Below are 72089 nucleotides of genomic sequence, written 5' to 3'. Positions count from 1 at the left end.
ATGGTGAAAACTCAGCAGGGCTGGGAGCTGGGATCTGGTGTGGGTGTGGAGCTGAGAGTGGGGGCGGAGCCTGTAACTGGAGTGGGGGGAATGGGGGCACCAGAAATATGGGCACCAGACCTGAACACAATATTCCATGTGTGGCTGCACCAGTGTTTTGTATAGTTGCAGTATGGTATTTCAACTTCGGAACTCAATCCCTCCACGAATGAAACCTAATGCACCGTTTGCCTTCTTAACAGCACTATCATCCTGGGTGGCAACTTTCAGGGATCTATGTACATGGACTCAAAGATCCCTCTGCACACCAACACTACCAAGAATCTTTCCATTGACCCAGTCTTCAGCCTTCCTGTTATTCTTCTCAAAGTGCATCACCTCACTTTTAGTTGCATTGAACTCTATTTGCCACCTCTCAGCCCAATTCTGCAGTTTATCCAAGCCCCATTGCAACCTGTAACATTCTTCCACACTGTCCACTACTACACTGACTTTAGTGTCGTCTGCAAATTTCCTAATCCATTCACCTATACCTGCAGTGGTCCCAAAACAGATCCTGGTGGCACATGACTAGTACTGGACTCCAGGCTGAATATTTTCCCGCAACCACCACTCGCTGCCTTCTTTCAGAAAGCACGTTTCTCATCCAAACTGCTAAATTACCCTCAATTCTATGCCTCTGCATTTTCTCCAACAGTCTACCATGTGGAACCTTGTCAAAGGCTTTACTTTTGTCCATGTATACCACGTCAAATGCCCTACCCTCATCTACAAGCTTGGTGACCTTCTCAAAAATCTCAATGAGGTTTGTGAGACATGACCTGCCCTTGACAAAACCAAGTTGACTATCTGAAATCAAATTGATGTTTGCCAGATGATTATAAATCTTATCTCACATAATCCTTTCCTAAACCTTTCCTACAACAGAAGTAAGGCTCACTGGTCAATAATTACCTGGGTCATCTCTACTGCCCTTCTTGAACAAGGGCACAACATTTGCAATCTTCCAGTACTCTGGTACCAAATCTGCAGACAATGACAACTCAAATATCCAAGCCAAAGGCTATGCTACCTTCTCCTTAGCATCCCAGAGAATCCTCGGATAAATCCCATCCAGCCCAGGGGACTTGTCTATTTTCACGCCTTCCAGCATTGATAATACCTGTTCATAACTAACCTTGATAATTTCTAGTCTAATATCTCACACCTCATTCTCCTCCTCCAGAATATTCTCCTTTTCCTGAGTGAAAACCAATGAGAAATGTTCATTTAGCATCTCTCCGATCTCCACAGGGTCAACATTCATCTTCCCATTCTGTCTGTGATTGGCCCTAATCCTACCCTAATCATCTTTTTATTCCTCACATACCTATAGAAAGCTTTAAGGTTCTCCTTTATTCTATTTATTAAATACCGCTTGTGTCGTCTCTTTGCTCTTCTTAACTCTCTCTTTAAATCCTTCTTAGCTGATCTGTAATTCTCCATCGCCTCATCTGAACCATCTTGCCTCATCAACACCTAAGCCTCCTTCTTCTTCGTAACAAGAGATGCAGTTTCCGCAGTAAACCACGGTTCCCTTACCTTATCACTTCCTCCTGCCTGACAGGGACATACCCATCAAGGACACGCAATATCTGTTCCCTAAACCAGCTCCACATTTCCATTGTCTGAATCCCCTGCATTTTGCTTCCCCATTCTGTGTATCTCATTCTTGCCTAATAGCATTATAATTGCCCTTGACCTGTGGCATGTACTAATTCCTTTCCATCACTTAACTAAACTTAACTGAATTATGGTCACTCTCTCCAAAGTACTCACCGACTACTAAATCAAACACCTAGTCTGGTTCGTTACCAAGGACCAGATCCAATGTGGCCTCCCCTCTTGTCGGCCCTTCGACAAACTGTATCAGGAAGCCCTCCTGTACACATTGGATAAAACTGATCCATCCGACGTATTAGAGTTATAGCATTTCCAGTCAATTTTGGGGACGTTAAAGTCCCCCATAATGACCACCCTGTTACTTTCACTCCTATCCAGAATAATTTTGCTAATCCTCTCTCCCACCTCCCTGGAATTCTGCGGAGGCCTATAAAAAAACTCCAAGCAGTGTGACCTCTCCTCTTCTGTTTCTAACCTCAGCCCACACTACCTCAGGAGACTAGTCCTCTCCAAAAGTTCTCTCAGCCACCGTTATACTCTCCTTGACTAACATGATATGCATGGACCCATTGCAGTGCTTCAAACTCCATGAGGCAGCCATACTCTCTGACAGACAGACTCAGTCTGGAACCACCTCTGTCCTTAAGACCTTATGCACTGCCTGTGCTCCTCCATTTCCACTTTACACGTTCCCTTTCCAACCCACCCCACCTGCATCACTCCATGAGTGGTACCCTCCCTAACCTTCTCTATCCTCCTTTAAGATATATTTTAAAATCATTCTCTTTAATCAACATTTTGATCATCCATGAAGCACCTTAGGAGATTTGCCATTGTAAAAGATTCCATACAATGCAAGTAGTTGTTGTTATTGCTGTACATTTGGAGAAACAGGAATGATGCATTCAAAATTCTAACAAGAAAGTCACTGATAGGTGTAGTGTGCAGGCCAAATAATAACATCACATTGGGATGGGCAATAAACAAAGAAATAACTATTGCCCGTAAAAATGGTATGGCTATTATCCTGGGTGATTTTAATCTACATGTAGATTGATCGAACCAGCTCAGTCAGAGAAGCCTTGAGTTTATTAAGTGTATCCATGATAGTTTTCTTGAACAGTATGAAATGGAACTGACAAGGGAGCAATCTATCCAGCATCTGGCCCTGTGCAATGGGACAGGAATAATTAATGACCTGAGAGTTAGGGATCCTCTTGAAAGAAGTGATCACTGTATGGTTGAACTTAGAATACATATGGAGAGTGTGAAGATAAAATCTAATACCTGGGTCCTGTGCTTCAACACAGGAAACTATAATAGAATGAGGGAGAACCTGGATAAAGTAGACTGGAAACAAAGATTTTATGGTGGGACAGTTGATGAGCAGTGGAATATTTTCAAAGGCACTTTACAAAGTGCTCAACAATGGCATATTCCAGTGAAAAGGAAGGACTTTAAGAAAAGGCATACACTGCGATGGGTATCTAAGGAAAACGATCAAATTGAAAGAGAAGGCATGCAAAGTGGCCAAAAACAGCCTGAAACTAGAACTGGGAAAACTTTAAAGGTCAACAGAAAGCAAGAGAGGAGCTATAAAGAAAAGTAAGATAGAACATGAGAAAAATAAACTAGCACAGACCATAAAGACAGACAGCAAAATTTTATATTAAATGAGAAAAGAGTGACTTAAGTCAATGTTGGTCCTTTGGAAAATGAGAAGGAACATTTAATTATGGGATATCACAGTGGAGGACACTAATATCTTGCCAATAATTAGCAAAGAGACAAAGATAGGTGAGGATTTGGAAATGATCATTATTACGGAACAGCTAGTGTTGGACTGTTGGAGGTAATTGAGCTAATGACAGAAAAGTCTTCAGACCCTGATGGAATGCATCCCAGGGTACTAAAGGAGATGCCAGGAGAAATAGCAAATGCACTGGCAGTAATTTTCTAGAATTCACTGGACTCTGGCAGTCCCAGCAGATTGGAAAGCAGCAAAAGTGACGCCACTTTTTTAAAAAGGAGGTGGACAAAAGGTGGGGAATTATATACAAGTTAGCTTATTCTCTGTAGTGGGAAACTTCCTTAGGCCTATTATCAAGGAAGAAATAGCAGGGAATCTTGATAGAAATTGTCCCATGGACTGACAGAGCATGGGTTCATGCAGGGCAGGTCATGCTTCACACATCTTTTGGAATTCTATGAAGACATTTCGAGCAAGGTAGACAACAGAGACCCAGTGGATGCAGTGTACCTGGATTTCCAAAAGGCCTTCAACAAGGTGCTGTGCAAGAGGGTGTTGCATAATATAAAGGTGCATGGCCTGAGGAGTAGAGTATTAGCATGGATAGAAGATTGGTTGACTAACAGGAAGCAAAGTGTGGGGATAAATCAGTACTATTCTCGCTGGCAATCAGTGACTCATAGTGTGCCTCAGGGATCAGTGTTGGGACTGTGATTATTTAGAATTGATACAGATGATTTGGAGTTGGCGACCACATGTAGGGTGTCAAAGTTTGCATATGACACTAAGATGAGTAGCAGAACAAAGTGTGCAGAGGACTGTGAAACTTTGCAGAGGAACATAGATACATTGAGTGAGTGGGCAATGGTCTGGCATTTGGAATAGAATGTTCATAAATGTAAAGTCCTACTGTTTGGTTGGAGTAACATTAAAAAAGAGATTATTACTTGAGTTTTAAAAGGTTGCATCATTTGCTATGTAGGGGCACCTGAGTATCCTTCTGCATGATGGTTGGTCACCAGGTACAACAATCAATTCAGAAAGCAAATGGAATTTTGGCCTTCATTGCTGAAGGGATTGTGTTTAAAAGCAGAGGTTATGTCCCAGCTGTATTGGGTGCTGGTGAGGCCACACCTGGAGTACTGCATGCAGTTTTTGTCTCCTTACTTTCTCAAGGATGTACCGGCACTAGACGGGGTGCAGAGGAGGTTAACTAGGTTGATTCCAGAGTTGAGGGGGTTGGCTTAACAGAGACTGAGTAGATGGGGATTATATTGATTGGAATTCAGAAGAATGGGAAACATATAAAATAATGAATGGAGTGGATAAAGTAGAAGTAGAGAGAGTGTTTCCACTGGCAAATGAAGCCACGACAAGAGGGCATCACCTCAAGATTAGAGGCAGCAAATTTAGGACTGAATTGGGAAGGAACTTCTTGACCTCGATGGAATTCACTGCCCAGGGAAGTAGTTGATGCTAGTTCAGTCAACGTTTTTAAAGCTAAGATAACTTTTTTAAAAAAGAAATAATTAATTAATTCAGAGATATGGTGAGAACATTGGTAAATGGTTCTGCGTCCATGAAATGATCAGCCATGATCTTAATGAATGGCAGAACAAGCTCATAGGCAGGATGGCCTTCTCCTGTTCCTAGTTCTTTTGTTGTTATATATTGAATTCCTCCCGCACTCTTGACTTTCAGGTGCTGGTGTTGGATTAGGATGGACAAAATTAAAATTCACAGAACACTAGGTTATAGTCCATCAGGTTTATTTGGAAGCACTCGCTTTGCAGCTTCTTCATCAGGTGGTTGTATGATTTTTAACTTTGTGTCTCACTCTTGTAACTGATAAACAGCAACAAAAGCCACGAAGCAGTGCGCATGCTCCAGGCAACAATGGGGCTCCTGGTGGTTGATGTCAGCGGAATACCAATGGAAAGACAGTGGTAGGGGCACAACTGGAGGACCTGGCGGGGCATTTGGTCCTCCGACCAATCAGAGTAAATGAGGGACGGGACTAGAATATACCACGTGACCATCCTCACGGTGGGCGCGGATGTGCGAGACGTGTGGATGGAGAGCTGTTGGTAAGGAAAAATAAACAGCAGGAAGTGGGAGGGAAATGGTGTTGGTATGGGCTGAGAGGTTTTACAAACATTTGGTGCACATCGAAAAATTCAAAAGGAGCCGAAAGGGCAACCAAAATTGAAACATTTGAAAGGCATTTGAATAGGAAGGGTTCAGAGGGATGTCGGTCAAGTGCTGGCGAATGGGAATAGTTTAGAATATCTGGTTTGCATAGATAGGTTGGACTGAAGAGACTGTTTTTGTGCAAGACATCTCTGACTGTGGGATCATAAAAGTAAACACTGCTCTGATTCACCTCTGGGCTCCTTGATGTCCACTTGTTCGTTATCTAGCTTCCTCAGTCTCACATGAGTGTATTTTTGCATTTTTAGTATTTTACTACTACGTTCACAGACCTTTTTGTAAATGGATTGTCCACTGCTGCCCGACTCCTGACCGTATGCTGCTCCATTATCAGGTTATTTTTTCCACAATATCTTTGACAGTCAAGAATTCTTTTTTCCAATATTGAGTGGATTTTTCTTCAATTTCTGACAGTCAAATTCTGCACCATTTTCATTCCCTATAATTCATATTGCACTCCCTGAAACATCAACTGTGTTTCTCCTTCCACAGATACCAGTGATCATTGCCAAAGCCCTGTTGCCTGTGGAGAGGGTGATGTTTGACTTCCTTGTACAGCTGCAGTTTGAATGGTGAAGGCACTCCCACAACATGGTTGGGTAAGAGACATTACAGACTAATCACTCAGCGATAGTGAAAAGTAGAATATACCTGTACAAATCAACATGTTTTTAATTTCACAAAAATATTGAGAACTTTTGACATAAGGCCACAGCTGGAGAATATTATGTCCAGTGACCAAAACCATTGCCAAATAAGCAATTTTTCAGGAATGCCTTAAAGGAAGAAAGCAGATCTTAGAGGGTGGGAATTCCAGACCGTGTTGCCTTGGAATCAAGAGAAACAGTCACACAGCTGAACTCAAAAATAAACACATCATTGGGAGTCTAAACTAAAATGAGTTATTGAAATATGAAAGGGTGTGTGGTGCAGGAAGATAGGAATGATTACAGCCAGGAATTAAATCAAGTGTGTGAAAGTAAATTGTTGTTGCTTATAATTGGGAGCCTTTTGAGGGATCAGCAAGTTCTGGTACAAGTGAGCACTTGGGCGGTTGAGTTTTCAATATTCTGGATATTATAGAGAGGGTGATTGTGGGATGCTGGCTAGGAGTGGGTTTAGATAATGAAATCTAGAGTCAACAAAATGAATGAATGAGTGTTTCAAAAAATGAGCTGAGACTGTGGTGAGGTCCAGTGCTATCACTGAAGTCGAAATAGTGGTCTTGGAGTGGGACTGGGCTATCACCCTCACCTCACCTCTGGAATTCAGCTGTTTGTCAGTTTGTGAATCAAGTCTGTAACAAGATCAGGAACAGAGTGGCCCTGGCAGAACCCAAACTGAGTGTCACAGAAGGTTATTGCTGAGCAGCTGCGTGACAGCACTGTTGATGAGACCTTCCATCACTTCACTGCTGAGCGAGTGTGAAATGATGGAGGGAAATTGGCTGGGCTGGCTCTGTCCTGCGTTTTTGTGTTTAACATCCCTGGGAAATGTTCCACAATGTCAGTAGGTGCCAGTGCTGGACTTGTCTTGGTGGGCAGCAATTTCTGGAGCACAGCCATCAGTATTATTGCCACAATGTTGGTAGGGCCGACAGCCTTTACACTACTTCTCCATTTCTTGATCTGATTTGAAATAATTTTTCAACCAAGTTGATTCACGTTTGTGATGTCAGGGATCAATGTAGAAGGCTCATCCACTTGGCACTGCTGACTGAAGATTGCTGCAAATGCTGTTGTCTGTTGCATGGATGTGTGAGATCCCTCCAACAGTAAGGATGGGGATATCTGTGATGCTTCCTGCAGTGAGTTGTATAATTGTCCATCACCGTTCACAACTGGGTGTGGCAGAACTGCAGAGCTCAGATCTGATCCATTGGTTGTTGGATCACAAAGTTCTATTTGGTGTTGCTTGTGCTGTTTGGCATGCAGGTTGGGTAGCTTCACGGTTGGCACCACATTTTTAGGTATGCCTGGTATGCTCCTGGCATGCCCTGCGGAACTCTCTACTGAACTAGGGTTGATTCCCCTGGCTTAATGTTAATGGTTGAGTGGGGAATATACCAGGCCATGAGATTTCAGATTGGGCTGGAGTACAGTTCTGCTGCTGTTTTGGCCCACAGTGAGACAGAAGTTGCAGTGTCAAGAGGGCAGATTGTGTTGTTGTATTTTCTAGTGCATTGGTAGATGTAATGTGGTCCATCCAGTTTTATTCCTCTGTTGAGACTGTGCAGTGATTAATACAATGAGTGATTTGGTGGGCCACTGTCAGGAATGCAGCTTTTAAAAAAAAGGTTTTGTGATTTACACATGAAAGAAGTCAAACTATCATGGTATTCGAACAGATGAAAGACTCAACAGACAATCAAGGTATTTTTCAATGAATAATTTCAGTTAAATCAAACTAAATTTTTGCTATAAATTCTATGCCTTAGAATTGTGCCCTCCACAATCACCTGATGAAGTAGCAGTGCTCCGAAAGCTAGTGTGCTTCCAATTAAACCTGTTGGACTATAACTTGGTGTTGTGTGATTATTAACTGAGAATATTACAGCACTACTAACAGGGCTGCATGTAAACAGGCTCAGTCCAGTTAATCAATACATTCGGAAGGATTTCCTCCAAGTTTGATGATGCAATATTCGTCATAACCGTCAACTTCAACCTGCAATGTTGTTATTAACAAAAACTTCAGGCTGACACAAAGCTGCCCACCCCACTGCAATGTGGTAACCGGGCCCGGCCCAGGAATTGGAACTGGGACATTTGTGGACTGTGATCTCAAAGGAAGCAAGCAAACACAATTCTGACAGATTAGTTCTCAAGGATGAATAGCAAGTTTGAGACAAGGCCAGTGGTATGCCGCCTTGCACTTAGCTTAATTGCATTTCTTATTTACAGTCATGTTTTGCAAAGTATAAAGAACTATGTGTTTGCTTTCCATGGTTGGAGAGTTTTATCCTAGTTGATCACAGTTGCTGCCTCTCGCTCCCCAAGTCAAATCATAGGATCGATAACAAAACAATAAACTGCAGATGCTGGAGATCTGAACCTCGGAAACAAAGTGTTGGAGAAACTCAGCAGTTCTGAGGGCATCGGTGAAGAGAAACACAATGTTACATTTCAATTTCAGTGACTCTTCGTCTGAACGGACAAATGGTCATGAGACTTGGAGCTTCCAATGTTTTATTCCCCTCAGAGATGCTGCTGGACCTGCCGTTCTCCAGAACTGTGCTTTCTATAGTGAACTTTAGTATTTTTCCGATCTGTTTTGTAAATAAGTGAAAGGTTAATTGTAAATATGAGCGTGGTGTCCACACTTGAGTTACACAAGCACGTCTCAGTTTAAAAACAAGATTTAACTCACAATAATATTCCATCTCAAAATTAGCCAAGTTACACCAGTAATAAAGCTCATCCACCCAATGAGGCACTTCAGTACAATATCCTGCAGTGTTACACACAGCCACCTTTACCAGAGAATAAAATCTCTGTCACAAAATTGAAGGCCAAGAGCATGTCTCTTTCAAGGAGCTGAAGTCAAACTCAATTTTTGGACTGATTTTTATTACACCTGATTGAACATTTAAATCTCAGAGCATAATCTTTGTTTTTTAAACAAAGTGTGTGGGAAACATCCCACATCTTACTAAAAGTTCAGTTCAGTCTGATACATAGAGCCAAAGGTCAAGCAAACATCACACTTTCCATTCACTTCTACAAAGGGCTGACATCACATTTCTTCAGGATTTAAACTATTTTATAAATTGTTTGTAAACTCATTTGTCACGTTAAAGAACTGGACAATAAATGACATTGCATACAATAAGAGTGAAGCCTGTGAGAGCAGATTTAGCTTTGGGGGGCAGTGTATGCACTTTCTAAATTCTGGGAGCACTTTGGAAGACTGCTCCCAGATGGTGATAGTGAACATATCTGGAATGCACTGTTTAGATTTGGGAATCCACAGGAGACAACTGTGGTTTCACTAATACTTGGCTTGCGTTGTTGGTGTACAGTAAGCAATTCATAAAGTTACTTATGTATTGTTGTTGACTACCTGAATGGTATTCAAATCTGTCAGGTTGCCTTCAATAGTGTCAATGCATCTATTGTAAATGTTTTACAATATTCCAGAACTGCCCAGTGCTTGGAAAATTCAGGGGGGACAAAAAAAATCACATTGAGTAATTTGAAATTAAGAATCCAAGAGGACGTAACCACTGAAGTATTCGATTCAAATAGTTAAATGGAGTGCTCACATTTAAAAATATTCTTATCCATAGGAATGGATGGACTGACAGAATTGGGATCAAGTTCCTCGCTGGGGAGTGTGAAATGTGCTTTGATAAAGTCACCTGCATTTACTGACAATACTTTGGCAAGCTCGGAAATTTAAGAAACAATACAAGCTTCATTGCTGCTCCAGTTGGGTCCCAAGCTCTGTGAAAAAAAAACAATGTTCAGGTTTATTGCATACACTCTGAAACACGTGTTTCTTCTACAGATCCTGCAAGTTTCCCCAATGAGCATAGTCCATCCAAATGATGTTCCTAACTTTGGCCAACTCATTTCTTTCTGAGCCTCTATAACCTGAAGAATGACCAGAAGCAATTACTCCACATATGTGGGAACATTACAAACGAGGATTTTTTTCCTTCAGAATTGACTTCCATATATTCAGTGCCCAGAACAGATAAAAAGCTTGTTACCTTTTATAGAGCAATGATTCAGTGGGAGTAAAACGCCAACCTTTTCTTGCTGAACAATCACGCTGCCTAAATTTTAAACATGAACACTTCTTAATAGTTCACCAGATCCTAACGAAATATTTTGTGCAAAACAAATCAGATGATACATAGTTATTCAGATAATAAAACAAGTTTGTTCATTGAAGAACCCAGAGGAAAAGGTCATGCAACAATGTGAGTTTGATATACCTCAATCATCATTTCAGGTGCATTCTCTGCATAAATTCTCCTTTTCCTCCTCGAAGTATTTAACTTCTTGAATAACTGAGAGCATGAAATCATAGTTATACAACACAAAATCAGACCCTTCAGTCCAACTTGGCCATGCTGACCAGATATCCAAAATTAATCTAGTCCCATTTGCGAGCATTTGTTCCATATCCATCTTAAACCCTTTCTACTGATTATCAGTTTATTTTACTTTATCAGCACATGAAATACTGACATTTTATTCTCCTAACATTGGTTCAAGAAATCATAAGTTCATTCATCCAAGTTAATTTTGTAATCTTTCACAAAGAAACAAGTGAGAACAACATATAGCTGAGTGCAAAACAAAATTCTACAGCTGCCCGATATCTGGGAACACTCTACAACTGAGGCACTGATACTGCACAAGTTTGTCAGCACAGTTTCAATTACTGACAATAATTTAGACTTCACACAGTTAAGGTAAATGTGAGATATCTGAATTTCATGAATTGGTTCCTATGGTCATCACTTTCTCCTTTGATCAACAAAAAATATTCTTGGTTTAATCTTCTCCAAGTGCAATAGGAACCAATTCAGAGTCGAAAAGTGTCATGCTGGAAAAGCACAGCAAGTCAGGCAGCATCCGAGAAGCAGGAGAGTTGATGATTCGGGCATAAGCCCTTCATCAGGAATCACAGGCTTCAGAAAAATAACTGGCATAGACTTATGCCAATACATATGTAGAAGGGTCAGAGCATGTTACTATCAGATTAGAGACTAATTTCAGATTTGGTACCATTCAGTGCAACATTTCAGTATGATACTTACATATGTTCCTAAAAGAGAAGTTGTCTAAAACTACAAGCTCTAGATGATTATACGATTAAACCTGGAAATAAAGCTGGTGAACAAGAATGGCAAAGTGAAGTCCCATCAGTATCGCCTCGGGCAGTGTCAAGTACGAATTTGACAACACAGTTGCCACTTTGGTGTAACCTGCAGTCTGGCCAAATTGCAGCAAAAATCTGTTCAATTTTATCTGCAAACTATTGAATGCAAAATCCTCCTTGCACACTAATGAGGCAGCATTTAGGGATGTCATTTTTAAAATATATTATTTTCAAAGTTCCTCACAATTAAGAGTGATCACTTGGTGCTGTCTGCATAACACAGTACGAAAAGGAACTCACAAAAAAAAATTATAACCCCAATTCAGAGTCATTAATTCATTGATATTGCATGGGTCCAGCATTTATAAGTAATCAGTTGTTTAAAATAAATACAGATACATTTACTAACTATATTGGAGTACAGTCAAATTTCTTACTGAACAGTGACAGGATTGGACAGAGTCTGCATGGATTTAAGAGAGGGGAATCATACTTAGCAAATTTACTGAAATAATCTACAGAGTCAAATATTAAAGAAAGAATTTGCAGGATATTTAGAAAAGCTTATCATTAAACATGGTAGACTGGGTTTTGTGAAAGAGAAACTATATTTGACAAATTTATGACAGTTCATTGAGGAGATAACAAGCAGGGCTGATAAAGGGCAATCCAATGATGTTCTGTATTTGGATTTTAAAAATGTAAATGATAAGGTGCTACATAAAAGTTAATTGCACAATTTAGGAGCTCATGGTATCAGCGTAATGTATTCGTATGGACTGAGGATTGGTTAACAACACTGGCTGTTGCTGAGTCCTCACTTGGAGTACTGTATACAATGTTAGCTCCCATATTTAATAAAGAATAAACTAACATCGGAGACCATTCAAGAAAGATTCACTTAGCTGCTTTGAGGACGAAAGGGTTGACCTATCAAGAATAGATAAGCAGGAGTGATCTTATGGAAACAAGATTCTGAGGAGCTTGACATGGTAGATGTTGACTAGATATTTTAGCACCAGTGAAGTCTCAAACCAGGGAACATTACATAAGGGAACATTCATTTTCGGAAAAGTAAAGAATTTTTTTTTCTCAGTGAATGGCTAGAATTTTCTCGCCCAAAAAATTGTGAAAGTTAAATGTGGGAGGGGAATGGTTGGGTTATTCTTCGGAGGGTTGTTCTGGCTTGTTAGGCTGAAGGGCCTGTTTCCACAATGTAGGGAATCTGTGATTCTATCTCAAATTATTTTAAAAGAGGGCAGATATACTTTTGAAATATTGAGCAGTTGAGGGCTATGCGGATCAAGCATAAAAGAGGTGTTGAGGTCTGGGTTGGCCAAGCCATGATCTGATCGAATGGGGGAACAAGCTGAAGGGAATGAGTGCCCTACTCCTGTTCCGATTCCTTGAACCTCCGTTTTATGTTTTTTTGTTTGCAAAGAAGAGTGTGATACAATGTTCTAAAGATTTCAGATGTTGTGAAAAGCAGTGAAAATGGGATGTTTATGTACTGATTCAGATGGTATTGATTCATCAATCACAGCTATACAGTCACGAGTAGGAAGGCAATTCCCTCCATGAATAAAGGAAATCTACTGCAGAGCTCACACAAAGGGAATTCTTACCCTCAGTAAACTCTCCCATCACATTACCCAACATATCAGCAAAGGCAGGATGCACTGCGCATTCTCTAGCCAACAAAGTGACCCGCGGGTGATTGATGTCAGCTCTGGACCAATGAAAGCTCGGTGGGCGGATCTGGAGGACCTCGCGTGATGTTGGTCCTCCAACCAATCAAAGTGAATAAAGGGCGGAGCTAAACTAAACCATGTGATCAACCTCACGCGCAGTGCAGAGTCGCTGTAATGAATGTTCGGGAAGTTATGGAGAGAAAGGATACGGTAAGGAAAGAAATAAACAGGGCAACGGGAGAAAAACTGTGTTGCTATGAGCGGAGAAGTTTTACAAACAAATTGTGTTCGTCGTAAAACACATTTGAACGTCCCAGTCCCGTTTTTGCAGTAAATGGGGAATGGCCTCAGCGCGACTGCAGACCTGAGTGAGCGCCGCCATCTTTATTCGGGACAACGATTCACTGGACACGTGAGGAGCCGCCATCTTTCTAGGGGGCAAGATGCAGCCAGGCGCATGTGCAGCCTTTCTCTAGTTCAGACTCGTTGGGATCATAGCAGCCAATCCTGCTCTGATTCAGCTCTGGGCGCCCTCATAACCACTTTGTCAATATCGAGTCTCGAACCATGGGTGTATTTTTGGTCTGTTTACTACTGTATTATTACTTTTATAGACCCTTTGTAAATGAGTTTTTCACTGCTGCCCAGCCCCTGACCATGTACTGCTCTATTATCAAATTACTTTTTTCTTGAATATTTTTGACAGTCAAGAATTCTTTTTTTCCAACAAGCAAGTGTATTTTCCTTCCATTTCTGATTATCAAATTCTGCACCATTTTCATTCCATTTAATCCATTTTGCACTCCCTGAAACATCAACTGTGTTTCTCCTTCCACAGATACCAGTGATTAATGCCAAAGCCCTGTTGCTTGTGGAGAGGGTGATGTTTGACTTTCTTGTACAGCTGCAGTTTGTGTGGTGAAGGTGTTCCCACAATGTGGTTGGGTAAGTGGTATTATAGATTGTTCATTCAGCAACAGTGATGATTTGAAAATAATGTCCAAATCAACAACAATTTGTATTTTTATTATGATGCTTATAATTTCACAAAAATGCTCGAGAACTTTAGACATAAGGCCAGAGATGGAGATATTAGGTCAGGTGACCAAACGCATTGCCAAAAAGCAGGTTTTGAGGGATGTCTTAAAGGTGGAAAGCAGACCTGAGAGGTTTTGGTTGTGAATTTCAGACCATGCTGCTTCAGCAACTGTAGAAACAGCTACACAGGTGAAGTAATGAATTAACAAATGGTTGGGAGTCTCAAAGAAAATAGGTTGTCGAGGTCTCAAAGTGTGTGTGGTGCAGGGATTATTATAGTCAGGAATTAAATCACGTGTGAGAATTTTAAATTGAGGGATATTGGCCAGGTTAGACTAGATTGGGTTGGGGTATCTGGTCAGCATGAATGGGTTGGACCGAAGGGTCTGTTTCCTTGCAGTACCTCTCTATGGCTGTATGCTGTTGATTATAATTAGGAGGGTTTTGATGAATCAACAACCAGAGATTTAGACTTTCTTGATATTCCAGGGAGGTTGAATGTGGGAAGCTGGCCCTGAGTGTGTTTGGATAATGAAGTCTGGAGATAACACACGATGGATGAGAGATTTCGTAAATGAGCTGAGATGATGGTGGAATCAGCTAGAATTAGTGATCTTGGAGTGGGACTGGGCTGTCACCCTCACCTCGCCTCTGGGATTCAGTTAGTTGTCAGGTTGTGAATTAGGGCGGTAACACAATCGGGAGCTGAGTGGCCCTGGTGGAGCCTAAAATGAGTGTCACTCAGCTGACTGTTGCTGAGCAGTTGCTGCTTGGTAGCCCTGTTGATGACATCTTCCATCACTTTACTGCTGATCGAGTGTGGACTGATAGATGGAAATTGGCTGGGTTGGATTGCCCTCTGTTTTTGCGTTGAACATCCCTGGGCAATGTTCCACATTGTCGATAGGTGCCAGTGCTGGAGTGGTACTTGGCTTGGTGGGTGTCCGGTTCTGGAGCACAAGCCATCAGTATTATTGCCAGAATATCTGCAGGGCCTGTAGCCTTTGCACTACTGAACCATTTCTTGACGTTATTCAAACTGAATCAAACTGGCTTAAAACTCACATCTGTGATGTTATAAACCACTGGAGAAGGCTAAGATGGACCATCCCACTTTGCACTTCTGGCTGAAGATTGCAGCAAATGCTGTCACCTTATCTGGTGCATGGATGAGTGAGGCCCCTCCATCAGTAAGGGTGGGGATATCTGTGATGCTTCCTCCAGTGAGTTGTTTAATTATCCATCACCGTTCACAACTGGGTGTGGCAGAACTGCAGAGCTCCGATCTGTTCCATTGGATGTAAGATCACTTAGTTCTATCATTTGCTGCTGATGCTGTTTGAGCTGCAAATAGTCCTGTTTGATAGCTTCAACAGGTTGGCACTTCATTTTTAGGTCTGCCTGGTGCTGCTCATGGCATGCCCTCCTTTCCTGTCCATTGTGATGGGAAGTGCAGGATTTACAAACCCATGAGATTACAGATTGTGCTGGAGAACAGTTATGCTGCTGTTGATGTCCCACAGTGCCTCAGAGATACCCAGTTTGAGATCCTACATCTCTTCAAAGTCTGTCCCATTTAGAACGGTGATAGTGCCACTCAACGCAATGGAGGTTTTTCTCAACTTTAAGGCAAGACTTTGTCTCCAAAAGGAATGTGTGATGGTCACTCTCACTGATACTGTCATGGCCAGATGCATCTGCCGCTGGTCAATTTATAACAATGAGATCAAGTATGTTTTACACTCTTGTTGGTTCCCTCACCACCCGCTGTAGACTCAGTTGAGCAGCTATATCCGTTCGGACCTGGCCAGCTCAGTCCGTAATTCTGTTGCAGAGCTAGTCTCGATTGTGGACATTGAAATCCTGTACCCAGAGTAAGTTTGACTCCATTTTATTGCCTCAGTGCTTCCTCCAAGTGTTGTTCAACATGAAGCAGAAGTGATTCATCAGCCAAGGGAGGACGGGACGTGGTAATCAACAGAAGCCATGAGACTTCCTGGTCTCCGGAGCCAATGCTGTGTACTCCCAGGACAAATCCTCCCTGTGTGTACACCACTGTGCCACCACCTCTGCCTGGTCTGTCCTGCCGGTGGGACGGGACATATCCAGAGATTTCAGGAGAAAGTGAAGACTGCAGATGCTGGAGATCAGAGTCAAGAGTCTGGTGCTGGAAAAGCACAACGGGTCAGGCTGATGAAGGGCTTAGACTCGAAACGTCGATTCTCCTTCTCCTCGGAATGCGCCTGACCTGTTGTGCTTTTCCAGCACCACACTCCCGGTATCTAGGGATGGTGATGGTGGTGTCTGGTCATTGTCTGTATGGGATGATTCCGTGAGTATGACTATGTCAGGCTGTTCCTTGACTAGTCTGTGAGACAGCTCTCCACATTTTGGCACCAAAAACCATATCTTAGTGAGGAGAACGTTGCACCTTCGAGAGGGCTGATTCTGTGGTTGTAATTTCTGGTGCCTTGTTAGTTGCCAACTGGTCCATCCAGTTTCATTCCTGTATTGAGACTTGGCAGTGATTAATACAGTGAGTAGCTGGCTGGGCCGCTCTCAGGTTGGCAGGATTTGTTTCGCCATTGACAATGGTTTCATGGAGATCAGGAGATTCCTAATACGTTGTTTTTTCTTGAATTCAGATTCCACCATCTGCCAAGATGGGATTCGAACCAGGACTTCAGTCGTTTGTTTAAATATTCTGGATAAAACCTAAATACATCAGGTTTGTTCACTCATTTTAAATATCACTAACCCTGGTTTTGTTTCTTTGTAAAACACTGCCCATCATCCTGTCTTCTCCATTCTCCCCTCCAACAACGAGTGAGGATCACATGGAGTTTCTCTGTCACTAAGACTGTGATAATCCGATCTGCTGTTTCTCTCCCTCCCACTAGCCCACTGAGCCCAACTGCCTCACGTGGTGTTCCTGGTTTTTGTCCTAAACCTCCATCTTTCTCCAGTGTCTTGTCAAGCCTTATCAGAGCTCACCTTGACCCTTTACCCTAATCTCGTTAAACTCACTTTCCAACTCTCTTTCCTTCACTGCCGCCTCATCACTCCACTTCGCCAATTCATCGATATTGTTCCTTGTTCTGTCTGTTGGTCTTTTCTGGTTGTGTCCTTCTCTCCCATTCTGTGAAAAACTAATATTTGACCTCACCGCTGTTGGAAAATCCTGCTCCGTCTCCACTCTCCCTTTCCTTTCTGAATTCCTTGCATTTGGTGTCCCTCAACGATCTATCCTTGGTCTCTCCTGTATCTCACGTACATAGTGCCAGGAGGTGATATCATCCAAAAACACTGTGTTCGGTTTGACATGTACACTGACGATGCCCAGCTCTCCCTCCCCATCATCCCTCTCCATTACTCCACTGTTACTCAGTTATCAAACTGCTTACCACGCTCCCACTACTCGATTAGCTGCTGTTTCCTCCAATGAAACATTGTCACGGTTAAACTTATTGCCTTACCTTTACCTTTCTGCTGAGCCCCTCCCTCCCACTGGGAACTCTCTGAGGGAGAATGACACTCTTCACAATATTGCTGTTATATCTGACCTCAAAATGACCTTTTGATCAGACATCCACACAATCACAACATCAGGAATTCCAATCTCTTAAACGTTGCTTTTCTCCACCTCGCCCCAGCTCCATTGCTACTAAAACCCCGTACCCGCGTCTGTGTCGCCTTAAACTTGAATCCAAAACAGAACCCTTGATTCCGTGACTAAAAATCTGGTTTCAGACTCCCCTCTCAGTATTTACCTTCAGACACATCCCCTCTGTACTTATCCTGCCAAACCCCTTAAGAATCCCATCTGTCTCAATGAGATCACCTCTCTTTCTCCAAAATCCAGTGAGTAGAGTCCCAACCTTTTCAGCCTTTATTTAAAAGATAATCCCTCCAAACCAGGGATCATCTCATTGAATCTTCCCTGAAATGCCCCCAATAAAGTGACACATTTCCTTATCTAAAGGGACCAAAACTGCTCTCATTCCTGCAGATATGGTGGTCTCACCAGCACTCCTACACGTTACTCTCAGGTATATACTCCAAACTCTAATACTGAAAACTTTTGAAACAAAACATTCGATTCCCGTTCCTGATTCCCTGTTGTAACTGTGTGGTAGCTTTCTGTGTTTCCTGAACAATTACCCCGGTCCCTTTGTGGTGCAGCTTTCTACAGTTTCCACCATTTAAATAGTACTTTGTTCTTTATTATCTCCTCCAAAATGAGCAACTTCCCATTTTTCCCAAGTTACTCCCCATCTGGCAACTTGTTGCCCCCTTCTCCTGTGCATCTCTCTCTTTTCATAATCCTCTTAGATCTTTCCGGTTATGCCTTTTCTAGGAGATATCCCCCCTTCCCATTCTTCCGAACATTTACTGGGAGCACTGGGCAATGGGAAGCAGGCAGAGTTGCCATCTTTTTAGCGATATGCTTTGGAGTGATTGGGAGGATCTTCCTACCCATTGGTCAGGATGGAGACAAGTTGCCCATCGTTAGGCATTAGCGTTTCACACCCATGTCTTATTGATGAGGCAGAGCGGCAGCACGGAATGAAAGAAAAGAAAGTCATTCTTGTTCCCCATATCTCACTGACGCTTGGATCATTTTCTCCAATGTGTCAAAGAACAGCTGTGTTCAGTCACATGAGATCTCAAGTTGGAATCTCCTAGAAACACACAGATTTCCCTCTGAGTTAACTGCTGATGTCCTCAAGGGTAATATGTACAGTAATCCTGGGCCACGAGGAGGGGATGGTGTGGGTTTCTAACTTGAACTGATAGTGACAGATTTTATAAACTTGTATTACAGGATATTACAGGTGGACATTCAGATGGTAATCTCAGTTAATGTTTTGCCAAACTCTGATTGAATTACTCAGTATATCAGGATCTGGATATTCGCATTGTGTGTGTGAGTATTGTGTTCCAGATCAATCCCATTTGCTGCATAAAAATTCTCCTTGGAATCATCGCATTCTCTCAAAAGGTCTCCCCAAACCTTCAATGTGTCATGTAATCCTTTTATGATGACCTGATGAGTGTAAGGTTTATTACTCGAATGTGTAATTTTTGTATAAGGATGTCTCAGAGAGGGAGCAGAATATTCTTAAAGGGGAGAATAACCATTTTGAAGGGAGGCTGTTGTTTATTGGTATCAATGACATAGGAATAGAAGAGTTCACATTGTTGGATCATTGGAATCTCTTGTGGGGTAGAATTGACCTCCATCAGAAGGATGGATTGTACTGGCACTGGAAGGGAACAGTTGCTAGTGCTATTCAGGAGGCATTAAACCAGTGAAGGAATGTGGGTAAACCCAGAGAGAGAGTGAGGGAAGAGCTCAGTCTGAGGCTGGTACAGTTCAGATGTCAAACAGTCAAGGCAGGCAAAGGCATGGCAGAGAACGAGGTAGGACTGAGCAGTTACCCTGCATTTATTTCAATGCAGGAGGCCCGATAGGTCAGGCAGATGAGCTCAAGGCATAGTTTTGAACATGGCACTGGGATATTATCGCAATTACAGAGGCATGACTCAGGGATAGATAGGGCTAGCACCTTAATGTTCCAGTGTATGGATGCTATAGCAAAGATAGAAAGGGGGCAACAGAGCAGGGGAAGTGGTATTTTTCATTAGGTATAACATTACAGCTGGGTTTCAAGAGGGTATTCCTGGGAGTATATCGAGGCAAGTTATACAGGTGGAACTGAGAAATAAGAAAGGGATGATCTCCTTACTGGGATTGTATTATTGATCTCTCCTCACCCCTTCCCCAATAGTCAGCAGGGAATTGAGAAGCAAATTTACGAAGACATCACTTATCTGTAAGAATAGTATGGTTGTATACAAGACTTGAACTTTTTTATTCATTCACAGATTGAGGGTGTCACTGGCTGGGCCCAAAGGGCAGTCACATTGTTGTGGGTCTGGAGTCACATGTAGGCCCGACCTGTTTAGAATGGCAGATTCATTCCCTGAAGGATATTAGTGAATCTGATGGGTTTTTTTTTCGCAACAATCGACAATGGATTCATGGTCTTTCATAGATTCCTAATTCCAAATTTGTATTGAATTCACATTCCACCATCTGCCGTGGCAGGATTCCCACCCAGGACTCCAGAACGTTATCTGGGTATCTGGATTATCCATCGAGTGATAATCTCACTAGGCCATTTGGCAGGGTGAGTGACTGAGGTATCCGTAGGACAGCACATCAGCACCAAAGATCCCATGGTCTCTGCAGAACTTAGAAAGGGCTGGGAGGGAAATATATTCCTGGAGGTGGGGTCTGACTGTAGGTAGCAGAAATGGCAGAGGTTAATGCGCTGTATCTGGTGATAAGTGAGGTGGCAAGTGAGGACCGGTGGATTATATTCTTCTTGTGGTTGAAGGGGTGGTGTAAAGGCGAAGGTGCAGGAAGTGGAGGATATGCATTGAAGGGCATTGTTGATCACGTGGAAGGGAGATGTGGTCCTTGAAATAGGAAACCTTTCTGGGATGTCCTGGAGTGGAATTGCTTCTCCTGGGAGCAGATATGCCAGAAGCAGAGGAATTGAGATTACAGGATCACGTTTTTACAGGAATATACTCGAGGGTAATCAGGAGAGTAAAAAGGGGACATGACATATCTCTAGGAAATGGTTTAAGGAGAATCGAAAGAGATTCTTTTATCCTTGATGTATTTGTAGAATAACCAGGCAGAGAATAGGGCACCTTAAAGATCAAGAAGGCCATCTATGTAACAACAGGAAGTGGGAGAGATACTAGGCTATTCTGTTCTAGAGAGTTTGGAGAAATAATAGTGATAATTAGAAAAGTGTCCATATTACAGAGGAGGATGTACTGGATCGTTGCAAGATGTATCCCAGAAATTTGTGGAAAGCTAGGAAAGTGATAGCAGTGCCCCTCCCTGAGATATTTATATCATCGTTTGTGACAGATGAGGTGCTGGAAGATGTGTGCCATTATTTTAAAAAGTGGTAAGGAAAGGCCAGGGAGCAAGAGGACAGTCACCCTGACATCAGTGGCAGGCAAGTTGTTGGAAGGGATTCTGAGGGATAGGATTTACATGTATTTGCAAAGACGAGGAATGATTAGTGATAGTCAACGTGGCTTTGTGTGTGGGAAAGTCTCTTTCTCTAACTTGATTGAGTTTTTTTGAAGGCAGACTGTGGACGTTGTCTATATGGACACTGAACAATGTTACACAAAGCAGACTGGTTAGCAAGGTTAGATAACATTGAATGTTGGGAGAACCAGACATTTGGATACAAAACTGGCTTGAAGGTAGGCGGCAGAGGGTGGTGATGTAGGGTTGCTTTATGGGCTGGAGGCCTGTGAGCAGCAGTGTGCTGCAGGAATGGATATAGGGTCCTGAAAGAAATGACTTGGATGTGAATATGAAGTATGGTCGGTAGGTTTACAGAAGACACCAAAATTGGAGGTGTAGTGGACAACGAAGTAGGTTAGTTCAGAATACAACAGGATGTTGATCAGATGAGCCATTGGAGCAAGGAATGGCAGATGGAGTTCAACTTGGATAAATGTGAGCTGTTGTATTTTGGAAAGGCAAATCAGGACAGGACGTATGCACTTAATGGTAAAGTCCTTGGGAGTGTTGTTGACCAAAGAAACCATGGTGTGCAGTTTCATTGTTCCTTGAAAGTGGTGTTGCAGGTAGGAATGCGAGTGAAGGTGGCGTTTGGTACACTTATATTTATTGGTCAATGCATTGAATACAGAAGCTGGGACGTCATATTGTGGCTGGACAGGACATTGATTAAGCCATTCAGGAATTTTGTTTTAAGTTCAAAATTCCCTGTTGTGGGAAGGGGGTTGTGAATCTTGAAAGAGTTCAGACAAGATTTACAATGATTTTGCCAGGTTGGAGGATTTGAGTTAAAGGGAGAGGCTGAATAGGCTGGGGTTAATTTCCCTGGAGAGTCAAAGACTGAGAGGTGATCTTACGGAGATTTATAAAATCACGAGGGGCGTGGATATGGTGAACAGCCAGAGTCTTTTGCCCCCAGGTTAGATGGGTCCAAAACAAGAGCACATGGGCTTAAGTTGAGAGGGCAAAAATTTAAAAGGGATCTAAGGGGCCACGTGTTCAAGCTGAGCTGTGTAGAATGAGCTGCCAGATGAAGTAGTGGAGGCTGACAGAATTACAACATTTAAAAGGCATCCGATTGGGTATATGAATAGGAAGGGCTTCGAATGATACGGACCAATAGCTGACAAACCGGACCCCATTAGTTTAGGATTCCTAGTTGGCATGGACCAGTTGGACCAAAGGTCTGTTTCTGTGCTGTACATCTCTGACACTAATAAATGAAAATAAGAAGTGTTCCTCTTTTGTGGAGAGCTAGCAGAAGCACAGATAATTATCCTTGGAGCTGAGAAGGTTAAGCAATGATTTCAACCAGGTGCAGATTTGTTTCCAAGGTATTTAATTTACAGAAAGAGAGAAGAATTGTTAACAACGTCACAATTTTAATAACTATTTTCAAGTAATTGGCAACTAATGCAGGATGAATATGTGAATATTATTTTATTCAGTAAATTCTGAGCATCTGGAACAGTCTGAATGGCAGCTGGACACAGATTCAGCAGTTATTCATAAACTGAGTTGGAATTTTACTTTTTAAGGAAAGATTTGGGGGGCTATGGGCAAATGGGAGGGGAGTTGGGACAGATTTGCAGCATCTCCAGAGGGAGGGAGTATAGCCCCAATGGGCTGAATAGCCCCCAGCCCCTGTGCTCTGTGATACTGCCCCATTCACTGTGAATGATGAAGCTCATCCCAGGGCAGAGAGGGAGGATACCACCACTCACCTCACAATGGGCCTCAGATGATTGATGTCAGCGCAGGCCAATAGGAGGCAGAGGGTGGGACTGGAGGACCAGGCAGGACCAGTTTGTCTTCCAACCAATCTGAGTGAATGAGGGTATCCTTAAGGCTGGAATTAAAGAAAGGCACATGTAGCAGAGATTTGAGAAACTGGAGAAGATTAGAGATAGGGAGCGTTCTGTGGCTGGAGAGGCATCATATCAATAAGGAAGAGTTGTGAGGCTGGATGAGGTGACAGTGATCGGGAGAGTTGTGAGGATGGAGGAATTTGGAGGTAGTGAGAATTAGAGTCCTAATGTTATACAGCAAGGAAACAGGCCCTGTGGTCCAACCAGTCCATGCCGAACATAATTCCAAACTGAACTAATTGTACCTGCCTCCGCTTGGTCCACATCCATCCAAATATTTCCTATTTATGTACTTATCTGAATGTATTTTAAATATTGTAATTGTATTCACAACTACCACTTCCTCTAGAAGTTCATTCCACACGTGTAATTTTTTTTTAAAACACCCTAATGTCTTTTCTCAAATCTTTCTCATCTCTTCTCAAAATGAATGCCCTCTCTCCCGGCCATTCACCTTTATCTACACTCTTCACGATTTCATAAACCTTTTAATAAGGTCACCCCTCAACCTCCTACACTCCAGTGAAAAAAGTCCCAGCCTCTCCTGATAACACAATCCCTCCATTCCCATTAACATTCCAGTAAATCTCTTCTGAACCTGCTCCGATTTAATGATATCCTTCCTATAACAGCATGACGAGAGCTGGGTTTAGAATTCCAGAAGAGGCCTCCCCAACATCCTGTACAACCTCAATATAACGTCCTAATTCCTATACTCAAAGGTCTGAACAATGAAGGTAAGTGTGCTTGAACACCTTCTTAACCACCCAGTCTACATGTAACACAAACTTCAAAGACGTGAAGCCCTCGGTCTCTTTGTTGCATATCACTACTCAACGCCTTACGTTTAATGAGTGTACGTCCCGCCTTCGTTTGTTTTATCAAGATGAAATATTTTGCATTTATTCCAATCTAAAAATCCTTTGAGTATAAAGGCAGTAGGAGTATAATTAAGAGGGAAATCGGGAGGCAAAAAGGAGACATGAGATAGCTTTGGAAAATAGGGTTAAGGATAATCCAAAGGGCTTTTATAAATACATGAGGAACAAAAGGATAACTAGGGAGAAAATAGAGACCCTCAAAGATCAGCAAGGCAGCCATTGTGTGGAGCTGCAGGTGATGGGCAAGATGGGAAACAAGTATTTTGCATCAGTGTTTACTGTGAAGAAGTACATGGGAGATATAGAATGTGGGGAAATAAATGGTGACATCTTGAAAAAAAGTCCATATTACAGAGGAGGTGGAGGTGCTCAATGAGTGGCTAAGGAGCTGGTGCAGGGGAAAAGGATTCACATTTTTGGATCATTGTGATCAACTCTGGAGTAGAATTGATGGATTGTACCTGATTTGGAAGGTGTCTAATATCGAGGCAGGGAGACTTGTTAATGCTACTCGGGAGGCAGTAAACCAGCGAGGAGTGGGTGTGATCGCAAATAGATAGTGAGAAAAGAGGTATCTCTGAGGGGTACAGTTCAGAAGGTAAATAGTCATTGCAGGCAAGGGCAAGGCACAGAACAAGGTGGGATTTAGCAGTTACACTGCATTTATTTCAATGCAAGAGGCCTGACAGGGAAGGCAAATGAGCTCAGGGTATGGTTTTGAATATGGCTATGGGATATCATGGGTATTATGGAAACGTGGCTCAGGGATGGGAAGGACTGGCAGCTTAATGTTTCCGGGTATAGATGCTATAGGAAGGATAGAAAGGAGGACAAGAGGAGGGGGAGTGGCATTTTTGATTAGGGACAGCATTATGGTTGTGCTTAAGGAGGACATTCCTGGGAGTACGTACAGTGAAGTTATTTGGGTGGAACAGGGAAATAAGGAAGGGATGATCTCCTTATTGGGGTTGTTGCGTGGGTTTCATCTGGGTGCTCTGGTTTCCTCCCACAGTGCAAAGATATGCTGGGGAGGTTTGATTATCCTGGTTGAATTGCCCACAGTGTTCAGGGATATGCAGGTTGGGTGGATTATCCAGGCTGAATTTCCACAGTGTTCAGGGATGTGTCGGTTGGGTGGATTATCCAGGCTGAATTTCCACAGTGTTCAGGGATGTGTCGGTTGGGTGGATTATCCAGGCTGAATTGCCCACAGTGTTGAGGGATGTGGAGGTTGGGTGGATTATCCAGGCTGAATTGCCCACAGTGTTGAGGGATGTGTCAGTTGGGTGGATTATCCAGGCTGAATTGCCCACAGTGTTGAGGGATGTGGAGGTTGGGTGGATTATCCAGGCTGAATTGCCCACAGTGTTGAGGGATGTGCAGGTTGGGTGGATTATCCAGGCTGAATTGCCCACAGTGTTCAGGGATGTGTTGGTTGGGTGGCCCTGGGAAATGGAACGTTACAGGGGGAGGTGAGGAGGCTCTGAGGGTCAGTGTCGATGTGATGGGCTGAATTGTCTCATTCCCCACTGTCGGGATTCTCTGATAATTCTACTAGTTTTAAAAAAGTTACAGAAAATAATAGACCATATCTATAAGTTAGGTTTCTAAATTAGACAAAGGCCAATTTTGACAGCACAAGGGAAGCACTTTCAAAATTTGTTTGCGGGAGGTTATTCCCAGGGAAAGGGATGGCTGGAAAGTGGGAACATAAGAACATAAGGAATAAGAGCAGGAGTTAGCCAACTGGCCCCTCAAGCCTGCTCTGCCATCCACAAGGTCAGGGCTGATCTTTTCATGGCCTCAGCTCCACATTCCTGCTCTCTCACCATAACCCTTAATTCTTTTCCTGTTCACAAATTTACATTTTGCCTCAAAGGCATTCAAGTTGATAACATCAAATGCTGCACTCGGCAGGGAATTCCACAGATTCACAACCCTTTAGCTGAAGAAGCTCCGCCTGAACTCAGTCCAAATCTGCTCCCCCTTATTTTGAGGTTATGCTCTCGTTTCAACCGTCCCCAGTGGAAATAACATTCCAGCTTCCATCTTTCTTACCCCCTTCATAATTTTATTTTTTTGTCTCCAACCTCCCATTCTTCTAAATTACAATGACTATAGAACCAATTTTCTCAATCTCTCCACATACGCAAACCCTCTCAACTTCCAACTCAAACTAGTGAACCTCCTCTGTTCTCCCTCCAGTGCCAGTACACACTTGCTAATGTAAGGACATCAATCCTGTACACAGTACTCCAGGTGTGGCCTCCCCAGCACTCTGTACAGCTGCAGCATAACCATCCCTCTAGCAATGAAGGACAATATTCCCTTCACTGCCTTAATTACCTGCTGCACCTGCAAACCAACTTCCTGTGATTCATGCACAAGGACACCCAGCTCCCTCTGTACAGCAGCCACTGCATGTTTTCACCATTTCATCATCCAGTTTGCTGTTCATCCAACCAAAATGGATGACCTCACATATCACAACTTTGAACTCCATCTGCCAGACCCTTACCCACTCACATAACCTATCTGTATCCCTGTGCAGACTGACAATGCCCTCTGCAGACATTGCTCTACCTCACCTTCGTATCAAATGTGAACTCTGTCGCCATACACTTGGTCCTCAACTCCAAAACATTTGTGTAAATTGCAAACAGTTGTAGTGCCAACACTAATCCAAACACCCGTTTATCCCCATTCTTTATTTTTTGTTGGTTAACCGATCCTGTATCAATGATAATACATTACCCATAATGCTGTGCATCTTTACCTTATACAGCAGCCTTTTGTGTGGCAACTTGTCGAATACCTTCTTGAAATCCAGGTACACCACATCCACCGAGTCCACCTTGTCCAACGCGCTCGTCCTATCCTCAAATAATTCCAGTAAATCCTTAAACATGACCTATCTTTCCTGAATCCATGCTGTATCTGCTAAATGAGACAATTTCTACCCAGATATCTCACCACTAATTCCTTGAGAGATTCAAGCATTTTCTCCACTACAGAAGTTAAGCTAACGGGTCCTTTTTGAAAAACAGTGGCACTGCATTTGCAGCTTCCAGTCTGTCAAAACCATCCCAGAATCCAACAAATTTTAGTGAATTATCACGAGTCTATTTGTTATTGACCCCCCCTCCCCCCTCCCCCCTCCCCCCTCCCCCCTCCCCCCTCCCCCCTCCCCCCTCCATCTCCTTTAGTCCTTGGGATGCAATCCATCAGGGCCAGGAGACCCATCTACCTTTAGGCTGTTATCTTTCCCAACATTACCTCATTACTGGGAATGATTGCCTCTCTGTCCTCCCCTGCCATTGCCTCCATAGGCCTGCAACAACAAGAGTACACAGACAGTATATTCCTGTTAAGGCCAAGGATGGTAGGTGTAGAGAATGCTGTCTGTCGAAAGAAATTGAGGGCCTGGTCAAGAAAATGAAGGAGGCATATGGCATGTACAGAGAGCTGTGTTTGTGTGAATCCCTAGAGGAGTATAGGGGCAATAGGCGTATACTCGAGGTAAACCAGGTGGGCTAAAAGGGGACATGAGATAGCTTTAGGAATTAGGTTTAAGGAGAATCGAAGATGATTGTACAAATACGATAAGGACAAACAAGTAACCAGGCAGAGAATAGGTACCCGCAAAAATCAAGTCTGTCTGGGACCGCAGGAGGTGAGAGAGATTCTGTATGAGTGGAGAGGTTTTACGAACAAAATATGCACATCGGAAAACACAAATTTGAACGTCCCAGTCTCGTGTTTTCAGTAAACAAGGAATTGCCTCAGTGTGGCTGCAGGCATGAGTGCGCGCCGCCATCTTTATTTGGGGCAAAAATTCACTGGACACGTGTGGAGCCACCAGCTTTGTAGGGGGCAAGGTGCAGCCAGGTGCATGTGCAGCCTTTCTCTGGGACAGAGTCATTGGGCAGGATTTACACAGAGCACATTCAAACTCAGAAATGGATGTTTATTTCTGGATTTGTTTTGTCATTCATTTAAATGATTTGGTATCGTAAATGAGTTTGCAGGTCATTCAAAATTGGAGGTATTGTGGATAATGAAGAAGGTTACCTCAGATTACAATGAGATATTGATCATATGGGTTTAATTTAGATAAATGTGAGGTGCTGCATTTTGGAAAAGCAAATCAGGTCAGGACTTATACACTGAATGGCAAGGCCCTGGAGACGGTTTGTGGAACAAAGAGACCTTGGACTGCAGGTTTATAGTCCTTGCAAGTCATGTTGCAGGCAGATAGGATGGTTAAGAAGGTGTTCAGTGTATTTTCCTTTATTGGTTCGAGCATTGAGTATAGGATGTGGGAGGTCATGTTGCTGTACAGGACATTCATTAGGCCACTTTTGGAATATTGTGTGCAGTTCTGGCCTGCCTCCTATCAGAAGGGTGCTGTGAAACTTGAAAGGTTTCAAAAAAGACTTACAAGGATGTTGTTAGGGTTGGAGGATTTGAGCTGTCGGGTGAGGCGTAAAAGGCTGGGGCTGTTTTCCCTGGAGTGCTATAGGCTGAGTGGTGATGTTATGGAGGTTTATACAATCATGAGGGGCATGAATAGAGTAAATGAACAAGGTGTTTTCCCTGGAGTGGTGGTGTCCAGAAGTAGAGGGCATTGCTTTAGGGTGAATGGATAAAATTTCAAAGGGGCCTAAAGGACAACTCTTTCATGCAGTGGGTGGAATGAGCTGCCAGAGGAAGTGGTGGGAGGCTAGTACAATTAAAATATGTTAAAGGCATCTAAATAGACAGATAATATGATTAGGAAGCATTTACAGGGATATGGGCCAAGTGCTGGCAAATGGGAATAGATTAGGTTTGGATCCCTGGTTGGCAAGGATGAGTTAGACCGAAGGGTCTATGTCGGTGCTCTACATCTCTATGACTGTGGGATCATAGCAGCTTGCACTGTTGTGCTTCATCTCTGGGCTCCCTCATGACCACTTTGTCAATATCTAGCTTGCTCAGTCTTGAACAATGGGTGTATTTTTGGTCTGTTTAGTATTTTACCATTACTTTTACAGACATTTTTGTAAGTTAATTTTTCACTGCCACCCAGCCCCTGACCATGTGCTGCTTATTAATTTTTTTCTGGAAAATCTTTGACAGTCAAGAATTCTTTTTTCCAATAAGCAAGTGCATTTTCCTTCTATTTCGAACTATCAAATTCGGCACCATTTTCATTCCCTGTAATCCATTTTGCACTCCCTGAAACATCAACTGTGTTTCTCCTTCCACAGATACCAGTGATTAATGCCAAAGCCCTGCTGCCTGTGGAGAGGGTGATGTTTGACTTTCTTGTACAGCTGCAGTTTGTGTGGTGAAGGTGCTCCCACAATGTGGTTGGGTAAGAGACATTACAGAGTATTCATTACAGCAACAGACATTTGAAGATAATGTTCAAATCAAGAACAGTTTGTAGTTTTATTATCCTGCTTATAATTTCATAAAAATATTATTGGGAACTTTAGACATAAGGCCAGAGAAGGATGATATTAGGTCAGGTGACCAAAAGCATTGCCAAATAAGCAGGTTTTGAGGAATGTCTTAAAGGGGGAAAGCAGACCTGTGAGGTTTTAGCTGCGAATTTCAGACCTTGTTGCTTTGGCAACTGTAAAAGCAGCCACGCAGGTGAAGTAATGAATTAACAGGTAATTGAGCGTCTCGAACAGAATGGGTTGTCGAGGTCTCCAAGGGTGTGAGATGCAGCGAGCTAGGGATAATCACAACCAGGAATTAAATCAAGAGTGAGAATTTTAAATTGAGGGATGTGGGCCGGATGCTGGCAGGTGAGACTAGATTGGGTTGGGATATCTGGTCAGCATGGATGGGTTGGATTGAAGGGTCTGTTTCCATGCTGTACGTCTCTGTGGCTCTATGTTGTTGATTATGAATAGGAGCCTTTTGATGGATCAACAAGTTTTGGTACGAGGGATTACTTGGGCAGCAGAGATTTAGTTTTTCTTGAGATTACAGGGAGGTTGAATGTGGGAAGCTGGCCAGGAGTATGTTTGGATAATGAAGTCTGGAGATAACACAAGGTGGATGAGAGTATATGAGCTGAGACAAGGGTGGAATCAGCTAGAAATAGTGATCTTGGAGTGGGACTGGGCTGTCAACCTCACCTCACCTCTGGGATTCAGCTGGTTGTCAGGTTGTGAATCAGGGCGGTAACACAATCGGGAGCTGAGTGGCCCTGGTGGAGCCTAAAATGAGTGTCACTCAGCTGGCTGTTCCTGAGCAGCTGCTGCTTGGTAGCCCTGTTGATGACATCTTCCATCACTTTACTGCTGATCGAGTGTGGACTGATAGAGGGAAATTGGCTGGGTTGGATTGCCCTGTGTTTTTGTGTTGAACATCCCTGGGCAATGTTCCACATTGTAGATAGATGCCAGTGCTGGAGCGGTACGTGGCTTGGTGGGTGGCAAGTTCTGGAACAAAATCTATCAGTGTTATTGCCAGAATGTTAGCAGGACCCATAGCCTTTGCACTACTGAACCGTTTCCTGATGTTATTCAAACTCAACCGAACTGGTATAAAACTCACATCTGTGATGTTAGAAACCACTGGAGAAGGCTAAGATGGATCATCCCACTTTGCACTTCTGGCTGAAGATTGCAGCAAATGCTGTCATCTTATCTGGTGCGTGGATGTATGAGGCCCCTCCATCAGTAAGGGTGGGGATATCTGTGATGCTTCCTTCAGTGATTTGTTTAATTGTCCATCACCGTTCACAACTGGGTGTGGCAGAACTGCAGAGCTCAGACCTGTTCCATTGGATGTAGGATCACTTAGCTCTGTTGCTTGCTGCTGATGCTGTTTGATATGCAGGTAGTTCTGTTTGGTAGCTTCACCAGGTTGGCACTTCATTTTTAGGTCTGCCTGGTGCTGCTCATGGCATGCCCTCCTTTCCTGTCCATTGTGATGGGTGAGAGCAGGATTTACAAACCCATGAGATTACAGATTGTGCTGGAGTACAGTTCTGCTGCTGTTGATGTCCCACAGTGCCTCAGAGAGATCCAGTTTGAGATCTTACACCTCTTCGAAGTCTGTCCCAATTAGAACGATTATAGTGTCACTCAACACAATGGAGGTTTTTCTCAACTTTAAGGCAAGACTTTGTCTCCAAAAGGAATGTGTGATGTTCGCTCGTACTGATACTGTCATGGCCAGATGGATCTGCCGCTGGTCAATTCATAACAATGAGATCAAGTATGTTTTTCCCTCTTGTTGGTTCCCTCACCACCCGCTGTAGACTCAGTTGAGCAGCTATATCCTTTCGGACCTGGCCAGCTCAGTCAGTAATTCTGTTGCAGAGCTCGTCTCAATTGTGAACATTGAAATCCTGTACCCAGAGTGCATTTGACACCATTTTATTGCCTCAGTGCTTCCTCCAAATGTTGTTCAACATGAAGGAGAAGTGATTCATCAGCCAAGAGAGGACGGGACGTGGTAATCAGCAGGAGCCATGAGACTTCCTGGTCTCCGGAGTCAATGCTGAGTACTCCCAGGGCAAATCCTCCCTCTCTGTACACCACCTCTGACTGATCTGTCCTGCTGGTGGGACCCGGACATATCCAGAGATTTCAGGACAAAGTGAAGACTGCAGATGCTGGAGATCAGAGTCAAGAGTCTGGTGCTGGAAAAGCTCAGCAGGTCAGGCTGATGAAGGGCTTAGGCTCGAAACGTCGATTCTCCTTCTCCTCGGATGCTGCCTGACCTGTTGCGCTTTTCCAGCACCACAATCTCAATATCTTGGGATGGTGATGGTGGTGTCTGGTCATTGTCTGTAGGGGTTGATTTCATGAGTATGACTATGTCAGGCTGTTCCTTGATTGGTCTGTGAGACAGCTCTGCACATTTTGGCCCCAAAATCCAGATATTAGTCTGGAGGACGTTGCACCATTGAGAGGGCTGATTCTGTGGTTGTATTAAATGGTGTCTTGTTAGATGCCGAGTGGTCCATCCAGTTTCATTCCTTTGTTGAGACTTTGCAGTGATTAATACAGTGAGTCGCTGGCTGGGCCACTGTCAGATTGGCAGGATGTTTTTCGCCATTGACAATGGTTCTATGGAGATCAGGAGATTCCTAATTCCAGTTATTTTTTTCTTGAATTCAGATTCCACCACCTGCCAATATGGGATTCGAACCAGGACTTCAGTCGTTTGTTTTAATATTTTGGATAAAGGTTAAATACATTAGGTTTGTTCACTCACTTTAAATATCACTAACCCTGGTTTTGTTTCTTTGTGAAACACTGTCCATCATCCTGTCTCCTCCATCCTTCTCTTCAACAATGAGTGAGGAGCACATGGAGTTTCTCTGTCACTAAGACTGAGATAATCCGATCTGCTGCTTCCCTCCCTCCCACTAGCCCGCCAAGCCAAGCTGCGTCACGTCGTGTTCCTGGTTTTTGTCCTAAACTTACATCTTCCTCCAGTCTCTTGTCAAGCCTTATCAGAGCTCACCTTGACCCTTTACCCTAATCTCACTAAACTACAGACTTTCCAACTCTCTTTCCTCCTCCTCCCCATCAGTCCCCTCACCGATTCACAGACATTGTTCCTTGTTCTGTCTTTTCTGGTTCCGTCCTTCTCTCCCTAAATCCTGCTACATCTCCACTCTCCCTTTCCTTTCTGAATTCCTTGCATTTGGTGTCCTTGGTCCCTTCTGTATCTCATGTACATACTGCCAGGAGGTGACCTTGTGCAAAAGTGCCATGTTGGGTTTCACATGTACACTGACGATGCCCAGCTCTCCCTCCCCATCATCCCTCCCAACTACTCCACTGTTATTCAGTTATCAAACTGCTTACCACATTCCCACTACTCGATTAGGTGCAGTTTCCTCCAATAAAACATTGTAATGGTTAAACCCGTTGCCGGACAAATTCCTTCCCCTTAATGCTGAGCCTCTCCCTCTCACTGGGAACTATGCAGCAGAACTACACTCTTCACAGTATTGCAGTTATATCTGACCCCAAGCTGACCTTCTGATTAGACATCCACACAATCCCAAACACCAGGAATTCCAAACCGTTGCTTGTCTCCTCTTCACCCCAGCTCCATTGCTACTGAAACCCCTTACCGTGTCTGTGTTGCCTTAAACGTGACGAATCCGAAACAGATCCCTTGATTCTGTGACTGACTCAGAATCTGGTTTCAGACTCCCCTCTGTGTTTGCCCTCAGACACATTATTATTTATTCTGTCAAACCCCTTAAGAATCTGGTGGTGGGTCTGATTGTAGGTGGTGGAATGATGGCAGAGGATGATGTGTTGTATCTGGGTGGAAAGTCAGGACTGGGGGTGGGGGCGGGGGGTGTTCTATCCTTGTTGCAGTTGGAGGTGTGGGTTTCAAAGGCAGAGGTGCGGGAAGTGGAGGAGATAGAGTGGATGGTATTGACCATATGGGAGGGGAAATTGCAGTCCTTGAAATACGGGGCCATTTGGTCTGTTCTGGCCTCACTGGAACACTGCAGTAAGCATAAGACAGAGATGTTGGCCTGGGAACAGACTCATATGTTAAAGTGTTAGGCAGCTGGAAGCTCGGGATCTGTTTTTGCAGCAGAACGTGGATCATCAGTCGCCATTTCCGCCACCTCCACTGAGATGCTGCCAGACACAGGTTCCTGTCCCCTCCATTAACAGCTATGCACCCTCCCAGCCAGATCGTAATCCACTCCTTTGTCTTTCCAAATGTTCTGGTCTCTCTTTTGGTTCTGTCCCTGCCTATTATTTACTCTTTAACCCCTATCTCCTGCAGTACAAAGATGTGCAGGTTGGTTGAATTGGCCAAGCTAAACTTCCCATAATGCTCAGGAATGTGTAGGTTAGGTTCATTAGTCAGGAGAACTATACAGTAATATGTCAGGGGAATTGGTCTGGATGGGATACCCTTCGGAGAGACGCTGTGGAGCCTTTGGGCCGAATGGTCTGTTTCCACACTGTCAGAATTCTAATTTTCCCAGCTCCCATCGGATCTGAGGAAGGGCCACTGGACAGATTTCTGTTCCCACATGCTGCCAGACCTGCTGAGCTTTTCCAGCACCTTCTGCTTGTTGTTCCTGATTCACACCATCCATACACAGTCCAGGTTTGATTCAGACAGGGGGAGGATCCCACCACTGACCTCACAATGGGGTCCAGCTGATTGGTGGAAGCTTCGGACCAATAGGAAAAAATGGTGGGACTGGTGGACCAAGTGGAACCAGCTGGTCATCCAAACAATGGGAGTGAATGAGGGGCGTGGCTAGTGGGATGACACGTCACCAGTAACTCTGCCTGTGCAGTGCCACGTGACTCGGCCGTCGGTGAATGTGGGAGACGCAAACAGGGAAGGGAAGATTGGCCTCAGAGACAGGGAGATAATTAGTTACTTTAGACTGGGAAGTTTTAATTACACACTGCGTGGTTCGTAAATCTGAATTAGCAACTCTTAATCCAGCGTTTGCAGCAGATGGGAAAATGGCTGCGGCCCTCAGGCGGTGAAAGGTCCTGGGATATGGCCGCCATTTTTATTGGGGGTAAGGTACAGTGAGGCGTATGTGCATGTCCCCTTCCTACGATTTGGAGGGGGGGCATGCAACTTGAAGAGAGGCATTTACACATCAAGCACATACCAAGAAAAAAGTATGTCTTTATATTCTTCCTGCACTGACTGAGAGTTTTGTTTTGTGAATTCATTTCATAGGATATTAAATCAGAATAATTGAGCCTGGGATCTCAAAATCAAGTTTTTACAGTCAATGGAGTCATCAGGATCTGAATATCATTGGTATTTAACTGTGGAAGGAGAAAGGTTTGTCTGTTCTGTTTGTGAAAAAATATCTCCAATATTTTTGTTAAGCAGAAAGATGTACAAATTCATGGTTGGATCATCCTTTGGGTGTGTGCTCTGTTCTGGGCCCTGCAGCTGAGGAAGGAGGTATTAGCCTGAGAGGGAGCACAGATTTATCCAAATTCTCTTTGTAAGAACTCTCAAATTTAGACCCAATCACCCACTTCATGATGTTAACCTGTAAACTTCATATTTCCAATTACCTGCCAACTTCCCATTAAAAGTCCTTTTGGACTCAAATTCCAGTACCTTTTCAGGTGGAATGTTCCAGCTTCTGACAACTGTCTGTTCATTCAGAAACTGCTGAGGTCCATGTTGACTCTGGGGTTACAAAGGGCTGAATTGAAAGATGAGGTGCTGTCCCTGAGCTCCCATTGAGATGCATTAGAACAGTCCAGGAGGCTGAGGACAGTGTAGGTGTGAGCAGACAATGAAAATGACAGGGCTGCACTGTGAGGGCTGCTTGGCTCAATGAGAGTGTTCTGGAGTTGGGTGTAAACAGACTGATGTGAGATAGGGAGAAGGTGAAGCTGAAACTCAGTTTTAGTTCAGGCCGTTCAGAAATTCACATGGTCCCAATGTGAAAAGCCAGTTTTTAAGTGTTACCTGCGGAGTTCTTGTTAACAGTTTTTAAAGTACTTTTCCTGAGGGCAGTTGAGAGTTAACCACATTGCTGTGGGTCTGGAGTCACATGTAGGCCAGACCAGGTGAGGATGACCGTTTCCTTCCCTACAGGACATTAGTGAACCAGATGGGTTTTCTTACAATCAACAATAGTTTCATGGTCATCATTCTCCTTTCCATTCTAGATTGTATTGAATTCCGATGCTGCCATCAGCCATGTTGGGATTCTGTCCGTAATCCTCGGAACATTGCACATGTCACTTATCTGGCAGGAATACCATTAAGCCATTGCCTCCCTTTTTAGCAATGTTTAAAAGAAAGTTCCATCATTCTACGTGTACAATGTGAGATAAAATATTGCAATGTCCATGTGTCAGCCTCTCCAAAAGGTCAATCAACAGAAATTTGTTTGGGAGTGAAATATTTCACTTTTGGGGGGGGGGGGTGTTTATGAAACAAAAATGAATCCAAATAAAAATCTTATGCCACGGACATGTAATTTCTGAAGCCGAAGGGCGATTACAGAGACAGGGAGGGTTGTGGGGCCAGAGGGGGACTGTTGTCCAAACTTCACTGTGGTGTACATGGACTGCAGCATTTCAGGGAGGCGGTTAACCACCACTTTCTCCAAGACAAGTAAAGGTGGCCAATGAATACTGGTCTGGGCATCAAAGGCAACCCCCAGGGAATAAAACCAAGCAGTGACCTCTCTGAGCTGACTTGCTGTGAAGTTAAAAACCACTCTGGAAATGGAGTGGGCAGAGAAGAAAAACAGAGACATTTCACAGCTGTCCTCAGAGAGACCTCACTCTTGGAAGTACTCAGAGCCGGGGATCAGCTCAGTGAGTTTCAGTCTCTTCAAATATCAATCTTAGTCGGTTTTATTTTATTAAATCTACAATAGTGAGTCAGGTGAGGATTTCTTTTTAATGTCTTATGGTCTCTTGATTAAATGTTTAAGATATAAAACGTAAGCATTAAGTTATTCTCGGGCAGTATTTTTCGAGCAGTAAGACTGTACCTTTGTCTTGGTCTGTAGATTGTTAAGGTGGAGAGATGGCCTGTTGTAGAGTGGCGTGCTGTTCCTGTCGGATGTGGGAGATTAGGGAGAGTTTCGATGACCCTGATGAGTATGCCTGCAGGAAGTGTGATTGCAAATCCTATTGGATCGCATGGATTGGTGGATGAGTGATTAAAGGCAGTGAGGAATTGACAGGAGCTGAGGGGTGTGATAGGTGGCAGTCTCAGGAATGCAGGATACTGCAGATACTGTCAGGTAGATGGGTTACCTCCAGGAAAGCTAGGAGGGGTAGGTCGGTACTGCAGGAGTCTCCTGTGGCTATCCCCATCTCAGACAAGGATACTGTTTTGGAAAATGAAGGTGGTAATAGACTTTCACGGGAAAGTCGCACTGACAGTCAAGTTACAGGTACTGAGACTGGCTTCTAACACAATGTGAGGTATATCCAGTTCTACACGATCGATGGTGATAGTCAGGGACACAGTCTACCGTTTCTGCTGACAGTGAGACATCAGAATGGGGTGGTGCTGCCCTGGTGCCAGTGTCAAGGATGTCTCACAGAGGGAGCAGAATATTCTCAAAAGGGAAAATACCCATTGGGAGGACATTGTATATTGGTACCAATGGCATAGGAAGGGGAAAGCATGGGGTCCTGACGAGCAGGGAGATTTGCTAGTGCCACTCAGCAGGCATTAAACCTGTGAGGGAGTCGGGGTAATCCTAAAGAGATGGTGAGAAAAGAGGCGAGTCTGAGGCTGGTACTGTTCACCAGTCAGACTGTCAAGGCAGGCAAGAGCAAGTCACAGAATGAGGTGCGACGGACCAGTTGCACTGCATTTATTTCAGTGCAAGAAACCTGACAGGTCAGGCAGGTGGGCTCAGGGTATGGTTTTGAACATGGCACTGGGATATTACCACAATTACAAAAGCATCACTCAGAGATGGACAGGACTAACTGCTTAATGTTCCAGGGTATAGATGCTATAGCGAGGATAGAAAGGGGCCTACAGAGCAGGGAGAGAGGTGTTTTTGATTAGGGATAACATTATGGCTGGGCTTCGGGAGGATATTCCTGGGAGTACCTCCAGGCATGTTATTTGGTTGGTACTGAGAAATAAGAAAGGGATGACCATCTTACTGGGATTGTATTGTAGACTCTCTCCCAATAGTCAGCGGGGAATTGAGACACAATTTTACCGAGAGATCTCAGTTATCTGTAAGAATAATATGGATACAATGATAAGTGGTTTTAACTTTACCAACATGGCCTCGGAGTGCTGTAGTGTTAAGGGCTTGGATGGAAAGGTATTTGTTCAGCGTGTACGAGAACATTTCAGATTCAGTTTGTAGGATGTACCTACTAGAGAAGGAACAAAACCTGACCTGTTTTCTTTATTCATTCACAGGATGAGGCAGTCACTGGCTCGGCCAGCATTTATTGCTGCGTTTACCCAGAGGGCGGATAAGAGTCAACCCCGTTGCTATAGGTCTGGAGTTCCATGCAGACCAGACCAGGTAAGGATGGCATTTTTCCTTCCCTAAAGGTCGTGAGTGAACCACATTGGTTTTTCCAACAATTGACAATGGATTCCTTGTCGTCACTAGGTTTTTTTTTCCCAGATATTTATTGAATTCACGTTCCAAAATCTGCCGTGATGGGATTCAAACCCGGGTCCCCAGAACGTTATCTGGGTCTCTGGATTAAGTGTCTAGCGATAATTTCACTCCGTCATCAGGACATGAGGCAGGGTGAGTGACTGAGGTATCAGTGGGGCAGCACATCAGCACCAAAGATCGCACAGTATTGTGGCTCAGTGGTTAGCGCTGCTTCCTCAGCACCAGGGACCTGGGTTTGATTCCAGCCTCGGGCGACTGTCTGTGTTGGAGTTGGCACATTCTCCCCAGTATCTGTAAGGGTTTCCTTCGGGTGTTCCAGTTTGCTCCCACAGTCTAAAGATGTGTAGTTTAGTTGGATGAACCATGTTAAATTTCCCATAGTGTCTCGATGCAGTATATGAGGTTTTGGGATGTGCAGGCATATCTCTGCTTGATGTGAAAAGATCCTTTTGGGGTTTTGGATAGATGTCAGAGGGAGGTATGGCCGCATGTTTTACATTACCCATGGCGGTAAGGGAGGGTCAAGGGTGTGGAGCGTGGGTTGGTGGGAGGGTGTGGACCGAACAAGGAAGGCGCAGCAGGAATGGTCTCTGCGGAACACAGATAGAGGTGGGGAGGGAAATCTGCCTCTAGTGGTGTGGTCTGACTTTAGGTAGCAGAAATAACAGAGGTGAATGCGCTGTTTCTGGAGATTAGTGGGGTAGAAGGTGAAGACCGCAGGGTTATATTCTTTCTTGTGGCTGGAGGGGTGGGGTAAAGGCGGAGGTGCAGGAAGTGGAGGGTATGTGTTGGAGGGCATTGTTGATCAAGTCAGAGGAAAATTATGGTCCTTGAAGTAGGCCTTTCTGGGATGTCCTGGAATAGGATCCAAAGAGATTAAACAAATATATCACAGACAAAAGATTAACTGGACCAGAGAATAGGACTCCTTAAAGGTCAACAAGGCTGTCTATGGAACCACAGGGGGTGCGAAAGATATGCAAATATTTCACGTCATTTTTACTGGTGAAGTATAAGGAAGCTCGAGAATTTGGAGAAATAAACAGTGATAACTTGGAAAGTGTCCATGTTACAGAGGAGGTGGTACTGGATGTCTTAAATCGCATCAAGGTGGATAAAACCCTGGAACCTGATCAGGTGTATCCTGGAACTTTCTGGAAATCTAGGGAACTGATTGTTGGGCCTCTCCTGAGGTATTTGTATCATTGATAGTGACAGGTGAGGTGCCATTATTTTTAAAAGGTGGTAAGGAGAGGCTATGGAACAAGAGAACAGTGAGCCTGAAGTCAGTGGCAGGCAAGTTGTTGGAAGGGATTCTGAGGGACAGGATATCCATCTATTTGGAAAGGTAAGGAATGATCAGGGAGAGTCAGTGTGACTTTGTACATGCACAATTGGGTCTCACTAACTTGAGTGAGTGTTTTGAAGTGACAAAGAAAATTGATTAAGCCAGGCGTTGAATGTTGTTTATATGGACATTCAACAAGGTTCCACAAAGCAGCCTGGTTCGCAGGGATTGATAACATGGAATGAAGGGAGAACAAGCCATTACAAAACTGCCTTGAAGGTAGGAGACAGAGGATGATGATGGAGAGTTGCTAAGTGGACTGGAGGCCTGTGAGCAGCAATGTGCTGCAAGGATGGATATTGGGCCCTTAAATAAATGACTTGGATGTGAATATATGAGGTTTACAGAAGACACCAAAATTGGAGGTGTAGTGTACAATGAAGAAAGTTAGTTCAGAATACAACAGGATCTTGATCAGATGAGCCATTGGAGCAAGGAATGGCAGACGGAGTTCAATTTAGATAAATGTGAGCTGTTGTATTTTGGAAAGGCAAATCAGGGCAGGACTTATACACTTAATGGTAAAGTCCTGGGGAACATTGCTGAACAAAGAGACCTTGGAGTGCAGGTTCCTAGTTCCTTGAAAGTAGAGTCACAGGGAGGCGGGGTACTGAATGCAGCATTTGGTACCCTCCCCGTTATTGGTCAATGCATTGAACGCAGCTGTTGTGATGTCATATTGTGGCTGGACAGGTCACTGATTACAGCTCTTCTGGAATTCTGTTTTCAGTTCAAATCTCCTTGTTCTTGGAATAAAGTTGAGAAAGTTGAAAGGGTTCAGAAAACATTTGCAAGGATTTTGCCAGGGTTGGACGGTTTGAGCTTATTGGGCAAGGCTGAATAGGTTGGGACTATTTTCCCTGGAGAGTTGGAGGCTGAGAAGTGATCTTATAAAATCATGAAGGGCATGGATAAGGTGAGCAGTCAGGGACTTTTTCCCAAGTTCGGTGGGTCCAGAACTAGGGGGTACAGGCTTAAGGTGAGAGGGAAAAGGTTTAAAAGGGATCTAAGGGGCATCTTATTCATGTTGAGGGCATTGCAAGTATGGAATGAACTGCCAGAGGAAGGGGTGGAGGCTAGTATAATTGCAGCATTTAAAAGGCATCTGATTGGGTACATGAAGAGGAAGGATTTAGAGGGATAAGGGTGAACCGCTGGCAAATGGGACTCCATTAATGCTCTCCGTTATTGGTCAATGCATTGAATACAGAAGCTGGGATGCCATATTGTGGCTGGACAGGACATTGATTAAGCCACTTCTGGAATTCTGTTTTCAGTTTGAATTACTCTGTTCTGGGAAGGATGTTATGAAACTTGAAAAGGTTTGGACAAGATTTACAATAACGTTGCCAGGATTGGAGGATTTGGGCTACAGGGAGAGGCTGAATAGGCTGGGGCTATTTTCTCTGGACAGTCAAAGGCGGAGAGGTGACTTCATGGAGATTTATAAAATCACGAGGGGTGTGAATAAGGTGAGCAGCCGGGGTCCTATTTCCTCAGGTTAGGTGGGTCCAAAACTAGAGCACCTGGGTTTAAGTTGAGAGGGAAAACAATTTAAAAGGGATCTAAATGGCAACGTTTTTAAGCTGAGTGTGGTGTGTGTATGGGAGGGGCTACCAGATGAAGTAGTGGAGGCTGATAAAATCACAACATCTAAAAGGCTTCCAATTGGGTACATGAATAGGAAGGGTTTTGATGGATACAGGCCAATAGCTGGTAAATGGGAATCCATTAGTTTAGGATTCCTTGTTGGCACGGACGAATTGGACTGAAGGTCTGTTTCTTTGATCTTAATAAATTAAGATTCATTCCTCTCTTTTGCAGAGAGCTAGCTGAAGCACAGATAATTATCCTTGGAGCTGAGAAGGTGAAGCAGTGATTTCGATCTGGTGCAGATTTGGTTCCAAGGTCTTGAATTTGCAGAGAGAGAAATTGTTCACACTGTCACAATTTTTAGTAACTACTTTCAAGTACTTGGCAAATAATACAAGGTGAAAATGTGAACACTATTTTATTCAGTAAGTTCTGAGCATCTGGAACAGTCTGAACGACACAGATTCAGCAGGTATTCTGAAGCAGACTTAGAATTTTACTTTTTAAGGAAAGATTTGGGGGGCTATGGGCACATGGGAGGGGACTTGGGACAGATTTGCAGCATCTCCAGAGGGAGAGAGTAGAGCCCCAATGGGCTAAATAGCCCCCAGGCCCTGTGCTCTGTGATACTGTCCCATTCACTGTGAATGATGAAGCTCATCCCAGGGCAGAGAGAGGGATGAGCCCTCCACTCTCATCACAATGGGGCCCGGCTGATTGACGGCAGCTCCAGACCAATGGGAGGAGAATCTGTGTGGTCCTGCAGCCAATGGGATTGAATGAGGGGTGTGGCCAGCAAGACAACACATGTCCATGAGCTGTGCAGGTGCAGTGTCACTGTTTGGGGTTGGGAGAGACAGCAGAGACTGGGACAGAGGCTGTTGGACCTGAATTACAAACTCCCGGGAAATTAAAACCAAAAGAACTGCAGAAGATGTAAATCAGAAACAACAACCAGGAGGTTCTGGAAAAGCTCGGCAGGTCTGGCAGTATCTGTGAAGAGAAATCAGAGTTAAAGTTTCAGACTCAGTGTCCCTTCCACAGAACAGATATTACTGAGAAAAAAAGGTCAGTTTATGTGCAGAAGTTACTGTGGGGGGAGGATAAAAGGAGTAAAGGATAGGTGGGGATAGAGTAAGAAGAGTGGTTGGATAAAGGAGTGGATAACGATCTGGCTGGGGGAGGGTCATTAGCTGTTAATGGAGACTGTTAATGGCTAACCATAGGTCGTGTGTAATGGCAGGCTGTGAGAACGAGGCCTGGTGTGTGGGGTAGGGGGCTATGACATGAGGTTGTTAATTTATGGTTAGCCACTAACTCTCCATTGTAAGCTGTTGCCCACCTATATCACTCCACGATTGGAGCTGCCGAGGACACAAACTTTGGAATATCTTCCCTAAACCCCTCTGTCCGCCTTAAATATGTATCTAAAAATCGTTCTCTTTAATCAACGTTCCCATCATTCATGAAGCATTTTAGGAGATTTGCCAATGTGAAAGGCTCCATACAATGCAGGTAGTTGTTGTTATTGTCTGACATCAGGCGAAACAGGGATGAGCCTCTCTCTCTCTCTCTCTCTCTCTCTCTCTCTGAGACCTGATGAACAACAAAAGCAGGAAGCACTGAGCATGCTCCAGCCCACAATGGGCCTCGGATTATTGATGTCAGCGCAGGACCAATAAGAGTTGGGGAACGGGGCTAGAGGTGCTAGTTGGTCCTTCAACCAATCGGAGTAAATGAGGGGCGGGGCAATACTCAACCATGTCATAAACTTCACTGGCAGCACAGTTTTGTTGTGACCAAGGCATTGGAAATGTGTGAAGGGGAAGGGGAAAGGAAAGACATATTGACCAGGAAGAGAAGGAAATTTTCATAGTATGTGATGAGAGGTTTTACAGAACTTAGTGCACATTGTAAAACACAAATTTGAAAATCCCAAATTCTGCACCATTTTCCCTCCCTCTAATGCATTTTGCACTCCCTGAAATATCAACTGTGTGTTTCTCCCTCCACAGATACCAGTGATCAATGCCAAAGCCCCATTGCCTGTGGAGAAGGTGATGTTTGACTTCCTTGTACAGCTGCAGTTCGTGTGGTGAAGGTGTTCCCACAATGTGTTTGGGTAAGAGCTGTGAGAGATTATTCACTCAGCGACAGTGAAGAGTTGACTGTGTGTGTGCAAATCATCAACAGTTTGTTTTTTTTAATCATATTTATAATTCCACGGAAATACTATTGAGAACTTCTGACATAAGGCAAAAGGTGGGGATATTAGGTCAGGTGATCAAAAGAATTGCCAAATAAGCAGGTTTTCAGGAATACCTTTGAAGGAGGGAAGCAGGTCTGAGGCTGTTAGGGTGGGAATTCCAGACCGTGTTGCCTTGGCAACAGTAGAAACAGCCAGAGCAGTGAAGCAATGAATAAACACATCGTTGGGAGTCTGAAAGAAAATGAGTTGTCGGGGTTTCACAGGTTGTGTGGTGCAGGGAGACAGGGATGTTCACAGCCAGGAATTACATCAAGGGTGAGAATTTTAAATTGTTGCTTGTTAATAGGAGCCTTTTGATAGATCAACAAGTTTTGGTACAAGTGAGCACTTCGGCAGTAGGGTTTTAGATAACTCTCGAGATTACATGGAAGTTGAATGTGGGAGGCTGGCCAGGAGTGTGTTTGGATAATGAAGTCTGGAGATAACACAGGGATGGACGAGTGTTTCAGTAAATGAGCTGAGACTAGGGTGGAGTTGGGTGATGTCACTGATGTAGGAATAGTGCTTTTGGAGTTGGGCTGCTCCTCCTCCTCATCACTCCCCCTCACCAATTCACAGATATTGTTCCTTGTTCTACCTGTCTGTCTTTTCTGGTTATGTCCTTCTCTCCCATTCTGCTACAAACTAATATTTGAACCCACCATTGTTTGAAAAACCTGCTCCATCCTGACTCTCCCTTTCCTTTCTGAATTCCTTGTATTTGGTGTCCCTTAAGGATCTCTCCTTGGTCCCTCCTGTTTCTCACCTACGTACTGCCAGGAGGTGACATTGTCCAAAAGCACCGTGTTAGGTTTCACATGTACACTGTCAATGCCCAGCTCTCCCTCCCCATCATCCCTCTCCATTACTCAGTTACCAAACTGCTCATCGCACTCCCACTACGTGATTGGCTGCAATTTCCTGCAACGGAACGTTGCAATGGTTAAACCCATTGCCTTCAGTTGCTATTACAAATTACTTTCCCTGACTGCTGAGCCCCTCCCTCTCCCTGGGAACTGTCTGAGACAGAACCACACTCTTGACAATATTGCTCTCATATCTGACCCCAAGGTGACCTTCTGATCAGACATCTACACAATCACAAACACCAGGAATTACAATCTCTTAAAACGTTGCTTGTCTCCACCTCACCCCAGCTCCATTGCTACTGAAACCCCTGACCCGTGTCGGTGTTGCCTTAAACTTGTCGAATCCAAAACTGAACCCATGATTCCGTGACTGACCCAGAATCTAGTTCCAGACTCCCTCATGTTGGGAAACATCCTCCCATTGTTTACCCTGTCAAGCTCCTTAAGAATCCTACATGTTACTATGAGACCACCTCTCATTCTTCCCAAATCCAGTGAGAAGAGTCCCAACCTCTTCAGCCTTTTCTTAAAAGATAATCCCTGCAAACCAGGGTTCATCCCAGTCAATCTTCTGTGAAATGCCTCTGATGGAATGATGTATTTCCTTAAATAAAGGGACCAAAACTTCTGTCATTACTCCAGATGTGGTCTGACTCGCACTTTATAAAGTTCCTCTCAGGTATATACTCCAAACAATCCCTTTAAACTTGCACAGATGTTGTTGGAAATGCTCAGCAGGTCATGCAGCATCTGTGAAGAAAGTTCAGTTCACGTTTCGGGTCTGGTCACCCTTCCTCAGATACGTTAACTCTAATTTCTTTTCACAGATGCTGCTAGACCTGCTGAGCTTTTCCAGAAACTTCTGTTTCTCTTCCTGGTTTACAGCATCTTCAGTTGGTTCGGTTTTCATATCCTTTAAACTTCCCATCTCTCTTCTAGAATTTGTCATTTCCAACTTGGAAAAAAGATTCACATTTGTTTGGACTCCTCTACCCTGAGGAAAAAAGAAACCATGACTAGTAACCCTATCATTGCTCCTCATAATTTTATAAAGTTTGATTAAAGCCACGTAAAGTGTCCAGTGCTGCAGGGAAATAGCCTCAGCCTATTCAGCCGCTCCCTATGGTTCAAATGTTCCAATACTGGCAACACCCTAGTAAAACTTTTCTGAACTCTTGCAAGTTTCCCAACAACTTTCCTGTAACAGGGATTCTGGAATTGAAAGCAGTCTGGGGATTCCAAAAGTGGCCGAGCCAATAAACTGTACAACCGAAACATGATCTCCCAACTCCTATCCTCAATGCACTGCCCAATAACAGCTAGCATACCGCACACCACCTTCACTGACCTGTCTACCTTCAACCACACTTTCAAGGAACTATCAACCCACACTGCACGGTCTGTTTGTCTGTCAACACTTCCCAGGAACTTGTCATTAAGAGGTTGAGTCCTATTCTGGTAACATCTTTCTGAAATCAGGGAGACCACAATTGAATACAATATTCTAAAACTGACCTCCCCAATGCCCTACTCAGCCACAACGTGCCCTCCTAATCCCTATACTCAGTGACAGAATCCCTACAGTGTGGAAGCAGGCCTTTCGGCCCATGAGACCATAGCAACCATCGGAACAGCATTCCACCCTAACTCTGTAACCTACCATTACCCAAAGCTCATCCAGCTAATCTGCATATCTTTGGATTTCTGGGAGGAAATTAAGAGCACCCAGAGAAAGCCCACGCAGACACACAGGGAGAATGTGCAAGCACCACACAGACAGTGGAATCGAACCAGAGTACATTTATTGATCAGCACATTCCATTCAATGTTCGTGTCCCAAAATGCCACGTTAAGCACCTGATCTCCCTGAAATTCTACTTTCCAAGAACGATACAGTTGTTCTGAGCCCTTCAGAAAGAATTAAGGTGAGGAGGAGAAAACAGGAACAGGGTTGAGTTTTAGCTCTATAAAATAGCTCTTTATCTTCCCCCCGTCTCCCCCCACTCTGTCCATCCCCCCCCGTCGGCCTGTCCCTACCCCCTACCCTGTCGACCTGTTCCCCCTGCCACCGGCCCGTTCCCCCTGCCTGTTCCCCTCCTCTCATCCCACTTTTTGTCCCCACCCCTCTCTGTCCCCCCTCTCTTTCCCCACCCACTTCAGTCTCACCCCTCTCGATCCACCCACCCCCTGTCTGCCTACCCTCCCTCCCAGTCCCCTGTTTCTGTACTCCCCCACTGCCGGGCAAATATCTTGTCTATTTACCCTATCCATGCCCACCCTGATTTTAAAAATCTCTTTCAGGTCACCATTCAGCCTCTGACGCTCCAGGGAAAACAGCCTATCCAACCCTGGCAACATGCTATAATTCTTTTCTGATCTCTTTAAAGTTTAAGAACATCCATCTGATCGGAAGGAGAACAGAATTATATGGAATATTGATTCAGCAACTTTTGCAATGTCCTGTACAGCCGCAATATGACCTCCCAACCCCTATACTCAATGCTCCGACCAGTAAAGACAAGCAGACCACTGTGGCCTTCACTATCCTATCTACTTGCTACTCTACTGTCAAGGAACTATGAACCTACAGTCCAAGGACTCTTTGTTTAGCAGCACTCCCCAGGAACTTACTATTAACTGTATAAGTCCTGCTAAAGTTTGCTTTTCCAAAATGCAGCAGCTCGCATTTTTCTAAACTGAACTCCTCAGCCCATTCACCCATCTGATCCAGATCCTCTTGTACTCTGAGGTAATCTTTTTCACTGTCTACTACCCCTCCCATTTTGGTGTCATCTGCAAACTCACTTACAATACCTCTTATGTTCACATCTAAATCATGGATATAAATGGCGAAAAGTAGTGGATCCAGCACCGATCCTTGTGACACTCCACTGGTCACAGGCCTCCAGCCTGAAAAGCACCCTCTGCCCTTCTACCTTCGAGCCAGTTCTGTACTCCATGCGATCTAACCTTGCTGACCAGTCTTCCATGAGGAACCTTGTCAAACACGTTACTGAAATCCATGTAGATCATGTCCATGCTCTGACCTCAGCAATCCTCTTTGTTACTACTTCAAAAAAACTGAGTCAAATTTATGAGATATGATTTCCCATGCAAAAGGCTGTTATTAGTATCCAGGATTTAACTCTGTACATTGGGGTCTGCGTTGCCCAGTTATCGATGTTAACATTCTGGATGAAGTTCAAGTATGCCAGCATCTTGTCAGTGACTCTGTATTGAGTCTTGTTAATGTCACCAACACAGGTGAGTTCCTTTTGAAAGGCAGTCCCTGTATCCCTTGCCCACCAGGAAATAGCGTAAGTGTCCTTACCTCTGGACTAGGAGGATCAGGTTCAGAGTTGAGTAACAGCATCTTTGAAGAGGCTGATTAGTAAACCTGCCCAAGCCACCAGGCCATACAGTCTCCCAGCTGTCCCTGCCTGAGCCTCCAAACAGAACCTTCCTGTAGTTTCTCTCCTGTCAGACTCTCCCATTGCTCGGTTTGTCCAGGATCCCCTCCTGCTGCTGCACTGATCCTGTCCCTCACTGACCTGTCCATCCCCCAGTGTCTTCCACATTCATTCACTGTTCACAATCCCATTGTCCCTGTCCTCCAGCCCCGCCCCCTCCCATCGATAGAGATTGCTCAGTGGTTAGCACTGCTGCCTCACAGCACCAGGTACCCGGGTTCGATTCCGGCCACGGGCAACTGTCTGTGTGGAATTTGCGCATTCTCCCTGTGTCTGAGCAGGTTTCCTCCCACAATCCAAAGATGTGCAGGGCAGGTGAGTTGACCATTCTAAATTGCCCAGCGTTTTATTTACATTAGTTAGGGGGCATGGGTCTGTGTAAGTTACTGTTTGGCGGGTCAGTATGGACTTGTTTGGCCGAAGGGCCTGTTTCCATACTGTAGGGATTCTGATATATTGGGCAGCAGCTGCTGTCCATCACCCGGACTCCTGTATGATCGGGAGCACGTGCTGTAGGAGGGGAGACCAGTGCACGGGCGCAGTGCTGACCAATTGTGGGACTATGTGCAGCATAGGTCAGTGCCTGGGAAGGAGGCTGTGGGTGTGAGGGATTAATCTATCATTAGCAGCTTCATCCCTCTGGGAGCAGGACCCAGGGGAACGGCCCTTCTCTTGCTACCCTGACATGTGATCAGACTATCAGTGGTGCAGCGTTTTGCAGAAAGTTATCAGAACTCTTTTGTGAAGATTCAGGGTTGTTATGGAAAGGGACAAGGATGGGCCTGCAATTAGAATTCTAATTTGGCTCATTTTAGTCAGATGGGTCTTGGCCAGAGTGTGCAGGAAACTGTGTATGCAGGATGGTTCTCATCAGGAGCTAGGAAACTAAATTCGAAGAGAGAGTGTGTGAGAACTGGGTGTGGAGGAAAGGAGTGGGGGGATTGGTTTGGATTTCAGTTCACAGAAGAGAGAAATTGTGAGACTGAGGTTTAAAACTTTGGCGGAACAAGGAAACTACAGTTTAATACTACAATTGTCTTTTGAATTTCCATCCTGTATTAACAGTGGTAACTTGTGTGCTCTGTTTTATGGTACTGAAAGGGTGGATTTGCGGATGAGAAATTCAAATTGAACTTCATGTTCAGATCTGATAGTTACTTGATCCGTGCCGATCTGAATATCATTGGCCTTTTCATCTGGAAGGAAAGGTGTGCATTCTGTCCGTGGGCGAATATTTCAAATCTCAGTGTGACTGGAAAAGTACTGCGACACAGCCAAGTCCATGTCAGCATGGTGGGTGTGGAGAGAGAGTTCATTTGTTTTTGAAAGTCTGGACAATCCTGGCACATTTCCCAGGAACAATTAAGCCACAACTTTGCTTTGTAGAAGGACAAGTCTTTAATTAACTATACAACCAGAAAGACACAAGGATACCTGCACCATGGGAAACACTATGAAAACGGGATTGTTGTAAAGGAGTTCATTCTCGATCATGGATTGTAATCCATTGGCATTGTCCCGTCGGTTCCAGCACCGTGGGGAAACACTGGAAATATGATGAATGTAATGTAGGTTTCAGTTATTAAACTGTAAAAAGTGCAGAACAATTTACAAGGGTGTTGCCAGGGCTCAGGGGTCTGAGTTATAGGGAGAGGTTGGACAAATGAGGATTTTGTTTCGAGCAGAGGAAACAGAGGGGGTTCTTTGCGAGAAGTGTATAAGACCATGAGAGGCATGGATAAGGAGAATGCAATCAGGCTTTTTCCCAGGAACTCGAGGATTGAACAGCTTGATTGGATCAGTTTAAGGTTAGAGGAGAAAGAATAAAAGGGAGGCTGAGTGGCAACTGTTTTACACAGAGGGTGGTATGTATATGGAAGGAGCTGCCAGTGGAAGTGGTTGAGGCAGGAACACTCAACAGGTAAAAGGCATTTGGACAAATACATGGATAAGAAAGGGTCAGAAGCAAATGGGCCAAGTGCAGGGAAATGGGGTTAGCGTGGATGGACATTCTGGTCGGCATGGGCCAGGTTGGGCCAAAGGACCTGTCTGTGCTGTCAGATTCTATGACTCTAAGTGCGTTTGCTATTTCTCCCCCTAACTCTGTTGGTATCCTGGGATGTATTCCATCAGGGCAATGAGACTTGTCTACCTTTTAGCTCCATTAACTTGCCCAGCTCTAACTCTTTCACGATAATAGTTATTATCTAGGTCCTCACCTTCCTCAGTCTCCTTATCAATTACTGCCATGCTCTTTGTGTCCTCCACTGTGAAGACTGACTGCTGTGTACTCATATTCGTGAACCCTGCAGGATAGGAATAACTAGGTCCAGAACTCTGAGAGGTCTTTTTTGAGTCTTTATTGATGAGACATTGCAGTTACATGGATAGCATACATACAAAACGCCTTCAGGCAGCATCAGGTAACTCCCCGCCTGTCCAATGTGCCGCTCCCATTCTTATACCTTTATGGTTTGGGACTTTGAATAGAGACTGTCTCTCAGTATTATCTCCATGGCAACGCAAGTTAGAAAGTCTAATTCAGTTCAGCACTTTGTGGTTAAACCACACACCCCTCTCCCACGCCCCCGTGGCTCCCTCAAGTATGTGACAGGCACTTCAGTTTCAGTGGGGCTGTCTGTCAGGTTTCTGATGTGGAGGAGCCAGGGTTGGGATGGACAAAGTTAAAAACCACACATCACTAGGTTATAGTCCAACAGGATTATTTGGAAGTACAAGTTTTTGGAGTGTGATGTGATTTTTAACTTGATCAGGATTATCTCTATGGTAACAGTTAAGTGCTTCAACAATTAGAGGCAATATGTTCCCCAAACAATATGTTCCCCTCTAGCAGTGTAAACTGTTATTCCAGCCCTGGGGATAGCAACTCGTCACTTTTCTCCCCCAATCCCATCTCGCTTTCTGTTGATCTGTAAAGTTTTTCTAATCTCCTTGGTCTTTGCCAATTTGTATGCATTCTATTTCAGTTTCATAGACTCCCTTATTTCCTGAGCCACCCATGGCAGATTATTCCTTTTCCTACAGTCCTTCCTTTTCCCTGATATATACTTTTGCTGAGCACTTCAAAAAAGTTCTTTGATATTCCCGCACTGTCCGTCAACTTTCCCACCAAAAAGTCTTTGTTTCCAGTCTACATTAGCCAACTCCTGCCTCATCCTATTGTCGTCTCCTTTTGTTTAGGCACTGGATCTTGGGATTGGATTTAATCTTCCAACTTTCCATCTTTGTTCTAAGGTCAACCAGACTTATCAGAATTCTTTTATCAGATTACGAGGTGAGGCGATGTTTCCTGGGTGTTTTGGTTTTCATTGTCAGTGACCTTGGCTTTGTAATAAAGTACAGGATAGATATTCACAACAGCGTACTCTGGACACTGCGAATGTACGACGTAATCTGAAACCATAAATCACTGTCTCCCCTCAGTTTAAAATTGCAAAATCATTATCTCCTACACGCTTCCTCCCTACCTAAGATTGGAATGCTAATTTTCCTGACTATCTGTCATTTTCCGAAAATCTCCTTTGGTGAAGGTGGTGATTCTTGGATTCAGCTTTCCAGTTATTACCGCCTCTCCAAGGACACCCTGCTTTATCCTCAATCATAGAATAGAATCCCAACAGTGTGGCAGGAGAGCATTGGCCCATCAAACCCCACCAACCATCCAAAGAACATCCCACCTGGAGCACCCCATCCTTGTAACACTGCATTTCCCATAGCTGATCCACTGAGTCTGCACAATCATGGAGACTGTGGACAAGTCCACACCGACCCGCCGAAGCGCAACCCACCCATACCCCTACATTTACCCCTTACCTAACACTATGGGCACACACAGAAACACAAAAGGCAGCATGTGTACCTGAGTTGAATGAACCTGGACTTAGGAAAATGTGACAACAATCACAACTAGTTAGAATTACAGAATCCCTTAGGCGCACAAAGAGACTATTTGGTCCATTGAGTCTGCAATGACCTGCTGTCCCACGCTACTTCCATAACCCCACATTTAGCATGGCTAACCCAACCCACCTAAACTACACACTACAGGCCATGTTCGCACGGCCAATCCATCAAACTGGCACATCTGTGGGAGGGTCCCATATTATGTCTAAGTGCTCAGGATTGTGGATGAAGGCTCACAAATACTTGAGTCTGACGCAAATCCTCTTTTATTTTCAAAATAAAATCTGGGGGAAATTGCAGCCAGACAGATTTCCAATTATCTCATGAGGAAGAGAATTCAAAACTCGTGCCCCTGACCCAGGGTGCGCAGTGAAGTCACAGAGATCTGGGAACCATCAGAAATGTAACAAGTTGTGTGCAAAGTGGGGGTGAGGCAAGGACAAAAAGACAGTCTGTCACACGGGGGAAGGCAGGAGAGATTAAATTGCACAAATGGTAGTCCCTCAAGGCCATGGGGAATGGAGTTAGGGCTGGGAAAGACACCAGGAAACAAGGTGAGCAGCTGTCAAAGAAATACATTGAAAAAACAGATTATAACAACATAGAGGGCAGAGTACACAGTCTGAAATTGTTGCTCTCATTGGTGAGTACAGAACGCTGTAAAGCCTGGGTCATTCTATTACAGCCAACACATGCAGGATTGGCCAAGTGGCCTCGATCTGTGCTGAACTTTCTGATAAATGTATTCTGACATTTGGAATTCAGGTCGGATGATGTTCATAAATTCTCAAATTGGACTTGAGTTTAATATTCTGGAGAAATGTTAAATAAATCGCAATGATCCCATTCTGCAGACTTTAGTCCACAGCCCTGTGTGTTCCAGCATCTCAGTTACATCCATGTCCTTTTATTCTAATGTGATGCTGGTTACTGCCTCTGCCAGTCCATCAGTGAGTTCCTGCTCGCCTCCATCTCCGAGTGAAATGAATTCTCCTCTCACCTTCTTTCTGAGAATTAGTTTCAATCTAAATCCTCCAGTTTCTGACCTCTCAGTTAATGAATAGCTCCTTCCTATCCACTCGATCTGGATTCCTCAGCATTTTATCACTTCAGCCACATCTCAGCTCATCCTCCTTGGAAATCATCCACAGCCTATCCAACCTTCCCTCAGAGCAGAAATTTTCCAATTGTAGAAACATTCTGATCAATCTCCTGTGTACCCTCTCTGGTGTGATCACATCAACCCTGGAATAAGGGGATCAGATGTGTGCAGTACTTTTACCGCAGTCAAACGAGTGTTCCTGACATTTTCCATGTCACCTCCGTGTTCTTGTGGTTGTCACTCACACAAGAAGTGTCCTGGTTTTCCCACATGGAACTGGATGTGCACTCCATGGGGCTGGGATTCCCTACCATGTGTTTATTTGTTCACCAATCCTCAATTAACTTCAGATTAAAACAAGATTATCAGCTACCCACCAATCAACTTCTTCCATTATACTGAAGTCACCTTAATTTTAAAGTGATTTTAAAAAGTATTACTATCTAAACACAACAGGCTTTAAGTTGCTGATCAAGTATTCAGATGTCTCTACTGTTACAGTCACTTGAAGATTATCTTTACATTCAGCTACATTTGGTGAATTGAACACTGATTGTAAATATATGAATATCAAACGGACTGGAATTTTATAATGATTAATCCAGTCTGACATTCTTGTTGGTTAATATCTTGAAGAGAACTGTCCTCAGAATTCCAGCTGTGCGCTGACTTCATTCACAACTTGATGTGGCTGGACTGCAGATTTAAGATCTGTTCTGTTGTTTCCTGGATTGCTTCACTCTCTATCATTTGCTGCTTATGCTGTTAGGCACACAAGTAGTCTTCTTTGGTAACTTCATCAGGTTAACACCTCATTTTTAGGTATTCATGCTGATGTTACTGACATGCCCTCCTGAATTCTCTCAGATGAATGAGGATTGATACTCTGGTTTGATGGTAAGAGGTAATTTGGGGGATATGCTTGGCCGTGATTCTGTAAGTTTTGTTGGAGTACAATTCGACTGCTGTTGTTGGATGGAAAGAGCTAAACTCTTACACTGTTGGCCCCATATACGACATGCAGTTTCATGAACACTGATAGGCCAAGACATGAAATAGGAGCAACACTGTACAATAATGCAGGATCACAACTGCAGTAAGGGGAGTTTAAGATCCAACTTGACATAGGAGTAGGGAAAGAAGCAGCTAATCAGATAGTGTCTCTTTATGATTATGAGTGAGACAATGAGATTATTGTACTGTTGGAGGTGAGGGTGGAGGAGGTTGGGGAGAAGGAGAGTTCTTCTACAAAAACGAATCTGCCTGAGAGTTGTGAGATAGAATTGATTGCCATGCATTTAACAGAAAGCTAATTGAAACTGGTTTTATCCCCAAAAGATAACAAGACTGATGATGCTTCTAATCATCATCAGAAACAAACCCCAGAATACATGGTTCGGAGATGGATGTCAACAGCCAATCAACATCCAACTCCTGCAATCATTGAGCAAACGTATGTGTGATTACCCAGTTCTGATGAACCAGACAATCACTGTTCACTCTGTGCAGATGGACAGCGATGTGGGGAAGTCTTGGCCGAGTGGTATTGTCGCGAGACAGTTAATCTAAAACCCAAGTTAGTGTTCTGGAGACCTGGGTTCAAAGCCTGCTGCAGCAGATAGGGGGGAATTTGAATTCAATTAAAAAAAAAACTTATGAATTCAGAGTCTAATGATGACCATTAATCGATTGTCAGAAAAACCCATCTGGTTCAGTAATGCCCTTTCAGAAAGGAAGCTGCCATCCTTACCTGGTCTGGTCTACATTGTGACCTCAGACCTACAGCAATGTGGTTGACTCTTACCTGCCCTCTGGGCAATTAGGGATGGGCAGTAAATGCTGCCGGGCCAGCAACATCCTCATCCTGTGAATGAATAAAGGAAAATAAAAATCTGTACCCAGTGTGAATCTGTGCATGGTCAACAATGTTGTGAACATTTCCAAAGCTAAGATCTTTATGTGCACAACTTTATGAGCTACCAAAACCATTGTTCATTACTTGGCGTGAAAAAGAGGAAAAAAGAGGAAAAAAATCGTTCAACTGTGGCTATCAGTAAATTGACTGGTGTCCCAGCAGGATGGATGCCTGAGTGAATCCCATCTCCCCTCCCCCTCTTCCCCCCCCCCCCCCCCCCCCATACACACAGCAGGTGAACAACTCTTCAGTCTGACTGGTTTGGCCAATTTGCAGGTGGGATGGGTAAAGAATTCCCTTCTGGCATTCCCCACATTTCCAGAGTCGGTCCCTAGTGTGGCTGCACTGGGGTTTTGCCATTTCAGATAAATGCTCGCAGACTGTGACACACACCGTTAGCCCCCTCCCCCCCACCCCCACCCCCCACCCCCCACCACCCCCCTCCCCCCCCCCCCCCAAAGAACCCAGTATAAAACAGTAAACATTATCTCCTTCTGTGGAGGGACAGCCTGTATTGGTCTGAGTAGGAACACTGAGCAGATTTACCTAAATGATAACTTCATCGGTGACCAGAGCAAGTTAAGCAAGTCCAAATAAAATGCATTAAGCACAGAAAGAGACCCATCAAATCCAAGCTGGCTCTCTGTTGCAGAATCCAATATTCTCATTCCCATACGTACCCCAAACTCTGCAAGTTTATTTCCCTCCAAACTGATCTAATTGTTTTTATCAATCATTGATCTTCTCTCTTTGTACCACCATAATAGGCAACATGTTCTGCATATTTCCAGCCAATACAGTCAGCAGAAACACTTGCTCATCTCCCGCTGTCTCAAAACCTTACATCTGACCTTATCTCTTGTGCCATCACCTATCGAATGCAGATATTTTTGTCTGCTATATCTAGGTCTGTTATAATCTTATACAGCTCTATCACAAACATATCCAACTTCTTCACTTCAAAGAAAATCACAATTTCTTCAAATCAATCCAGTGACGGCATTTTCTTCATCAGTGAACCACTCCAGTAAGTCTATACGCCACAGTCTGAAAATCACTCAGATCCTTCATTGTTGATGCCTATTTTGTTCCACAAATCCAGACGATGCAAGTTTTCTGCACAACAGCAGTAGATTTATTATTGGACAGCCGGTGAGAGTTTCAAAGTGTCTCTAAAGTAGCTGAGTGTCTACTTGTAGAGACTCTTCTTCACAAATCTCTGCCTTACCCACAGAGACAGTATATTTAATAGGAATTAGACAAAGCCATATCAGTGCAGAACAGGCCCTTCGGCCCTCAATATTGCGCCGACCTGTGGAATTTTCTCAACTCGTCCCCCTGCACTATCCCAAAATCATCCATGAGCTTATCTAAGGATTGTTTAAAACTCCCTAATGTGGCTGAGTTGACTACCTTAGCTGGTAGGGCATTCCACACACTTACCACACTCTCTGTGTAAAGAATTTGCCTCTGACATCTGTCTTAAATCTATCACCCCTCAATTTGTAGTTGTGCCCTCTTGTGCAAGCTGTCATCATCATCCTAAGAAAATGACTATCACTGTCTACCATATCTAATCCTCTGATCATCTTGTATGTCTCTATCAAATCCCCCCCTTAGACGCCTTCTGTCCAATGAGAACAGATCCAAGATCTCAGCCGTTTCTCATAAGAACTTCCCTCCACACCAGGCATGATACTGATAAATCTCCTCTGCACCTTTTCCAATGCTTCCACATCCTTTTTGTAATGGGGCGACCAGAACTGTAGACAATATTAAAACTGTGGCCACACCAGCATTTTGTATAGTTGCAGCATGATATTGCGGTTCCAGAACTCAATCCCTCTACCAATGAAACCTAACATGCCATATGCCGCCTTAACAGCACTATTCACCTGGGTGGCAACCTTCAGGGATCTATGTACATGGACTCCAACATCCCTCTGCACACCCACACTACCAAGAATCTTTCCATTGACCCAGTACTCTGCCTTCCTGTTATTCTTCTCAAAGTGCATCACCTCACATTTAGCTGCATTGAACTGCACTTGCACCTCTCAGCCCAATTCTGCAGTTTATCTAAATCCCCCTGCAACCTGTAACATTCTTCCAAACTGTCTACTACTCCACAGACTTTAGTGTCGAATGCAAATTTACTAATCCATCCACCTATGCCTGCGTCTAAGTCATTTATAAAAATGACAAACAGCAGTGGTCCCAAAACAGATCCTTGTGGAACACCACAAGTAACTGGGCTCCAGACTGAATATTTTCCATCACCCACCACTCGCTGCCTTCTTTCAGAAAGCCAGTTTCTAATCCAAACTGCTAAATCACCATCAACTCCATGCCTCTGCATTTTCTCCATCTGCCTACCATGTGGAACCTTATCAAAGGCTTTACTGAAGTCCATGTATACCACGTCAACTGCCCTAGTTTCATCTAAATGCTTGGTCACCCTCTCAAAAAACTCAATGAGTTTTGTGAGACACAACCTGTCCTTGACGAAACTATGTTGACTATCTGAAATCAAATTGTTGCTTGTTAGATGATTCTAACTGTTATCTCTTATAATCCTTTCCAAAAACTTTCCTACAATGGAAATAAGGCTCACTGGTCTATAATTACCTGGGTCATCTCTGCTGCCCTTTTTGAACAAGGGCACAACATTTGCAATCCTCCAGTCCTCGGGTACTAAACCCATAGACAATGATGACTCAAATATCAAAGCCAAAGGCTCTGCTATCTCCTCCCTAGCTTCCCAGAGAATCCACGGATAAACCCCATCCGTCCTGGGGACTTGTCTACTTTCACTCCTTCTAGAATTGATAACACCTCTGCGTAACTAACCTCAATCCTTTCTAGTTTAATATCTCGTACCTCATTTTTGTCCTCTACAATATTCTCCTTTTCCTGTGTAAACACCGATGAGAAATATTCATTTCGCACTTCTCCGATCTCTGCAGGGTCCACACTCAACTTCCCACTTATGTCTTTGATTAGCCCTATTCCTACCCTAATCACCCTTTTATTCTTCACACACCAAGAGAAAATTTCAGGGTTATCCTTTATTCTGTTTGCTAAAGACTGCACGTGTCCTCCCTTTGCTTTTCTTAACTCTCTCTTTAAATCCTTCCTAGCTGATCTGTAACTCTCTATTGCTTCATCAACACATAAGCCTCTTTCTTCTTCTTCACAAGAGATACAATTTCTGTAGTAAACCATGGTTTACAAACTCTGTCTGTGCCAGTTGGGTCACCCCACAGCCATTGACTTTCCAAAGAGAACAATCCAAGATTTTCTAACCGCTCCAGGCAATCCAGGCAACATCCTGGTAAACCTGTTTCCACCTTCCCAAAAGCCTTCACATTCTACCTGTAATGTGGTGATCAAAATGGCACACAATCCCCCAAAGGTGGCCTGATTATAGTTTTATATTCACTCCCCTGACAGAAGAAGGCAAGCCTGCCATTCACCTCCTTCACCACTTTCAGGGATCTTTCAGCTTGCAACTGAAGATCCCTCTGTATATCAGGGCTGCTCAGGACCCTTCCGTTTATTGTATACATTCCTCTTGCTTTGTGTCTTCCAAAATGCATTACCTCACACTTGTCTGAATTAAAATATATCTGCAATTTCTCCACAAAACTTTCTGACTCATCTCTTTCTTGCTGTATCCTTTGACATCATTCTTCACGATTCACAACTTCAACAGTTTGTGCCATCTACAAACTTGCTCATTAAAACATTTACATTTTCAAACTTTTCATTTATATACATTACAAGCAACAGATGTTCCAGTTCTGATCCTTGTGGAACAGCACTAGTCATAGACCTCCAGCCAGCAACATGCCCCTGCACAACTGTTGCTGGGAGAAATATCAAAGAGGAGCCTTGAGTTCTGGGTTGAGCAGCACGACCAACGTTTATTCAGAGCTCCTTACTAATACATGATGGGAGAGGTCCCTCTCTGGCTCCCCCAGATAAGTCCAGCATTTTGATGTGTTTACTTCATATGTTCCAGTAATATTTTCCACCTGACCTGAACTCCAGGATTTGGAATGTCAGCTCGGATATTTCCATGTTTCCTTTCCCAGTCTCTGATTCTCTCAGCTCATGCAGCTGCTTTGCCAGTTCTTTCACAAATGTTTTAACCCTATCCTTGTCATTGCACATCTCCGGCCCTCCCACTACCACACATCTCCGGCCCTCCCACTACCACACATCTCCGGCCCTCCCACTACCATACCCTGTGGCATCTGCATAGTCCATCCAGTCACTAATTCAAAGGGGGACAGTCCCATCCGCATTGCTGCGGTTGTCCTCGGTTTCATTAGGCTGGTGGGGAGTACTCTAACCCATCGCTGTCCTGTCTCTGAGAGAGCCTCCATCAGACTAGCTTTCAGTGTCTGCGTCATTCCTTCTACTGTCCCAGAGCTCTGGGGGTGGTATGGGGGTTGGGATTTCTGTTCAGTACCAAACAGGGCACATTGCTCTTTAGCTATGTTCCCTGTAAGATTTGTCCCTTGTTCAGAATCTGCAGGAGAATGCTTCCACCCACTGAGTAAACCTATTTATTGAAACCCAGCAGGATTTCCTTCCCTGGGATTGGGATGTGTGTGTGTAAAATCCATTTGTAATTGTTCCTATGGGCCCCTGGGTCCCTGCTGCTGCCTCCATTTTATTGCTTTCCCCTGGCTCACACTTTGAACAGACTACACACTTTCGACAAAACCTTGCTGTATTTCTCCCTGTTCCAGGCAAGGATTGTAGTGGATCATCTGATATTGCATTTTATCCTCCCCAATATGGGCCAGCCCATGATATGTTTTTAATAATGTTTGTCTTATACAGTGTAGTGGCACTGCTGGATCATCCAGACTCTGTTGTGTCCTATTACTGCCCCACCCTTTTCCCATTCCTGTTTCTCCTGTTGTAGGACTGTTTCTGGGAATATCTTTAAACCTTCCTCTCTCACTTCTGTAGCTACGACCATTGCCATCTCCTCAAATGTCTGCCCTGTTTCAGTCAGTATTTCACATCTAAGATTATTAAAGGATTTGACACTCTGGAGGCAGGAAGCATGTTTCCGCTGATGGGTGAGTCCTGAACCAGAGGACACAGTTTAAAAATAAGGTGTAGGCCACTTAGAACAGAGTTGAGGATAAACTTCTTCACCCAGATAATGGTGGGTGTCTGGAATGCTCTGCCCCAGAAGGCTGTGGAGGCGAAGTCTCTGGATGCTTTCAAGAAAGAATTGGATTGAGTTATTAAGGATAGTGGAATTAAGGGTTATGGGGATAAGGCAGGAGCAGGATACTGATTGAGGATGATCAGCCATCATCATAATGAATGGTGGTGCTGTTTCGAAGGGCAGAAGGGCCTACTCCTGCACCTATTGTCTATTGTCTATTCACCTGCCTTACCCACAAACTCACTGCCCCATTGGTGTGGGGTTTCTACTTCCCTGTGAGCTCTAATCTTCATTATTGCTGCTTCACTGGGAAAGTTAGCTGCTTCCACTAACTCTCTGACCTGTCCTTCATGTTCTACGTGCCCACAGACAGGGTGATGTACCCTCACCGAGCCCAGGCTATCATTTTGTCATGAACTATACCAAAGGCATGCTGTCTGTCTGTGTATATGCTGACTGCCTGACCCCTGGCTAATGTCCGCGCTTCTGTCAGGGCTCGTGATGGTTCTGCCATTTCTGGGTAATTCTCCACAAAAGTCCTCCAATAATTAAACAATCCTAAAGTTTGCCTTATCCCCTTCTTGGTGTGGGGGTGAATAGTTTTGAAATCATGGTCTTTCGTTCCACTGGGATTGTCCCCCTCCCTTCCTGATTTGATCTTCCTGATGTGATGTCCCAGGTACATCTCTCCCTACCTTCCCATGCTCTGTGGGTTAATTTTAAGCCTGGCCTGCCTGACCTGACCCAATACTCTGTGTAATATCCGGATGTGTTCTTTCTCTCCAACTGAGGTAATGAGGTGTTGGTAAGATTAAATCGAAGCACTCCATCAGCCATGTATCGGTGGGATATACTGGAATATTATGAGGTCCCTGAGGTAACTGGATCCAGGTCTATTGCTTTCCTCAGACAGTAAATACTAGCTTTTCCTGACCGTTCTAGGTCTACAGGAACCCATTCACAATATCAAAGGCTGAGACTGTATATTGTTGCAATTTTAATCCATTAAATAAAGTGGTGTGGTTCACTACTGTAGGATACTCTTTAGTGGCAGATTTACTGAGGGAGGTGTAATCAATAGTGAGGTGGGATGAGCCGTTTGGCTTCTGTGAGTTAGTCTGGGATACTGTTGGTCTGACTATTCCCTGCTTCTCTCAATCTGTTACTGTCACAATTATTGCCTCCTCAGCCCCAGCTTTAATGGGATCCGGTTTGCGTGGGGAGTGAGAGGGCCCTCGATCTTTACAGGATCTACAGATATTAACCCGCATTCCTGTTTGAGTTACCCGCCCTGCTGTTTGGGTCCTAGCTATAACTCCACAGATTCCCTGACTGTTCCAGTCTCCCTGCAAGGTAACTACTCTGGAGATGTCGCCTCTCCTTTGCTTCCTGTCCTGGGCCTGGCTAGATTGTTCCCATATTAGAGTTTGTGCCTCTACATCAATAGTTGCTCTGAACTGTTCTAAAATGGGAACTCCCAGAATGGTCCCTTCCTCAGTGTCCCACTCCCATATCTGAATATATTTTGCCGTGTCCATGATCTGCATTGGGACAGATTTATTTCATCCAGCTTCCTTGATTCCCTCTCCAACTGTCCTCATTTTAGTAATTGAGGGGTGAGGGGCAAATCCATGTCGGTAACTGATATAGATGCTCCTTTTATTAATATTTGTTCTGCTGGTTCCCAAACACAGCGTCATGTGCCTACGTGAGCACAGGTACACACACAATGTGAAGATCTATCTCCCTCTCTTTGCCTACGTTCCTTGTCTATGTGCCCTTTCCTGCTTCCCTTGTAACATTGTGAGTCTGGTTACCCTCCCTGTACTGCAGTACCTTCCCTATACAATACTACCCTCCCTGTGTTTCTGAGTTTTTCTCAGCTCTCATGTCCCAATTCAGAATGTGGTTAGAATGATCTCCCACTGGGAGTCCCATGTTTATAATTACAATTAAATAGGGTCCCATGTCATCTTTTAAATACATCAAACCGATTTCATCATCACAGGTTGGGGTTTGGTATTCCCCCATGGTCCTTACACACCTCAGGCTTCCTCTCTGTATGATCCTCGATAATACCCTTGGGTCCCTGGGTCATCAAGGTGATTTTAGCCCATTCAGTCTGTCCCCTCCCCAGTGTATCCCTGTAGTATCTGTAAATGCCTGGAGGCACTCATCGGCTGTGCACTGGGGGGGCGTCGGCTCACACCCTCACCCTCACTTTGCAGAGACAGGTTCTGCTGTACACGTCAGGGTATCTTGGCCTCAGAGATTTTGGCCTAACACCATCATCAGTGAGACTGTACCTCAACTAATTCATCCATATTCTCCCAATAAGGTCCATTACTACCATTTCTCTATCAGGCTGGGTGTGAACACACCAGCATCTGTCATTCAGCAGGTGAACTGTTCATGTTTGGTTTCTGTCAGTTCCCTTTGTTGCTCCCTACTGTCTGTCCAAGTTGACCTTTGATGCCCAGTGGTGCCATGGACCTGGCCTTCTGGGCATTACAGTGTGGTGGGTGATCGCACCCATTGCCGTCCCTCTGTCCATACATGGGCACGTCACCATCTAACCCGTTCCAGTCAGTGTCACCATCCTCACTGCCTTCTGAGGACAGCGGGGCACTGGGTAACTCCCCCCCACTGTAACTACCACCTGGCCCTTTGGCTTTAAGGCCTCACGTCTGAGAGCCAACACCTTCACTTGTTCCTGTTTCCCATAATAATGTAACATATCCTGTCATTCCTGGAATAAAACAGAGCAAAATGTAAATTTGGTTTAACTTAAAATAAGAATAGTTTGACATTCACTCGACATATCTATAGAGGTGAGAATTGTACTGTGATTATTTAAGTGAATTTAATGTGATCATACCGTGAAAATAAACCTGATAATCAACGACAATGAATGAACTGAATAATATGTGGTTATTTGTTCCAGTACTTGCATTGAAAATTCAATTTTATTTTAATGCTTGTCACCCATTACACCATAAGCATTCTTATTAGGGAATAAAGTAATGGAAGGATATCAGAGAAAATAAATAGACTTTAATTTTAGCTACACTGCAATAATGAACCAAAACAATATTTGGAAATATGGGAAAACTACATAACAAACTTTCCAGTGTCTTTATTGACGTGAAAACTATTTTAGTTTGCAGGTTGTTTTGCACTAAGAATAATTGGAAATGAATTGTGATTATGAATTGACCATTTAAAATATATTTTGAAGAGAATAGTCAGATATATTTTTGGAGGAAATTAGGAAAGGAAATAAATATGTATACATTGGTATTAATAGTTTTAAAATGTTTGGAAGTTGACTGGGATTATTTGATTGAGAGAATCTGTATGATTATAAATTTTGAATTCACCTTTTTCATTGCATTGTTGGTTTCACTAGAATCTGTTGTGGTCTAAGCTCTTGTTGCGTGCAATGGACTGTCACTAATAGCTTAATTAACCTGCGAGTCTCAGATTAGGTTTCCTTTGTCTGTAAGTCAGTCTGTAAGTGCGCGACACACCTGCTTTTTCTGAGGGAAAATAGAGATTCCTTTCAAAGGAAATAAGTGGCAGTTTTCACTGAGAATGGTGTCTACCACACACCATCAGCAGGGAAGGGTTTTTCTCACGAATTCCAATCTCTATCTATAAATCTGATGGTACCTGTGTTTGTCAGTTTGTGGAGGATTCAGCCCCTTTGTTCTGAGCTGTTTTTTATACAAGCAGTTGGTTCATTCTGTCTTTGCCAAGAATGTTGTTTACTTTCCCCTTTTACTGTGATTCTGCAGGTTAGAATAGTCTGAGAGTCAATAATGTTCAATAACTGAACATTGAATGGTTTTGACTCTAACAGAGCAGTGGCCTTGTTTTCAGCTCATTATTCACTTTCCATTTCCTGGTTGTGTTGAATGTTACAGAAACAGGCTCTGAGCAATGTTTCCATTCACTTGTGTTGGAGTCACTGACAGCCACGTGGTCAGTCAGTTTCAGGCTGATGGATCAGTTTCTCTGTCCTATTAGATGGTGGTCACTTGCTCAGTTTCCGATGGCTCACCTGAGTGTCAGTCCATCAGCTGCTGAAACCCTCCATCCAGCATTTGTTCCCTCTCACAGTGACTACTCCAATACAGTCGCAGCTTGTCTCCCACATTCACCTCCACATCCTCATGATCACCTCAGATTCTACTGTCTGTGTTCTTGCAGCAAGTTGTGTAAGACACCTACTTCAGTTTTAACCTGATCTATATTATGTTCAGAAAGATCATTTCAAAATGTGATTCACTGCTTCTTCAGGACCTTCCTGAAGAAGGGCTTATGCCCGAAGCGTCGATTCACCTGCTCCTTTGATGCTGCCTGACCTGTGCTTTTCCAGCAACACATTTTCAGTTGTAATTGTAGTAACCAGTTAATTACAAGTTACTGACAAAATATTTTAAGAGAAGCTGCTATTGGTGGTGGAAATGCTGCTGGTTGGTATAAAAGAGGGCTGGGGTGAATACTGTACTCGGTTTTGATGAGAATGTTGAGCAATGTAAGATTCTTTTATCTTTGTTAATAAGAAGAGGCAGAGATTGTAGCTAGGACATCCACAATCATCCACCCTCACCATCACTGATGCTCAGCAGCAGCAGTGCCAATCAAGCGGGCTGCTTTATTCCGGATGGTATCAAGTTTCTTGAGTGTTGTTAGGGCTGCACTCATCCAGGCAAGTGGGGAGTATTCCATCACACTCCTGACTTGTGCCTGGTAGCGTTTGGACAGGATTTCAGGAGCCAGGAGTTAAATTACTCTTGTAGCCACTGTGTTTATGTGGTGAGACCAATTCAGTTCCTGATCAATGATTATCCACAGGATAATGTTGATAGTGGGTGTTCAGTCATGGTAACACCATCGAGTGTCAAGGGATGGTGGTTAGGTTATGTCTTATATGTGATAGCCTGCATTTGTGTGGCATGTGTGTTACTTGCCACCTGTAAGCCCAAGCCTGGATATTGTCCAGATCTTGTTGTACTTGGTCTTGGACTGCTTCAGTACCTGAGAAGTAAATTATTTATTAACATTAAATAGTCACGAGATTATGCAAATAATTCCTGTTCATATCCGCACATTGCACAGTCATGTAGCAAAATTAAATTTCTCCTTCTTACAAGTGTACTGATAGATTTTCGAAAATCTAAGTGTTGCTAATATCTAATTAATGTTCAGTTCAGTAGGGGGTATAAATGTGTAATAATGGCTCAGTACATGAAGTAATGTGAAGATATTGCAATGTACAAACTCACAATGATTGTGAATGTTCAATTTTTATTTTAACCATGGAAACACAGTTGAATTGATTAAATTATATTTCACTTCAATGCTCACATTCATTGTATTTCTAATCACAATAAGAGCAAAATTATTTAAAATTCATGTCACTTTTTTATGGATACAAAATAGAATTAACACCCGTTTGTTCTTTCCTTTACCAATCACAGTGAAGTTTGAGTTGTAGAATGCTAGATTGATACAGCACGGAAACAGGCCATTCAGCCTAACTTGGCATTCCGGCCAGGTTTCCTAAACTAAACCAGTCCCATTTCACTGTGTTTGTCCCATACCCCTTTGGACGTTTTCTATCCAATAAACTGTCCAAAAGTCTTTTAGATGTTGTAATTGTACCAGCCACTGCCCTTCCTCTCACAGCTCATCCCAATATGTGAAACACACTGTGTGGAAAAGTTGCCCCTCAGACCCCTTTTAAATCTTTCCCCCTTACCTTAAATATTATTTACACTGTAGAATCTTTAAGACTGCAAAGTTATTAAAAGTTGAGAGGTATTTAGAAGCAGCGTAATAACATTCAGTCTTTAATCAGTGATGTGAAGCAAATAAATTCAAGATGTTGTGATCACTATAATGAACAACAGTTACAAGTTGAGACAGTGTTGGTTGAAAAGCAATTCAGTCGACACTTAGATATTTTCTAATCAACTCTGAGGTGTTTTGACACATCTCTGTTGAAGGTGGGAATTGAACCCATGGCTCCTGGTCTACTAGTACACATAACCAGAGCCCTCCATAATATTCCCATGCAGGAAGGGCAGGACTATAATCACATACTTACTGTGTTTATTCACAAGTAAAACTGCTCAGATATTTATTGTTATAATTGGACTAGGATTGTATTAGACAGTTCCAGTGTGTAATGGACCGATAAAAAGGATTAGTAATTTCTAATAATGATGGAACGAAGCAACAATGTTCTTAAATAAGCACAAATCTCATGATAATCAAGTAAGTCAATTTGTTTGAAGCAGTTATTCATCTGCATAAATTAAAATTAACCTGCTTTTTAATGCACATGAATTGGAAATAAAGCATTAGTCATTCAATGTGACTACTCAGCGAAAAACAACTTCCCTCATTTTCAAAAAAATGTGATTTCTAAGAATTCAAGATTTATTGTAAAAGCATAGAACAAACATTTGTTAATTCTGGTTTATTTACACAAGGAACACGTGAAATTTAAATAATGCTAAACATGAAAAATACTTAGCTCTTATTGTAATAATCAGAAATGTAGCAATGTTAGAATTGAAGTGAAATACAATCAATACAAGAATGTAAACAAAACTGTGGATGCTGGAAATCACAAACAAACTCAGTAATTGCTGGAAAATAACTCAGCAGGTCTGGCAGCATCTGTGGAGAGAGTTGGGCCCAGTGACCTTTCTTCAGACTGCATTTTTTCTTACAACCAATTTAATCCAGCTAAGATTCCACACTTAAAATTATTTTTGCTAAGATTAAGAGATTGTAGAGTGCAATATTGTTTGTATCAGTTGATGTACTGAGACATAGTTCCACATATACAGCTAGAGATTTTGGATTTCAACAATGATTACCGGTTAGATTTTGGTAATAATTAGTTTTAAAATGGCTGATAACAAATTTAAGAATGATGAGAAAACTCTTATTGCGATGTAATTGTGCAATATGTTGGAAAAAAAAATGAAATATTTATGTGAAAAATAGTTAGCAATTCCTAAATTGATAAGACTGATTAATGATCCTTCCATTAATACGAGAATTCAAATGAAAGAGAATGAGAGAGTTAAAATGAGTGTTGGGTGAGAGAACTTTGGTTGATTGCAGGTGTGTTGACCTGAAAAGAATGTCAATATTTCATTATGATACTGGCTCTAATAATAATGGATTGAACGAAAATGTAAATCTCATGATGGTGTGATAATTGAAATGACAATTAAATAATATTTAATGTGAGAACGCGACACTTAAAATGATACAATATTTTCAAAGCAGTTTGTACTGGATATTCGTTAAGATCAATAAACTCAGAATTAAAATATTGGGTTTATTTTTTTTAAAAAATCGCACTTTAGAAGATTATTCATCAGAATTATTCTGTCATTGAAAAAACCTCATTTCTTCAAGAATTCTGCATTTCCCTCATTTTCTGTCTTTTTTCCACAGGGATCTGTACTGGAACCCTTCTGTTTGTGATGCAATTATATAGAAGTGACATAGATTAAAATCTAATTGGGTGAGTTAATAAGTTTGCAGATGATATAACGTTCAGTGCAGATGGGGACAATGTTGAGTGTTGTCAAATAATGCAGCAGGAAAAAGATAAATTGCAGATATGGGCAGAGTAATTAAAGGTGAAACTTAATCCAGACAAGTGTGAGGTGTTTCACTTTGGAAACTCAAATGTTAAAAAAAGTAGATAGTTAATGGCAGGACCCTAACAGCTTTATTATTCAAAGGGATCTTGGCGTTCAAGACCATGGCTCCCTGAAAGTGACCATGCAAGTAATTAGGTGGTTAGGAAGGCAAATGGCATGCTTGCCATTATTGGTAAGGGAACTGGTTACAAGAGTCACGAAGTCATGTTGTAACATTTTAACATTTTGGTTAAGGCATACTTAAAGTATTGTATTCACTTTTGTTTGCCATGTTCCAGGAAGGGTATGGAGGATTTGGAGAGGGTACAGAGGGCGTTTACCAGGATGCTGCCTGGATTTGGAGAGGCGAGAAAATTTCAGATTGCTTTTTTGTGAAGTGGTGGAGACTGGGGGAAGATTTGATAGAAGTCTGTACAATCATGAGATACGTAGATAGGGTTGACGGTCAGAAAGTTTTTCCCAGAGTTGAAGCGTCAAAAACTATGTGACATGTGTTTAAGGTTAGGAGGGAAAGTTCAAGGTGCATGTTAGGGGCAATTTGTTTTGTACACAGGGAGTGATTGGTGTCTGGAATGAACTTCGAGGGTTGGTGGTGGAAGCAGATACATTAAGGCTCTTTAATGTTCATTTCGATAATTTGGAAGGGTATGGACCAAGGGTAGGCAGAAGGGATGAGTTTCTTTTACATTATGTTCAGCACAACGTTATGGGCCAAATGGCCCATTCCTGTGCTGCACAGATCTTTGAGAGAAAGCTAATGTCTATCTCATATGACATTTAATCTAATCAATGTTTAGCCACTGGTGTCAGAAATACGAAGAAAATAAGTAGATAATGAACTTGACTATAATCTAAAAATATAGTCAATTAAATTTACAGAGGTAATTTTTTGATATTTGTTCTGAATTTTCAGATTAGCAACTTTGATGGAGATGTGTTTAAAATGTTTGCAGTTATTGATGTTCTGACCCAACATTACCCTTGTTAAACTGAAGATTGGACCAGAAACCTGTTAGAAAACTTGAAAATATTCAGCAAGGTGAGATGCACATCATAATTTCTTACTGCCTATACTACAATAACAAAATCTTTCAGGTCTACACCAAAAAGCATTGATTTGCAGCTAATGCTCATTATAAATATCTGAATGCTACTCGTTTCAACAATCAAAGTAATCTCAGCCTCATCGATGAAGAGATATCTTAGACATTTCACTAATAATTACTCTTTATGTTGACACATTGCTCGTTCAAACATTAATGAGATTTCTCATTAATATTCAGTTTAATTATAGCATATTAATAATTTAGTTATTATTAATATCTAATAATTGATCAATCCAGTAAGGGATATAACAGTGGAATTATGGCTCAGTACATTAACTGATGGAAAGATATTGTTGTGTTCACTCTCCCAATTATTGTGAATATCGATGTGTATTTTGATTTGATTTGATTAGATTTTTCTTCAACACGAAGATTTATTGTATTTCTGATCACAGTAATAGTTAAATATTTTAAAGCTAAAAAATTTCAAATTTGTGACCTTTTTGTCAATAAGAAAAAAGAATTTACATGCGTATGTTCTTTTCTTTATCAGAGTAAATTTTGAATTGTTGGAAGTTATACATGTGTGTAAGGAAGGGGAGCTGCCTGCAGCTGAATAGTCACATTGAATGATTTTTTTTTGCGATTACATCCTGCTGCTAATCATTCTAGTTATCTTTTCATTTCAGGAAAAACTGCTTTAAACATATTCCGCAGTTGAATTTTGCATGAATTTACAATAAGCGCATGGTATGTGTATTTATCTTTCTTTCAATTGACATGATTTTAATTTTTAATTAAGAGCATATGTGCTTAGTACCACATCACAGCAAACCCGTTTGGAAATATTGAATCACTTAATGTGTCAGTGTTCTAAAATAGATTACCAATTCATTGTTCGTCCAACAATTACACAGTAATTTAATTTAGGTTTTGTAGCAAATATCGTGAGATTCACATTTCAATTTAAATCATTATTTCGTAGTGCCAATTTTACAAAGAAAAAATTATCTTTTATTCCAGGTCAACACAACCACAAACCAAGCAATGATTCCTCATCCAACACTGACTGGAAATATCTGATATCTTCTCATTTGAATGTTCACAGAAAGCATTGGATTCATATTCAGCCTTACAAATGAAGATACGTCTGATTGTTTTAGACTCCAATTCTACATGTTGCGGATTGTAATATGACATTTCTAATCATTTTAAGTTTACAGTGACTAGTTTTAACACTAATTGTTACTTATATCTAATATGTAATCATTGATCAAATCAGTATAGTCGGCTTTAAGTGTGGAATTAAGTCGCAGTGACGTAAGCATATTGCATGGTACTGTTTCCTAATAGTTGCGAATGTTGATTTTTATTTTAATGCTGAAATCCTTATTGATTTGCTGCTGTAGGGAAGCCCCGAGCAGCCTGCCTTGGAATTAAAACACAAAATGGTGGAGGGGAGATAAATAAGACGAACAGTCTGTTTCAGTCTTAAGTTTAAAAAAGAACATTTTGTACAATCCTACTCCAAGTCCATAAGCATGCCATTCCAGACAGTCATATTCCAGATAGTGATAAGAGAATGCAGGCACACAGAAAAATAACCAACCCTGACTTTCATTAATGAAAGAATGATTGTCCCAGTGAATGAATAAACACCAACTGCAGGATAGAGCCCAGCTAACTTCCACAGCGGCTGTCAGGGAAACAGACAGGGTTTGATTGTCAGAAATAGTTACTATTTTAAAGTATCTCGGAACATTTAAAAAGTTTCTAATTACATATTCTTGAGAATCGTGAATAAGGCAGAGTGAGAGGCCCAAAGGACTGCAGCAATTAATTTTGTAATGTGAGGAAATAAAATGCACAGAGATCCCATGGCCTGGAGATTATAGCACCTGTAAAACACCATGAAGCAATAAGAAGCTCGGGCTATCCATAGCGATGTTCATCCAAGATTAGGTGTTCTACAGGATCGGGTGTCTGTATCATGAGGGAAGGACTGTAACCACATTACATGTGGACATTGTAATACAGAAGGTGTGTAAAAATACTGTTTTTTACTGTGCACGTTACAGTGTGTCATGGACCTCCCTTCCTAGATTGGCCTCGCGGGATGATCCCTGCATTAACTGATTGCAGCATGAATAAACATCTTCCACTTGCCTGAGTTCGGCCTATCTCCTCAGTCTTCATTCCCTGTCAGGGGAAATCACTCTGACTGCTATGGTGACATTTTAATTCAATATAAACACTTATTATCTGTGAAATTATTCCTTGCAGAGCGATATCATTTTCATGTTAATTTTCTTAATTTTTGTTTTCAAGAAAACAATGGAGGAACATCCATTTGTTATTTAGTTCAACTTATACTAAATTTTAAATTATTGACAGGACTACACGTGGAGGTGGCGGGGGGAAGAACGATTCTTCAGCTCAAATGTCACATTAAGTGACAATTTCCGTTTTCAAATCATGTGACCTCCAAAATGATATTTATTTTAATTTCATTTTGAGGTAGTTTTATTTTCTTCCAACATTAGTTGTCAATGAAAAATAATCACACAATTGTTAGTTTTTTGCTACAGAATGACTTCCTGTACCAAATGTCATTAACTCGATGTTCAGTTCATGATGATACTCACTTTCCCATCCTCATTATTTTCTTCCTAGCTCTGACATTTATCTAAACATTTATCATGATAAAAGTTACATTAACAAAATAGACATGAACCAACCAAAAAAAAGTTGAACGATGTTCAATTGTTGCTGAGATTTTTTAATTATTAAAGCCACGTTTTATATTTTAATTTTCAGTTTATTAATCTTAATGAATATACAATCGACATCAGAGCAAAGTGCATTCAAAATATTAAGTCAATTTATCTATCAGGATTTAGAAACAATTATCAATTACAATAATTACGCAATACTTTTAACTTAGGCTTTATAACAAGTACAAAATGCTTTTAATATCTTCCATATTTCTTAGTGTGAGTGCTACAATATTAAAACTTGTTTGATAAGGCCAATACACCCACAAAAGACCAATAATTGCCATTGCAACATCATTTGTAAATATCTGACTTTTGCTCATTTGAAAGGTCACAGTCTTCTCAGCCATTGAAATTCAGAGAACACCAGTTAATTTACACTGCAATATTCCTCTTCGTTTCTTAACGTTACTCAGTGGAATAGTAAGAGGAGATACCTCATTATTCTTAAATTCATTAATAAAATATTTCAAATCGATTTGTTGCCAAAACCTAATAATTGTTCAATTCGGTAAGGGGTGTACATGTGGAACTATGTTTTCATATAATAACTACTGCAAGGACATTGCAATGCACAATCACTCAATCATTCTGAATATTGCTTTTTATTTTAAACTTGGAAACACTTTTGAAGTGATTTGATTGGAAATCACTTCAATGTTAACATTTATTGTGTTTTTAATCACAATAACAATTGAATATTTTTCACGTGCAAAATCATTGAAATCCCCATGAAT

The 72089-nt window shown here is 42.9% G+C and overlaps 2 long non-coding RNA genes across 2 annotated transcripts; both read left to right on the top strand.

Annotated features, from left to right (window-relative positions):
• The first annotated feature begins 32190 nt into the window (after nt 1-32190).
• Nucleotides 32191-38073, top strand: LOC140471510 (uncharacterized). The gene is made up of 3 exons (XR_011957064.1): nt 32191-32274; nt 34764-34871; nt 37962-38073. It is a non-coding gene; the product is annotated as an uncharacterized lncRNA (long non-coding RNA).
• Nucleotides 38074-43131: 5058 nt separating this feature from the next.
• LOC140471509 (uncharacterized) lies at nt 43132-70806 on the top strand. Its single transcript, XR_011957063.1, has 4 exons — nt 43132-43235; nt 68446-68571; nt 69268-69328; nt 69602-70806. It is a non-coding gene; the product is annotated as an uncharacterized lncRNA (long non-coding RNA).
• The last annotated feature ends 1283 nt before the right edge of the window (nt 70807-72089 follow it).

This window comes from Chiloscyllium punctatum, unplaced genomic scaffold, assembly GCF_047496795.1.
Source record: "Chiloscyllium punctatum isolate Juve2018m unplaced genomic scaffold, sChiPun1.3 scaffold_91, whole genome shotgun sequence".
NCBI classification, from domain to species: Eukaryota; Metazoa; Chordata; class Chondrichthyes; order Orectolobiformes; family Hemiscylliidae; genus Chiloscyllium; species Chiloscyllium punctatum.
This window is presented reverse-complemented; position numbering and strand designations above follow the sequence as displayed.